The sequence below is a fragment of the Melanostigma gelatinosum genome (assembly GCF_949748355.1).
Source record: "Melanostigma gelatinosum genome assembly, chromosome: 1".
Lineage (NCBI taxonomy): Eukaryota > Metazoa > Chordata > Actinopteri > Perciformes > Zoarcidae > Melanostigma > Melanostigma gelatinosum.
In genome coordinates, this window is record NC_136634.1 from 8,850,840 (window position 1) to 8,917,146 (window position 66,307).

The 66,307-nt window shown below is 42.7% G+C and overlaps 2 protein-coding genes across 6 annotated transcripts; both read left to right on the forward strand.

The window, feature by feature from the left end:
* Positions 1–4,222: 4,222 nt before the first annotated feature.
* Positions 4,223–27,223, forward strand: tp53i11b (tumor protein p53 inducible protein 11b). Of its 4 annotated transcripts, none has more exons than XR_013772092.1 (9): positions 4,223–4,325; positions 7,422–7,512; positions 19,146–19,287; positions 21,572–21,630; positions 21,754–21,802; positions 22,433–22,529; positions 23,921–24,022; positions 24,729–26,673; positions 26,768–27,223. XR_013772092.1 is itself a non-coding variant. In XM_079270926.1 (9 exons), exons 4-9 carry the CDS (start codon positions 19,159–19,161, stop codon positions 24,860–24,862), a joined length of 570 nt encoding a protein of 189 aa, XP_079127052.1. In that variant the 5' UTR covers positions 4,223–4,325; positions 7,422–7,512; positions 11,948–12,040; positions 19,146–19,158; the 3' UTR covers positions 24,863–27,223. The 4 variants fall into 4 exon arrangements, 3 of the variants coding, with proteins under 3 accessions (XP_079127052.1, XP_079127051.1, XP_079127053.1); XM_079270926.1 differs by adding an exon at positions 11,948–12,040 and having other exon boundaries at positions 24,729–27,223; XM_079270925.1 differs by having other exon boundaries at positions 24,729–27,223.
* Positions 27,224–29,893: 2,670 nt separating this feature from the next.
* cd82b (CD82 molecule b) lies at positions 29,894–47,155 on the forward strand. 2 transcript variants are annotated; one of them, XM_079297214.1, is made up of 9 exons: positions 29,894–29,985; positions 35,309–35,381; positions 36,572–36,644; positions 41,183–41,307; positions 42,342–42,416; positions 43,752–43,850; positions 45,056–45,229; positions 45,976–46,059; positions 46,704–47,155. In XM_079297214.1, exons 2-9 carry the CDS (start codon positions 35,319–35,321, stop codon positions 46,779–46,781), a joined length of 771 nt encoding a protein of 256 aa, XP_079153340.1. In that variant the 5' UTR covers positions 29,894–29,985; positions 35,309–35,318; the 3' UTR covers positions 46,782–47,155. The 2 variants fall into 2 exon arrangements, with proteins under 2 accessions (XP_079153340.1, XP_079153341.1); XM_079297215.1 differs by lacking the exon at positions 29,894–29,985 and adding an exon at positions 34,438–34,461.
* Positions 47,156–66,307: the final 19,152 nt, after the last annotated feature.

The window sequence follows — 66,307 nt, forward strand, 5'->3', positions numbered from 1 at the left end:
CTTGGCATTTGTCCGGTCTGGTGGGGGCCAGGTCAATAAAACCTGCATGCATACACAGTTGAGGGCAGAGAGAGACTGCATTTCGCTAATACTTGACCTTTGCCTCATTTTGAGCAACTGTTGGGAGATTCCTCTGATAAATAAACAACCAAACCACAGCTGGCTACTGCTCAACGTGCACCCTCCGCCCCGCTTCACCTCGCCAACCCCTATCTTTGTGTTTTCATGTGACAGAAGGGGCGGCCACCGGGACAGTGGTACTCTAAACTAACCGCCATTTTGGACAATGTTTCCTGTAGAGGACGGAAAGCTTTATCTCCCGGGGTAACACCCAACCTCCCCTCTCCATTTGCTCAACAAAAATAACTTCACCCCTCTCCAGAAAACACCCCTCTTCTTCCTGTTGTGTAGTGTCTGCTTCAACACACCTGTCATTATTGGCTGTGGTCAGTATCGGCTGATTCTTGCTCTCTTCCAGGAAGCCGCTGACCTCTTTGATTTCCCACAGCCTTCCTGTTGTGATGACTGGTACCAGTTTTCTCAGCCCCCTGGCAACAAGCCGAAATAATCTTTTCCTTCATATGAAACAAATATCCCAGTCTTACTCATAAACAGCATATCCTGCTTTCTTTAGACTAGGGAGGATTATAAGGGATATGCTTTCTTAATACATTTTTAAGGCCATATGATTACCATATGCCAGAGATATCTCACACTCTGGAAACAACCTGGAATCTGAGGATGTGAAGTGAGATGATGCACAGCAGAAGAATTTAAGACTAATTGTGTCGAACACGATTAGCTGAAGTGGTGGGATGTCTGTAAGACAGCTGATAACAAGAGTATGAGGGTTGATCTGAGGCTTCTCTAAATGAAGTGATATTAAAGAAAGCTTTGTATTCTTTTGGAAAAGGGCAACCAGAGCAGATCTCAGTCAGCCTGTTGAAATAAATGGCCAAGAAACCTTGATTTTTCCGTGTTACGGCGGGGAAATGTTTTTTTTAGCTTCACACGGAGTAAACGTATTTGTTGCACTTTCATATTGCCTCGTTTACTTGACACCTTACATAACAATCCTGTGAGAGTACAAAAGGTGTTCTAATGCTTCCCTCTCTTCATCCACAACAATCAAACACCCGGTTGGTTGCTGCAGGATGTGGGTGTAAGAAGAGTATTGTTCGTTTGACAGGTTTGAGTGTGGGTGAAGACAATATGCCTCCCACAAACCAGACCCTTTCTTCGAGCCCACACTTTCTTGCTCTTTACTCAATTTGTTTTCTGCAGCACAGTCACTGTTTCTTTTGAATGTCCGACAGCCTGATAAACCACTGACGGGTGGATGTCATAATCATGCAGGTGGGTGAACATTGAACCAAAACAAGACCCCAGACCTGATTTCAAATGTCCAATATTCCAGTGAATGAGATTATTAACAAAATATTTGTTGAAATAGGGCCGGGCAATAGAATACAATATCGATATCTTGATACTAGATCTCATTTTAGATTTTGGATATTGTTATATGGCATAAAGGATGTATTCTTCTGGTTTTAAATGCTGCATTACAGAAAAGTGATTTAATTTTCTGACCTCCCAAGATTGTTTTACTTGTTCGATCATTTACCTTTACCCACTTAGTCATTTTATGCACATTACTGATGAATGAATTTATCAAAGATCTCTCAAGATTTTGTAAAAGCATCACTGGTCAACCTTACAATATGTCACATAGGGGCAAAATGGCAACAGAAGATGGACCCAACTGCATATAGACATGGGGAGCAGAAGGATGATAAAGTGTGATATTAATGACGCGAAACAGGACCAGGCAAACAGACATACCGTAGACAGATAGACAGATAGACAGATAGATAGATAGATAGATAGATAGATAGATAGATAGATAGACAGACAGACAGACAGACAGACAGACAGACAGACAGACAGATAGATAGATAGACAGACAGACAGACAGACAGACAGACAGACAGACAGACAGACAGACAGACAGATAGATAGATAGACAGACAGACAGACAGACAGACAGACAGACAGACAGACAGACAGACAGACAGACAGACAGACAGACAGACAGATAGATAGACAGATAGACAGATAGATAGATAGACAGATAGATAGATAGATAGATAGATAGATAGATACTTTATTCATCCCCCGGGGGGAATTTGTTTGTTGCACAAGGGCTAATCAACAGCAACATAGCAGACAAATCAACAACCTGCTGACAAGAGACAGGACTACACAAGAAACTACAGTAATCAGACAACAAGACACAGGTGGGCAGTCTGAAAGCTGATTGGTGGAAGAAACACAAGGGAACAGAGCGAGGCTGAGGAGACTGACATCCTTGATGCTGTTACAAAAGCAATTAAAGACAAGTAACCTTGCCTTATCCACTCGCACCACTCTGAAGACAAAGTGTGGAAATAGAAGGCTGCTAATTATAACTGTTCTGCAATATTAAGAAAGGCTTGATGTTGAAACACCGAGCACATAATAAGGAAGCAGGAGCCACTTATTCCACCAACTAACAAGGACCATACTCTTACTCTATATATACAACAAAAGTACAGCAGCATGTATGCATTATTAACAGCCAAAGGTGCTTCATTGGAATAGCCTGAGGAACATTAATAAGAACATATGCAATGAATCCAAATATGCACAACTTGCTAAGGCATACACTCTGGTATATACATGATGGTTTGCACCTCAGGGCTATCGTATGTTTGTGAAAGGGAGTGAGTAACACATTCAAGCCATTACCCAGAAGGAAATTGCTTCCTGATTGATGCCCGCAGTGAATCCGAGAGTTTTTCTCAGTTGCTTTGGCACAATCGAACAAAGATCATGATTCTGAAACCACTGTGTTGAATTCTACACAGCTCATTTTCTGACAAGAGTAAACTTTTTCATCATGTCTGCAATCTGGTGTCGGTTTTAGTTCAGTCAATCAAGTGTGAGTTCTCTGCAGAAATATGGACACTTTGACTGAGATATTACTGTATATTATGATAGTCGTTTGTTATTGCATCAGTGAGTAAGCATTTTTTTTTTGCAGCCATGTTATTTAGTTTATTTCAGTGGTTCCCAACCCAGGGAGGGGTCAAGTCCCCGCCACAGGGTCACAAGATAAATCTAGGGGATTTGTGAGATGATTATGGTACAAAGGAGGAATACAAAAAAATGTATTATGTTACACACATTTACATTTGTTTTACAACTTTTCTATACTTATGTGAAATATTGCATTTTTTCCCCCTTTTGTGAGCCTCCAACAGTTACGTAAAATGGGACCATCTGGAAGGTTCAGAGGGGATATCACTCATTCAACTTCCCAGAACTCATTCACCTGTTCGCCTGTGCGTCATGGGTGTGTTTGATTTAGGTCATTTAACATGCTGGACAGGTCGTGCTTTCAATCATGGATTAATTAAGGTAGATGTAACATTTTTTACCTTCACCATTACCCATAATAATCCTTAATTGTATTTCATTGGAGTGTATTTAGTGAGTCATGTATTTTACATACAGCAAGGTTTTTTGAATACAGGTATACGACAGTGACAGTGAGAAACCTTGTCAGTGGCGGAATGTAGCAAAGTACATTTATTTACGTAGCTTACTGTACTTAAGTACAAATTTGAGGTACCTGTGTTTCCATTTTATGCTACTTTATACATCCAGTATACTATCAGAACGTTTTACTCTACTACATTTATTGACATCATTAGTTACTAGTAACTTTGCAGATTCAGATTATTAATATAACATATGAATCCAATTATGATTTATGATGCATTTTTATGGATTATTAAGATACCTAGCTGAATATAAAGCAGTTGAAATCAGCCCACCCTTACCATTAGAGTGACGTAGCCTACATTAATGCATCAACAATCACAATCCAGTGCTTTTACATACATTATCTACAATTGGGCCGTCCTGCATAATGAGTAGGTTTACTTTTGGTACTTTGAATATGTTGATATTAATAACTATCATATCTGCTTTTACTTAAGTAGGATTTCGAATGCAGGACTTTTACTTGTAACAGTTTATTTCTGCAGTGTGGAAAATAATGCTAGTTCATGTATTACGGTATATATAATCCAATGTGCGCTTTCGTGAGAGCGCCGGTTATTACGGTAATGCCCAGCTCTGAAATTGTTTGCTGCTCCGGGGTTTGTGAAAAGCACGGAGCGCTGCGGTGAGACGCCACACTATCCACGCTGCTCAACCACTGTAATATCGGCTAACGTTACACTCTGAAGCGAACTCTGGAGACCACTCCACGTCCGTCCGTAAGTTACGCGCGCTTTAAAAATATATCTACCATTGTCTGTAACAACAACGTTACTTTAACACGCTTCAAGCGGTGTTTTGTATCTGTCTTGGGAGGGTGCACATAACTCATGTCAAAGCTGCGTTCTTGAATATTTATTTTGTTTATTATAAAATCCGGCTGTTAAGTTTCTTTGTTCTCGTACTAGTTTATGTGAGTTGTCGGTCACATGCATGTACAAAAAGCTGGAGAAGCGAAGTTGAGCGCGTGGTGGACAGCTCTGTTAAATAATTTCCCTTCGCGTCAACAGTATGTAACGTAACAAACGCGTGTTTTAAATAGAAGCCCCTTCATATTTAAGAACTGGTTTAGCTCTATAACCGTATTAACGGCTGAGCTGCTCGGCCCTGGAGCGGTGAAGTTATTTAGCAGTGACGGGTTAACATGAGTGAGTACTACCAACATTACCATGGTATTCTAAACGACAGAGCTGAGCTGATATGTCTTTATTTCATTAATACATTTGTAGTTTCTATGTTTTAAAAGCAAATGGGTGAACACGTTGAATGAATGTTTTTAAAAGGAGGTGTCAGAGTTGACTGGTGAAAGTGGATTAACCAGCGTGGGAGCCAGACTGTCCCAATTAGGGCAGCACCTGATGATGTTTCCATTTAAAAAAGAGAGAGAACATGCACAGTATGCTGTGATGTTTATGTAAATATGAGAGTAGGTTGCGCCACTGTACACAGTTCAACTTTGTAATTGGGATGAAGTAATCAAATGAGATTTACTGCAAATGCAGTGATCTGCTGGTCTCTCCTGGGCGAGATGGGTCACGAGGTGTGGCAGTTGTCTTAACGCCTCACAGTTCAGGTGAGTGTTTGGTGTGTTGAGACTTGTCCCAAGTGACGTTCAGCAATGCTGCAGCACTGCCGTCAGTGTCGTGAACGACCTACATCTTGCTGTTGAGCAGTCTGCAGGATGGATGACTGAAATGTCGGCGTAACTTTACTTTTTAACCTCCTACCACTGAATTTGTTTAGTATTATAGAAGGAAGGACAGACGTGAAGAGTTTTAGTTTTCCTTTTTAAAATGACGCCGCTGCAGATCTCATGCTTGTGGCCAATGTTTTGTAAAGCTTAAAACTATTTACACATAAAATAAAAGCCAATCCAAGATGCTGGCTTGGGTCAAACAGAAGCCCACAACATGAGGGATGAGACACTGTGGCTCTAACACTCCTTATATCGCGACATGAAAGTTTAAAAACTGAAGTTGCAGGAGATGGATGAGCACTATTATTTCCCCCCAGCATGAAGCCTTTTAAATGGCTTGTTGTTTTTCATGAATCGAGCCATATTCCCATGCCAGCAGTCACACTTCTTTTTTTTTTTTTTTTTCTTTTTTTTTTCTTCTAATTGCCTTGCGATCAAGAATCAACATGTCATCCTGGCTGGTGGGCGGGCGGGGGATTCTAATTGGCTGATAAAAAAAGGACGGATGAAACAAGACTTCCTTCTGTTCTTTGTGCCCATGGTGACAAAGTTTTCTTCTTTTTTTAACCAAAGCAAGGAATTGGATATTTTCATTGTTAATGTGGTTGAACTGTACTTTGTGAGCGCAGCGGTGTCTCTGGTAAATAGGTCAGATCTGGCCTGATTATGATGATGACCTTTTCAGACTGCTTGTGACTGCAGGATATCGTCACCTCAGCCGACTCGCAAAGCTGCAGGTTTCTCTCGCTGTGCAGAACAAAAGCGCCGGTCTCGCTGTTGCCTAGAGGTGGTACACATTGTCTTACGACTGTCTGGACAATGGAAATGTTACCTTCCTATTCAAGGGCACAGATGCACTGTTGGTGGAAATAGTATACTGTACTATATTTACCTCGAAATGAACAATGGTTTCTCTTTGCAAGTTTTGAACGTGTCCCTGTGCACACCACCAGACTGGATAGAGAGCCTGGTCTCAATGGAGCCGGGCTGTGGAGCTGAAATTATCCGCCGAGTCTAGCAGCAGCAGCAGCAGCAGCATATGTGTCTGGTTGTGCGTCTCAATGGAGGTGACGAGGCAGTGAGGCGGGCAGCAGCACAGTACACAACAGTCCCACGGGTCCCTCACACTCTCTGGGCATGCTGTGTATCCAAACAGATGGTGACCCCCCCCCCCTTTTTATTTTTATTTGTTTAACCCCTCAGTGATTTATTAATGCTTACATTCACATTACAGTCTACAACAAACTGTAAATGTTTTAATGGTTATTTTTAGTATTTGAAAATGTACATTTGTATGCCACAGACTGTGTACCGCCTGAGGCTCAGATGACACTGTAGCACAAAGGGATTTCTCTTAACAGTGGCCATAAAGGATATTTACCTCAAGACTTAATCCTTTGTTTTTTACAATGCGCAGCTCACAATGCGCAGCTCTTCTTCCAGTGTTGTCTTGGTAGTTGTCACTTAGACGTATTCTTAAAATAGCCACAGCTATGAATATGATTTCCCTCCGCAAAATGGTGGGCGCTATATTTAGTTTCGTATTTCTTCGCCGACTACTGATCCGTCTCTAAGGGGACTGCAGTGAACCAGCAATATTCCTCTGACAATGAGGATTGCTTTCTTGCCTGGCGTCATTGCTTTTAATTTCCTTCTACCTGGTGCCACAGTGGGTTTGCCAAACGCTTCAGTAATGAGACCACAGCAGATGTGCCTCCTGTTACTTCCAGTGGACGAGATTAGAGAAGCTAAGGAGACCATATGTGGCTTTTCAGACTTCATTGGTGGGTTGCTCAAGTCATTGATTACATCTGTGGAGACACAAAAGCAATTCAGCTGTTGAGTGGTGTCAAAACACTGGACAATTTCTGTGTATATTTAGCAAGTAATTTCCCTCATGCGCTTCCAGCTGTCTGCATAAACTGAGCAGAATCTCATTTTGGATTCATTAGCTTTGTTAATCTCTATTTCATATTTAAATGTACGTGTGGTGCTATGTTTTGTTTGCATCTTTTTTTTTTTTTCTGCTGTTATGAGACTGCTTTGGTCTTTGTAATTTGTTATAGTCATTTTAAAAAAAGAAATTATTTTTAAAACATGTGCTATTTTCAATCAACAGGTAAATTTGAGGGGACCCCACAGGACATTTGAAAAAGCCAGCGGCAGCATCGTCCAGGTGTGAACTCTCCGTCGAATAGTGTCTGTTTTCAGTAAGTAATCATGTTGTTTCACTGATTTTTAATTGGTCTGTCTGTGGTAGCTGTCCAGAGAGCGATGCTGTGTGTAGACTGGTTGTTTTGGAGTTGCAAGTATTCACGCTCACAGTAGAGTATTGTCGTGCACGAGTGCACGTTGAGTTCTTTTATATAGTTTCACATTTCCCCCGTGACATTTGGACAAAGTCACCTTTCAGTTCTCGTCAGCAGCGCTCGTACATCACATCTAACGTTTCCAACCCTTGCATAGGCTGTCTGCTTAGCTGACCTCCCGGCAACCTTCTACTGTAAGGACTCGTGCAGTGTGATGGCTGAAATGGAAATATTCCAGCTACTATGCGTTGACCCTGCACATCTCAGAATCGAAGCCTTCTTTGGGGTTATGTTCCTCGACTGATCGTACAGGTGTTTCCATCAAACATTTAATCACTGAAATCGTAGTTCCCACTTCACTGACGACTGTTAGTGTAGTGCTAGTGTGCCGCAATATGAACCATTTAACGTGCCGGGTTCATCGAGAGGTTGCTTCACTGAAGTCTTTTCTCTGACTGTAATGGAAAACTACTGACTTTGGGAATATTCTTATCCTATCTTGAAAAGTGACTATTTGAGTAATATTGAGCTCCAACAAATTTACAATTATGTTGACTATTTGCTTGGTTAATCTTTTTTATTTTTCTTTTCTTTTTTAAGCCAAAGTAAACTTATTCAAATGAGTTAGTTTTTTTTCCCCTGCCAACAGTCCAACAATGAAATCAATTTGCTATCATAGAAAGCTAGCAGACAAGTGGAACCCAGAGCTGTTGTGTCAGCTGCTACTAGTCCAACTTCAACATTCTGCATTTTTTTTGTGTTAATGTGTTGTTACCTGTAGAGGGTGCTTGCTGCTCTGTTGATTGTTACTCTGCATGACTACTTTTTCGGCAATTTAATGTTAGGCCAAGGCATACAGTTCGTACATTTGACTTCTTTAGGTCTTGGCAATAAGTCAATATTATAGTGTATCTTGATCATATGATGTTCTTTTACAAAACTCTATTGTCCAAATTACTTATTCTTAGCTAATTGCAATTAGAAGCTGATTTATCTCTCAGCTTTAGATTATTAAATTCTATCGCTCTCGATAGCTATCTATCTATCCAAAATTTTCTATTAGTGAACATTTTTGCTTTATTTAATGCACTGGGGAGAATTGACTATTGAACATGCATTTGTCATTTTGCTAACATTTGCCATAAATGAGGACATATTTTATCAATACAATTCTTTTCACGACTATGAAAAGCCTCAATAGTAGTTTGTCTCCGTAGATGTTTTATTTGGATGGTTTGTTGTGACAGAATCGCTGACATTAGTGAGGGAGAGAAGTCAAATTAAAAAAGTTACATTTTCTTGTAAATGTCTAAAAGTGATGCGGTCACAACTAGGCTCTTGCCGAGGGAATAAGCTGAAGCTAATGGGTCCGTAGAGACAAATGCAATCTTTTACCCCCGATTGGATATTTACCTAATCAGCCATCCTCTGCAGGCATTGACTTGCCGCTGGCTACGGGTGATTCCCTAATTTGTTTCTGTGTAAACGCAGCTGAGCCCTCATGGCATTTGTGGTGCTTGGTTTAAAAACCTGATTAACAAGCTGCGTGGGTGTTTTCACATTTACCAAGAGCCGGCTTTGGCATATGTGACGATATTAAGGTTGACAGAAATGTGCAGTGATGGCCTATGGTAGAAAACCCTTTTTCTGTATGCAAGTTTGAAATGTCAGAGTTTTAGCTGAAGTATCAGAGTAAACATCAAGTACATGAACACAATCACATTCATGAGCAACACTTTTGTTTACTTGCCATGGCCTTCCTTATCTTTTTTTTTTCTTTTACCCTGAATGAAATGAGATCCAATTAGCTTCAGGACTTGTCAGATTGCAGCTGTCTGACCTTTTTGTTCTGGTGTTCTAATATGGCTCGAATGCTCGTGGGGCAAAAAATGTGCTCTCCCTACATAAAACCTGCCAAACAGACTTTACTTGGACCGGCCTGGCTACTTAATAAGTGGGCTGTGTTTCCTACTCCTGGTGCGCTGCATGCCACATTTCACCTCCTGAACAAAGGACATGACATTTCTAGAAAGAGATACGACTTCTACTGCACAATAGGCTTCTGTCCAACAACAATCTATAGACCGCTGCTGCTGTGGAACCAGCACAAGCGGACATTGAATGGCATGCTGTTTAGATGGACGTTGGAATTGTATTTTCTGCAGACGAGAAGGTTAAACGTTTGGTGAGACTCTACCATGCAATGTTCCGAGTATTGATTTTCTGTCTCAGAGAACCTTGTTATTATTTGCGCTCTGTCTGCGGTGTGGGAGAATCGTAGACGAACCAATCACAGACTGAATGGTACGTGTTTTGGGTGCAGCTGTGTGAATTGCACTGGTTGAGGAAGATGCCCTGTTTACTGATGGGAGGAATTGCTTAAAGTGTTTCTGTCATTGCGTCAGAGCTGAGCGAACACAGAAACAATGACAGTGTGAGGAAATGCTGGAATTTGAGTCACTGTTTCAGACTGAGTGTTATAATCTAATCTAGACGACGAGGGTAGTCTCTTATAGAAAAGGACTCATGGGAAAAATCGGCGAGTGTATGCTTTGTTTTTTAAATTTTTTTATTTTATTATATATATAAATAATTCAACAGAAGAGCCCGGCCCAGTGCTGCCAACTCTTTTCCAATGAAAGTAGCTAGCTAGCAGCACTGACTCCAAAAGTCACTAAATCGAACGAATAAGTCCTCAAATCTGCAACACGGACGTGTGTCCCTTCAGGTCTCCCTCCAAATTATCATTATGAGCATAAAGGTAACGACCGTAAACAACAAATGGCTGTTATTAGTACTCGCAGCTGTCAACCTAGCAGATTGTAGTGATGTGCAATGGATGGGCAAAAAAAGTTGTATAAAGTACATAACTTACACTAGCATTAATTTGTGTTTATGTTTTTGTACAATGTGAAAGTATTCAATCAAGTAGTGATCCTCTCTGTTCTGTTTGAACAAGATCTAAGGCTGGTTTGTCAAATATTTCCTGATTAATTAATTTAATCTAAAGACTATAATCTTATTTAGGTAAGGTTCTTTATTTAACTATGATGCATTGAGCAGTTTGGCATATTTTGATAATCAAAGAGAAATTGCATGAATACATGTTTATATTTCCAAAACTAAAGCATGGAAAGGTATTGGCACCAAAAGTCTTGTATAGTAATGGTGCTGATATATCAACACCTTTCAGACGCTACCTAACTACAGGTCATGATGAGGTGCCTGCTAGTCTGGAGTCAGGAGAAGGAAGCAGAAATGACTCATAAAAATGATATAGGAGTGGTTCAGATTTCAAGCATTGAGCAAAACCACGGTGTTGAGTAGAAGATCACAAGAAAGTAGTGTCACAACACACCTGCTCTCCAGCTGAGACATGACACGTCAGTAGAAGGGAAGCAGGGTGAGGCGATGCTGCAACACTTGGTCCCGTCACAAAATGATGGCCAAAAAGCTTCCGTTTCCTCCAGACTATTGCTCTGTATTTGACACCCTTTGTCTCTTAAGCTATTGAAGTTTAGATTATAGTGTATAATATCACAGATGATTCAGTTGACCCAGCCACAGTCATTACTAACTTTGCTGCTTGGAAAGTCTTGACGGAGGTACGGTACCTTATCCATGATGACTATTGTCCCCTTGTTTGTTTTTGTTTATCTTTTCTTGTAGTGGGCTGTCGAACAAGGTGATTTGTCACACTGGCCAACCAGCAAATGAAATGTCAACATCATCAATCTGTGTTGCTCTTGGAACAAACAACTTTAAATTAATTCAGTAAAAAAGTTTAAATTGCTTAACTATTAAACAAGGTGGAAAACGGTGATTGGATCAATAACTCTGTCTAACCTGTGAAAACATCTTTCTGTGATTGTAGAAGTCATTGCTACAAGATTACAACATCAACTACAAGTTGTTTTTCTTCTAAGTGAAGATCCCTTTCACTACTCCATGTAGAGAGTGAGTCCACGGTGTTGCCCAATCTTCAAGTGTGTGTGTGACCAAGGAAGTTGTTCTTAATGTAGTTTGCCTCTGGCCTAATACGTTAAACCTGACACACACACACACTAATGTTGATGTTTCTGGCCGTTGCTGTAGAACCCTCTTATTTGCCCTTTATAGCTAGTAGAAGTGTGCTCATTGCTGTGAACCATTGCCGCCCTCGTGCCTGGAATAATGAGCAGATGATTAGCGGTACATGACGAGCTCTCTTACACGTTTAGAGGACATGAGATAACGGATGATTGAAAATACTTCATGACATGAACTGCGTCTTACTAGATAGCTTTATTAATAAAGTCATGATTTTAAGGATCTCTCTTTCACCTTTTTTATCTAGCCATTACGTCCAGCTGAAGAAATCCTGAGGTGACGCAGATTGAGTCCTCGACTGAGTGCTCTTCGTCATCCAGCGGGGCTGCTTAGCAACCAGGTAGCACTTCAACAAGGAAGACGGGGGACTCTTTTCCTTGGTACCACATAATGAAGTATTCGCCATATTAAGTATTGCAGTACTTTAACATTTTAATTAGGAGAAGGTATTTGTCCTCCGATGCTGTGCAGTCGGGGGGTCTCCAGGAGGTGGGCAGCCAGAAAGCCGTTTCGTTTGATTTAACACTCATTGACCGGGAGAGAAGGTAATTGTCCCCGGCCCTGTGAGTTTCCCCAAAGAACACAAAAAACATGTCTGCTCCACTTTTACAAATGCTGATTATCACATTTCCTTGTTGGTTCTTCAGCACAATGATCGACAAGATCAGAGAGGCAGAAGAATATAAACAGGAAGGTTAGCAAGATTGCGTACTGTTAAAAAAAGATAATGAGCTTTATTGAGAACCAACATGGTTTTGCTTAAATTTACTGCTCTAAACAAATGTGTGGTGGTTTGAGTCGTATAGTACTGGAGGATCAACATGCTTCAATCCCCGAGGCCCAGATTTTAAATGTCAGAAACCCGGCCCAAGTGTGCACTTTTTTAAATTTTATTATAGTGTTTCTTTCAATCGGTCCTGAATATCCTATCTACAGGCCGCAGTGGGTAAATGATTGTTTTTATAATTAACGTGCTGTTTCCCAGGGATCTACACTAATTATTTATGTTGTCTGAAACTGCAATGTGCCTTTTTTTTATTTTATTTTTTTTTTTTTATCCCACCATTTATAGATTCTAATGTTCCACCTGCTTTACAGCGGTTCCCTTTAGGATTTTTTTTTTCCAGCAGTTGTAGTTTTTAATAAAACAAAATGGGGGGGTGCTGCTGTGATATTTAGCACGTTCGCTGACATGAGAGCTTTAGTCACATTTGTACAGTTGTAGATGTGAATTCATGTTTAGTTAAATGAGACTTATTGCCTCTCGTCCTACTCTGCATCTCTTTCCATCCTGTCGAATGATGGAATACATAAAGTAAAATACTTGATTAAGCGACCGACAGAATGAAATCCAATATTTCCTTCTTGGCATTTTTACATTTCACATACAGCTGACCGAACACCAGCCTCCCCTTATCCAACTAATCTCAGATTCATCAGGACCATCTGCCTTTCCTCACCAACCAGTTCACCGAACTCATCTGAAAATTCCAGAATATATAATTTGACTGACACGTGTACAGTGATTGCATTGTGGGGGAAACGTGTGCTATGTAGGTCTGTCAAAAAAACATTCTAAAATAAACGAACCAGTTGAAATCTACTGGCATGTTGAGAAAATGATTAAACATTTATCTGTCTTTTATTATAAGAAATTGAAGATTAATTGATGTCCCGAATGTTAATTGTTGAACTAGCAATCAATATTTAGGGATGCGCCCACACAGGTATCGGGTTAATAAGCCATGACTTTGATCCGATCCGCCAGCTGTGATTTTGAACGACCAATAACTCATAACTCGCTGCTAAAGGGTGTTCTCTCTATCCTGCCTCGCCCCCGACTCTGGCCGCTTAAAGTAGAGATGGCGAGCTCATGTTTGGGGATATTTTCATTTAGCAGCTGTGCTATTTATTGTGCGTAGGGGAAAACACTGCGGTGATTTCAAAATGTCCACTTACTGAAAATTACCCTTTGCAATCTACTCCTTAATCAGCTACTCTGCTTGTAGAGCCAGAACAACCCCATAGCAATAATACAAATTCTGTTCTCCAAAGCACTTTAAAAGACTCTACTGTCTTTTTACTGCGTCCATTTTAAGCACGTAATAATGCTGATTGTTCCCCACAAGTGAAAAAGTACAGCGTCTCCTGTAATATGCCAGCAGCCTTGATGGGAAAATAATTGGGTGCGTGTGTGCACGCACCCAACCTCCCAGCTGCGTGTGTGCACTGTCAGCTCTGGGTTACCTCACCACCTCTTTGCTCCTCCTGCGTTGGCGTCGCAGCGAGCCTGCAAGTGTCCAAGATGGCTCCATAGATGGAAAAACCAAACAATCACTGGCATGCCTCAGTGATTTCATACTGCTGGAGCCCCCCCCCCCTGCACCCTCAATAGCATACCCCGATGTAACCGCAAGCCACCCTCAAGCTACTAGGTTATACGCTGTCTACATCTCTACTCCGGTAGCATTTACATGTACCAAACATTCCTATCTATATTCTGAAGGGTTTCATGGAGAAGTTTGTTCATATATATAATTCAGTCTTTCCTCACAACATGGCCAAAATGGATTTATGGCTGTCAACAGTATTCTGTGATTTATGGAGTAATATAAAAACCTTTGACTCTAATACGTTAACAAAATGAAACAAGAATTCTGAATCTGGCGTCATCCATTGTTACGATTTCTGTTCAGGAATTGTATGTGTGATACGATAATGCCGCCTCCGCTGAGACTCAGCTGGACTGTAATTTGAACTCTGTCATTATCCACAATCCCTAGAGCTGAGTTCATAAGACAATGCTTGAAATTGTTCATAAATGCACATTCTTGAGCAGTATCTCACTTCATAAGAACTGTAGCTCTAATTCGTATATTTTGAAACTGGGTTTTTCCTTGTCCTAATAGATGTAGTATTAACATCTTTGTACAATGCCTACTGGGATACTCGGATTTGTATGTAATTGTGACTCCCAGAAGATCTTCAGTAAACACTCGAGGGTAACTCTGGCATAATCACGTTGGAGTAAGTCCGTCAACAAGAGGGTTGTTTCCCCCGCTGCAGTGTGACGTAATAACCGAATATTAGGCCGGGAAACTCCAAATTCCAGGACTCATCCCATGGTGACCGTCCCCAGATGAGTAAGGAGCATTAATCTGTTGGATTTAGCACGATAATCCATTGATGGTAGCTGACGGAACAGCAGTTGGGAGTGCGTGTACAGAGCTTCTCTGAGTTTGCACATTGGTGGCCTGTTCTGACTCGAGATAGGAATTCACTGCCTTGGCAATTGTCTTTTGTTTACCAGCAGCTGTCATGAGCAGCGCTTTCTGTGTTCATCCGTTTTCTCTGCCCTTTCACCACAACTGAACCTCATTTGTCATTTCCACCACATCAGAGTGGGCATCTGTTGGCCAGGGAAACCATTACTTTAGGTGATTTGAATAAAATGGTTTCAACACCCCTGGATGGCGGGATATTTACACAGGATCAATCTCTCCACTTACACGATATAATGTGCAGATCGCGGGAAGATGTGCCTACCGTCGCCTGAGCTCCACAGATTGCCAGTCGACCGAATGTGTGATTGCACAGCAGGCCACATGAAGAGAAAAGGCCCAATCTAAGACTCGTCATGCGGCGGCCGTTTTGTTGTCCCTGCATAACAACATCTCCAGTTTCTATTTCTGATCTTGCAATTCATATAGCTGCCACAATATTTTGAACACCTACACAATCTAATGTTCATTCCAGTATAATTGGTCACAGTATATAATAATACTTGCAGTGTTTGTCAGTGGGGGGTGGATTGATGATCACATTTGCAGTTGTATTGCAAATACTGTTATCCAGTCTTGCAGGGAGACATGTTAATAAGAACCTTTTTTATTTATTAAATGCAAACTAATAAAGTAGACGCCAGCACGAGGGTTGTCGGGTTAGAACAGATGTCAACACCTTGTATGTGTTTTAATCTACTTAGCGGTGTTTGGTTTGAGCTGTAATAACTTTACGGCTCCAAACCATTACCACTAACCGTGAGAGGTAATTCATTAACTACGGTCGGTTTTGTTGAGTGGGCTCAAGGGACAGGCTTTTCATTGAGCGTGAACTGCGCACACTTCTTTCTAGAGTCTGAGGTGTTATGATGCTGCTAGATATCACAAAAATGGCGTTGAGGGAATTTGGAGACTACTGGGCAATTGTGTCTCGAGTTAATTATAGAAAAGAGGAGTTGAGCAAGCTGTAGAGTCTGCTTTCTTATGTTGAGTAACACATTTGTTCGCAGTTGCTCCTCATCACCCACACTGCTTTGTTGACAATTATTTATTTTACAAAATGTCTTGTCATTTACCAGAGATCTCTCGGCGAGTTTGCACCTTTCCCACGATCTTCCTGCTATGTTTAGCAGCCTTTCATTTCCACAGCACGTATTGTGTTACAAAGCATATAAGAGAATATTGTTACTCATTTTATTGATTGTGTTCTCGGGTTATAAATCATTCTTCAGTCCAGGTGGACTAACTGTTCTCTTCCCCACACACACTAATTAATTTGATATTTTCTTCTGTGATGAGACTATTTTCCCTCTTCCAGTTGGACACAGTCGGAAGGTAAATGCATTGATATTCTGCGGCGACGATTACAAAGTGGAGACAAAAAGCCCCCGTCTCTCCAGACTGCATCAATGGCAGGCTTTCCAGCATACATCTGATGTGCCTCCCTCTTCGGGCTTCCTTCAGGGCATGATGTGCATCTTCATTATCACACATGCATGGCTTTTGAAGAATCTGCAGATACAGCTTTTTAATATTATTGATTGTCTTCTTCATCATCCTCATATTTTGTTGTTGCATTGTGTGTAGTCGGGGTGTTTTTAGTTTATGCCTTTCTTTTTAAATAGTTTCAACTAATGTAGCCTAAAAATGGGGAATTAGATTTTCCTGTGTAGAAATAGCCGATCTTCATTGAACAATTACTGCAGACCTATGTTTACTAGAACATTATAATTATTAGAACATGCCACTGATGCTGCGATTAGAGGTCTTCTGACATCACTTGACTAAGGCGTGACGGCGGAATCACTGGCGGCTCTCAGCAGAGACTTCATCGAAGGTGCTTTCAATTGTAAAGGTGCTTTCAATAATTCACAAGTGATTGCTCCATCAGTTGCTAGGCAACTGCATCAGCATTACTCTGGCAAGTCGAGGCGCTCTCGTAAGGAGATTGAAGTGGAGACATGCTATGGGATTGTATGCGTGGAGAAATGTCTTGTCCGTGCTGTCTTATTTACTGCTTTATCACAGATGATGATGGTGAACGCAGATCAACATTCAGGGGGCCAAAATGCCTTTGCTGTTTTTTTTACATCTACAGCAATATAATTATTTTAGCGTCAACTTAGTCCTATTACGTGGCGACGGAAGCAGGGAGGATGATTAACCAGTTTACTACCCTGGGAGTGGAGAGGTTGTAGAAGTGGTGGCTTTTTATATGCATGAAATGAAGGTAGACGGTAGGGCTGGAGAAAATCTCGTCTATCTTGATATAGATGCAATGAATGAACGAATCAAACATGATTCAGTGAATCTGGTTAAGTTTGTGTTTAGTGTCGTCTTATAGAGCATCTTACGTCATTTGATTTAGTGAAGAAGAGGAAAGAGTACTGTACATCTGGTCAAATTGGGTAACTTCTTTAGAAAATGTAAACTTTTTTTTTTTAATTTATTTTTTTAATGTATTTTACAGCAAAGTTTTAGCAATTTAATGCTGTTCAAGTATCACTGCAGCATGTGTTTATTTGCATTCTAAATTAAGCCAATTTTCACTTCATGATTTCGCCATTGTGTTGCTTCATATTGCACAAAGACGAGCGGCAAATAATCACATTTGAGACCCTTGAACCAGCAAGTGCTTAATCCTTTTTATTTAAGTGGTAAGTTACTGAATTTATTACCCGGTTGGGAAAGTTATGATGAGAAACTATGACTTAACTAATTGGTTTAGCGGAAGTTCCAATGGAGCATCCATTAAGACTGTACAGCCTCAGAAATGATATTGTATTTTTAATCAATAGCTCTCTGACTGATCATCACTAAAATGGAATATAGCGTGCATCATTTGTATTGGAGAGCTTTAGTATGTTAGGTGTTTTTATTTTATTTTTTACTTTTCTGCTCTAGCTGTGCAGTTTTGACCAACACTTTCAGTTTGTTTACTTGATGCCTACTATGTGCTTCTAACTGTGATGACACACTATTTAATTAGTGGAAAACGGAGAGCTTTGTGTTTTCCTGTTCGTATTGACGATTCTTTTTTTTTTTTAGTCTCCCTTTCCTGAGGACAATGTCTGTTCACGGTAGTGTCTCCTTCCTGGAAATACTCGTTCAATAATTTGTTTTACTTCTTTAGAGATTTGCCCCATGGAGCCGTCCCATTGTGTGCCGGTTTGCCTCCAGTTGAACCATGGAGGAGGTTACACGACTACACACTTGCACGACTGAGTCGACGCTTATCTCTTGATTTGACTGTTGCTTGTCCCCAGTGAATCCACAGGCGCTATTCATTAACGCAGATCAATAGAACCACAGCAGCAGACCCTGCTGACAGTTAGCATCCAACAAATGGCATGTGAATGTTTGCGTTTACTGTTCTCTTCATTAAAGAAGAAGTTGTCTGAATGTATGGATTGGAAATTTTGAATTGATGATGATGATGATAATAATAATGGGCTGTATTAACAAAACAAAAAGCCCAGATATCTGATACCATTTCTACTAAAACAGATGCAAGAGTCACATCTTTATTGTTACGTTCTGTGAAATACATTTTATATTACTTGAAAAACTAACAAAGCTGGCTGCAGCAGTGTATCTTTAGTCTGTTTTTAATCAAATCAGCATGTGGGGATAAAAATAAGTCACGCTGAGAGCTTAAAGCAGGAAACTGCCAAATTATAGAAAATGAAATAAATTAGATTGTTGGACTACAGCCCATTGAGTAATGATTTCAAATGAGACATAAATGTATCTGTAGCGATGGTTAGGGCATATTGCTGTGTAGACGATACAGGCCAATATGGAAGCTGTGGTACTCGGGCCTAAAAGTCCAGCTCCATTTACGAGAGTGTGTGTGCGCAGTAGTAGCCTGTGTCCCTGTCGGATCCATTGGCTCTTTGAGTGGGGCAGATCTGGGATGTCTGACTTAAGAGGAAGGTTTTATGGGTTGCCTGTATTTGCGTGACTCTTGTTATGTAATTGTGTTGCATAAATCAAGTCCTCACGGGGATTATTTGTATATTGGTACCTCTTCCTGCCTGTGCCCTAGAGAGAGGTCTTCTTCAGAGCGAGGGGTAATACCAGAGGGAGAAGCTCTACCGATGTTTCTATATATACTTTCATATTCTCTCCATCTGTTTATTTAATTTTCCACTTCTTTGTCAGGTGTGTGTGCACCATGGCGTCTAAGCCTCACCCTCCTCTGATGAAGAAGCACAGTCAGACAGACCTGATAAGCCGCCTGAAGAGCCGGAAGATCCTCGGAGTCGGCGGCGAGGATGATGATGGCGAAGTGCACCGCTCAAAGGTCAGATTAAGCTGCGTGATGTTACATTCATGTCCTTTTTATTCAATGTGGTGCAGTGACCGTAGACAAAGGCAAATAGCCAGTGCATTAGCGTGACAAGCTGCATTTATAACCATCAGTCGACTGGATATTGCAGCAGTGCGCAAACAACATTGACTCAACCACAGATGAACACACGTTACCCTGAGCAGAGCTACGGATTCCTGTTAAAAGCTACAATCTGCTGCTAATTGCCTCATCACTCCCCTGTGCGTTTGCTGCGTACGAGTCAATGAATCTAGATGAATGAATCGTTTAAATGAGCATAGGCAGAGCTGACTGTTCCTCACTGAAATATTAATCAGGCATGTGGGAGAAGGGAACAGAAGTGTAGGGATCGGGCATACGGTGGTGGCTGATGGCTTGTGATGAGATGTCGCCCTTCGGAGTGTTTTCTCGCTCAATGTTTTAGCAAGGAGCCTGACCCAGACATCTGCCTCTCAGATCCTTTTCACAAAGCGTACTGATGGGAGAACATCATCCACGCCAATAAAACGTATTTCATTTGAGAAGGATCATCTAGGTTTGCTACAGGATGTAATGATTGCGAGGGGAATAGCAGGTGTCCCTATTTAGCTGTGGCATTGACCTTAATTTAGAAATGTAATTGTTGCTTTTACAATGTGCTGCATTGAGTTGTCTGTATCCTCGCCACAAGTGTTTGTGGTAAGAGACCCATGGGATCCAACATTTAACTGCATAGCAAGAGTTGGTTTGGAAGGGAAACTTTATCGCTGTGGTCCCTCCACACAAAGGAGGGGAAGTGTCTCTTCCTGTCTTTTACTGCTCGGAGATAAGAATAATGTTACTTATACTCCCGTGAGAGAGGTGAGTGCAATTGTGCTGTTTTAACCCACTGGTACACTACTTGAGCACTAAAGCCATGAATCAACAGGGCTTGAGCCCAGGCCTTCATAGATGAGACATCCCATGATATTTTATGTACATTTGTTTTGTATCCGAGGATTACTGCCGAGACGTCTGAATTTGGTGATCACTATCTAACGTGACTGCACAAACAGACATGATTAGTTTGGTGAGGAGATTCTGCTTCCTCTGCTGCTCCTGAATGTTTTTCCCACTCTGTAGCTGATGAGCTGCACTTTCTTTCCTGAATGTAGCTGCCTGATTGAGTGACGACGAGGTCGGACCATTGCAGCTGTGATTAAGCGTCTCTCGCTCTCCCCAAACGGCATTGTGCATTTCTTCCTTTTCCTGTTTCTCCCCAACTCCGTAGTCTAACTCTTTAGCTACATTTGTTCGAAGTTTAACTTTCAGTGCTCGGTCATGAAAATATTTTTATTCCAGCAACAAATTGCTTGTTTAGTCTGTCTGATATTTAAGTTGACAAAAGAAAAGCTACAATTCTAGAGGCTTGTGACAAAATTACTTTAATTATTATAAAGTGTGTCAGTGATGCATTTTTTATTTTTTTATTTTTTGTGCATCGACTAATTATGAAATGAACAAATTTCACACTACATCAGACACGCCCTCGGATAGTTGTAGATGACTATTGTGATGCTAGTAATATCAGACTAAACAAATGGAGTCACAGATTATGACTGCATGCTTCATATTAGTTTTTTTTCTGAGGTTCACATGAATATATTGGTGCCTGATGGAGCAGAGTTGGAAAAACAAGTAGCATCTGATGAGAGATTTAGAATAGAGTATTGCGTGGTCCTTGTGTCGCTCGGCTTATGTTAGTTTCTTCTGGCATAGACTTGGTAGTTGGTTATTCATCCAGAATTCACAGCGAGATGTTGTGATGAGAATATGAGATAGGAGTCTCCGCGTGACTAAAATTCCTACTCGGCATCCTGTTGATGGCGTTTTGCTAGTAACTGTTGTTGTTGTTCGTGCTTCCTCGCAGTAATTGTGCTCCCTCTGATGTTTCAGAGAACACTACAACGTAGCACACATTGAGCTTAAGTGCCATCTGTGGAGGTCACCAAAGTATAAACAAAGTTATACCCTCTTAATCTTAATGGGGTAATTAAGGAAGTGAAGAAATTTACAGTCTAGTTGGCAACTTGATAGGTTCTTCTTGACACTCGGCCTCTTTTCTCTCCACTTTGTTTAATGTGCTTCTTTCTAATTGCGGTCTCCAGATGTGTTGGCAACATGAAATGCACCTGAATGGCGAGCAGTAATATGTATCTGATGAGATGACATGATTGCTTTTATATTTCCCTTCTCATAACTCATTTCCTCTTTTTGTTTTGCCTCGTTCGCTTTACAGATCAGTCAGATGCTCGGAAATGAGATTAAGTTTGCAGTGCGAGAGCCCATCGGGCTGAGGTGAGAGTGTGTGAAGTCATCTGTGTGTCACTTCCAGTGAAGTTCAACATCTTGTAAAAACAAATGCTGAATCAGAATTGCTTCCATAAAGGATACAGTTGGTCATGTAATGTCTCTTCTTAGGATGTGGATACTCATCTCTGCAGTGGGTTTCACAGTTATGGCCGTGATGGTAAGTGTTGCTTAAATCTTTTGATAGCCTCGATCTAGAGTTGGCTGATATGACGTATGTATGGACAGTAATGTTGTAAATGCAGAGCAGCAGCAGGAGGAGGCATCCCAACCAGCCCAAGAATGGGAAGCACTCTGGTTACATAATTACCAGACATCTGCGTTTACTTTGTGATATGACATTTTAAAATGAATGATGACCAAATCCTGCAGGAAAATTCAAGTCTGTTTTGCAAATGTGATGAAGTACTGTTCGGTTATTTTGAAACATTTCTTAATTTACTTTACAGAACAATTACTGTGTTGTGATACTGTTAACGTGGCGTACAGTTACATATACCATGATATCAATAAAGAGACTTCTGTATAATTACTGAAGGAGAAAAAGCACTCCTGTCAAAGTAGGAGATATGTCTCACGAACCCGGCAGAAGTTCTTTCTCAACTCGTCAGTGAGGGACATCTGGAGATACAGTGCCGTCTTTGTCAGCTATAGGTCCTAAATGCTCAATGTCCTACACAGTGAGTCTAACAGGGAGACTTTGTCAATGCTGCTGTATTTGGGGGGCTTGAGGGGACAGAATGCTGTGGATATGACAGAGTTGTATTGTGCTTGTATTTTTCCTACACAGGCCTTAGTGTTTCCCAACCAGCTATATGAGGTTGTTTTCGAGGAGGAGCTCTCCACGACCAGCATCTCTGTTCGCCTTTATGGAGGAGCACTGCTTAGTAAGTCTTCATTCCCATTCATGCTTCTTCATGCGGAAACTGCAGTACAGTGAATATACTGCAACTATGCATGTGGGAGTTCATTCACTGTGCTGCAATGATGCTGACGCACGGCCTTTTTTAAGATTTATTTATACCCGCTCACAAAAATGTATACTGCAGATTGTCTTTTGTGATAATTCATACATTACAGTTCACACGCACATTCAGATGTATAAAAAGCGCTCTTTGCTGCAAAGTTATCCCTGTAGGCTACAAACTGAGGCTCTGCATTTTGATTCAGTTAGTTAATAAGAGTACAGAGGCAATTTCTCCAGAATGCTCACAGCAAAGCCTCCATTCGCCTCTGTGGCCTCGTATATCAGATGTAAGTACAGTGGGAACAAAGTGAGGGATGGCAGGACGGTGTATGCACGTATGAATGTTTTTGTGCGTGGGTTGGTCTGGAACTCCAAAGGAGTTGGTGAATTGCTCGATATTAAAATTTTGCAGCTCACTCAATCGAATGTTAAAAAGTTCAGTGTGGCTGTGCTACAGCACAATAACTATAATCCTGCGGGTGTAATCATCAGTTTGGCGTGCTTCTCCTCCCACAGCGTTGCAAAAAAAAGATTCATCAAAACATGCAGCCTGATTGCGAATGGTGTGCTTTGACTTTTGCCAGAGATTCGCCCAGTTGCATATGTCACAACGTCAGCTCCGGGACCTTATATAGACATAGGACCAGAACATGTATCATCTAATGTGTTCCGTCCTCCTCCACAAGATAATGTGAATACTAAAGAGAAACCTCATACTGCACTCTTCAAGCGTTGTACGCATTTCTCGAGAAATCTGAACAAATCAAAAATGACCCTCTGGAGGATTACCACGTTGCCTGAGGAGAGATAAAACCTTAAACAAATGCCACAGTGGCGGAAGATATGAATGAACCAGCGCGCAATCTCATAAAGCCAATAAAAGGAGGACTTATGTATTTTAGATATCAGCAGGGCTGTGGGGGATTAGCAAAGAAAGAGGGTGATGTCTTCCAAGACGAGGAGCGGTGAAGAGGGCGAAGGATGGGGTCGCGTCTGCCACGCTGATGGAAGCTGGCAGGGAGGACACAGCCCACCCGTATCTGCCATTGCCTAATGTTTGTGTGTGTGTGAAATGATTAAACACAGAATCAATGAGTCGAATCATTCAATGACTCACCAATAGGCCAATTATCAGAGTGTGCATGTTGCATCAAAGACCTGCAATACAGCTACAACTGTAAACAGTAAACTGTTCTCGTTCGTTGTAGTTTGTTAGTTGAATCGCTCTTAGACATTTAGCAGTACTTTCTTCCTGTTTTCATTCCCATCCACCTCAACCTATAAATTCCCTTTTATCGCATCCTTTTCCAGGCCTGGCTCTCATCTTGTGGAATGGCCTGTACACGGTAGAGAAGACCGTCATCCAGTGGACTCTGCTCAGTGAAGCCTGCTACTTTGCTGTCCAGTTTCTGGGTGATTTGATTCCTCCAATACATTATCTTACAGTTTGGTTTATGTCTTTTTGTCCCGAGTTGTTTATGTTCATGATCTCACTCAGTTGAGACAAACATAATTGTGTTGATACTGCCCTCTTGTGGTTGGAGTGTAGAGTCGCAGCCTTGCATTATATTGAATGATCGGTCACACATTTAAGTCTTAACGCTTGCATGTCTACATGGACGTTGTACATTTTGGTCTCTATGACCATTGCTCCTGTCTATGCTGGACCCAAAGAGACCTTTACTGAAGCAATGTCAATGCAAGTGATGGGGGACAAATTCCTTTGTGTAGTTAAAAATACTTCTAAAGGTCAGCCGACACTAATGTGAGGCTTCAGCAGTCGGTTACACAAATCAAGTTGGTTACTTTCAAAGTTGCAGCACAAAAGCCCCTCTTTGTTACTATCTTGCCAGCTCTGCATGGAAGCGCTGCCCAGGGAAACGCATAAAGGCATATTTTTACTATAAGGATTAATTTAAAATGATATCCACTTGTCTTGTGTAACACAGACTGACAATTGCCGCAACAGAACTCTTTCAATATATGTATGGGCATGTGATTATTGTTTTTAAAACAAAATTGAAAACACGTTCCAGAGGCTAATGTCAGAAAAAACATGTGCAGTGAGCCTTTTGCTTAAAAAATAAGTAGAGTACTAAATGTGGCTGTGTGGTTTCAGTGACATCCATCACCTTAATGGAGGTTGGCATCCTGCCCAACGCTGCCATCCTCCTGCTCGTCAGTCGGGTGCTCTTCGTGGTGGTCACCATGGCGTACTACTACCACCTGGGCCGTAAGACGAAGAAGATCTGAGCTGACTGGTTGATACTTCCAGGGAGGCGGGGACAGCTGAGCACAAACAAGGGGTCAGAAGGTTTGGAATAATATTTGATTGGGGCTCGGAGCATTACTTTGCCAGTGGATGCCCCCCTGCTATGGGACCTAGCCTATTGTAACCCCCAGTGTTCAACAGATGAGCACAGTCTCACATTCCAGACTCTACGACAAGAACAAATCTCTTTCTCTGGGCTGTGAGGTCAAGCCCCTCTTGACACACATCCCGCCCTCCAATTCTGAGAGCTGTTTATAAAGAAGGAGCTAGCAGTTTGTAGTGCATTGCTTTCGTGTGTCACTTAGTAGTTCTATGATTATTACAGTGCATCAAAGTTGTTTGTGTACTGCCACGTGATTTCCTGATTCAGTATTTTGTGTTCTATGAAGTTGCATCTTTACGCCACTTCTTAACGACACTCGAGGACCAAAGTGTGTCACCTGATCAGTTTCCTGGTTCACTCTTACTGTAGGTTTGCTGAAGTGACTCTTGAATATCTGTGCTCTTGCATGCTTCTCTGGCGACTCTTCATTGACACATTAAATGGGGAAAAGCATCAACTTAGTGTAAATGTAGGGGCAATCGGATAAGCTGGATGAGTGACGATGAACCTTTTCTTATACTGCTGAAAGCTTTCTTGGTCAGCACAGTAAAAATGGACCTTTAGGAGTTTCCTCAATCAACCATATTCAGATATAACTCTCCAAAACAAAATGCTGAATCTAAACATTTTTCAGGGACAAAGTGATTTTTTTTTTAAAGAAAATTTGGATTCCTTGAAGTGTCAGTCAAGAAGTTCTACCAAAATAAATAGTAATTGTTATGGATAGAATATTTACACTTCTGAGATTAACGGTAAATGGTATGTAATGTTGACAAATGGTCATGTGATCTGACTGTTAGAAGAGAAGTGACGTAGTTATCTCCTGTGTGCTGGTAGGCAGGACTTCAGCCTGAGTGATCTCACAGAAAGTACTCTTTTAACGTTCTGACCTGTAATGTCACAAGCCAAGCATGTCTGTGTGCAGAGCGAACACACCTGAGCTGGTTCCTCTTCGGTGATGTAGCAGTGTTTTTTTACATACTCCTTAAAGAACAGTCATCAACACTGCACCCTACTTCTTGTGTATATATGTAAATTAAAGTATTAGCTATTATGTGCTGTTCTTGTGAACCGAACAGGGAACTTAAGTGTTAAACGACTTTCAACGAGTGCTCTTTTCTTGGTGAGTCTTATTTTCAGCTTATTTAAGTGACATTTCCATTTTTTTGCCTCATGCATGCAATATGATCCACCAAAATAAATGGCTCAAACTGTGTAGCAAGCTGCCACCAACTACAGCGCAAAGCTGGTAAATGAAGCTGTTGATGGCGGTGAATGGATGAATTGGCTAAATAGCCTAAGAAGAAACATTTCTGCATTAAAACGGATACAACCCACTTGACAGTTTCCACCCAATCAATATGTTCAATACATTTCTACCTCCCACTAGTCGGCACGCCGTCAGGTAAGCAACATCCCAGCTTTGGAGCCGTGCCAGCGATGCTAATTTGTCAACTCTAAACAGGCCAGTCAAAAAGAAACTCTTACATGAAAATGGTGGACTCACTTAGTGAATGTATTTTGAGTCGATGAGAAACCTTGTGTCGTGTCGTCTCCTCCAAAGGTGGTCCATATTGTTGCAAATGACCACGTTCAGTCCTGCTCTGGAAGGGAGTGTCCTGAGGTCGGGGTGATTGTGGGTTTGCAGTTGCGAGTCCAGCGCTGATGGCAGATGTGCTTGTTACTTGGGTGAGCTTTCAGTTCAGATAGAGGAAACATGAAACATGGGTGAGGTCTCCCGAACTCCTGAAAAGTTGTAATTATACTTTTTTTCTTTCGCCAGTGTTTAATTAGATGCAGCTCTCCCGAGTGACAGTGTGCCCCAACCTACTGCTCTGCCCTGACTAGCGTGGTAATTATGTTCCAGAGAAATGTCATTCCATTTCAGTCGATACTGCCGGCCTCAAATCATCAGCCCTGTGAAATGTTCAAAGGTCTGTGAAGAGTTATTTTAGGAGAGCTGGGCAGTGACGGGGGGAGGCAAAGAAATGTCTCCTTCATCCTCCTGGTTCTCTGACGTAAATTAGACCAAATATTACAATGATTAGTTGTCCTTGACGTTTCCCTCTACCATGTACATACCATGTACTGTTGTGAATAGCATACCAGGTCAAACTGTTTCAAGTTGTAGCATTGTGTTTCTATGTGTATATATGTGCTATATTGAATATAAATGAATTGTCATGGATTTCCACGATTTAGTTTCAAATAAAGGACACTGCTGTATATTTTGAAGACTTCAAAAGCGATTAAATCCTCTGTTCTTTCTGGTGTGTGTGTGTGTGTGTGTGTGTGTGTGTGTGTGTGTGTGTGTGTGTGTGTGTGTGTGTGTGTGTGTGTGTGTGTGTGTGTGTGTGTGTGTGTGTGTGTGTGTGTGTGTGTGTGTGTGTGTGTGTGTGTGTGTGTGTGTGTGTGTGTGTGTGTGTGTGTGTGTGTGTGTGTGTGTGTGTGTGTGTGTGTGTGTGTGTGTGTGTGTGTGTGTGTGTGTGTGTGTGTGTGTGTAATTTATTGTTGAATGATGTGCAGATTTTATTAATTTGTTTGGTTTATAAAAAGTTTCTTCTTAAAACAGTCTAAAACCCAAAGCTATTCAGTTTACTGTCACATATGGTAACGGTTAGACTTGTCTGAGCCAGAAATTGTGCCATTTTTGTTAGATTAATCTGAAACTATTTTGATAATTGACATTAAGTCTATTTTCAGTTAACTAATCGACTACCTGTAATCATTTTAGCTTTCCTGCTACACAATAGTCCACAACTTCAAATCCTCAAAATACAATGGCAATGGAAGCACGTGGGGATTTCTGAAGTAAATTGTATAATTTATTTAGTGGCTAGCAACCTCAATTGTCTGCTGGAATGATGAGAGATATATATATATATCTATCTGTCTGTCTGTCAAGTTTTACACTTACAAAATGTCAAAATACCTAACTTACACATTGGAGATCTTGAGGTTCAGGAAAGCCTTCCACTTAATGTCACTCATGTTCTCGTGTGAGATCAGTTTGAGTATGCCTTCAACTTCCTGATGCCCGGCAGCGAGGATGAGACATTAATTTAAAGGGACACGGATGTACATGCTGTACAAACAGGATGCCTTCCATCTACCTGCAGTAACCCTGAAAGTGGAGAGCCTTCAACAAAACACATCAAAACACAGCCAACAACTGTTTTTTCCCAAACCCGTCTCAACAAAGCAAACTCCAGAGCCGTTGTGTAATCTCCTTGTTTAGTGTTTTACTTGGAAGGTCAACATGTCACAACATGATCAACATCAAGTCTGCATAAAGATCTTCTGTGACAGTAATTTATCTGACTCCAGCCTTCCACATATTCCTGCTTAACCGCCTCCCCGGTGCTCTCTCTTGACGTTTGGCAAAAGGTGAAAAGAGGTATTGTGTCGCACAGGAAGTGTGTGTGTGTGTGTGGCTTGTTTATAGGCAAAACGCTCCCATGTGTCCCTGTTTTTTTTACTATAGTAAATGGGATCCCCCAAGGTAGTGTTATTAGCCCTATATTATTTAATATTATGATAAATTACGTCTTTATGGACATTGACAGAGATATTGGCTCCTTGCTATATGCCGATGATGGAGCAATTTGGAAAAGGGGAAGAAATATTAGACATGTGATCAGTAAAATTCAAAAGGCTATAATCAATGTTGAAAAGTGGTCGTGTGACGGGGTTTAAGATGTCTGTTGATAAGTCTTGCTACATGCTATTTACCAGAAAGAGAAATATAAGCAATACTCATCTGAAATTATATGGACAAAGTATGGAGAGGGTGATGGAGAGTTTAAATATTTAGGCTTATGGTTTGATGAAAAATGTTTGTGGAGAACTCATATTAAGCATATTGAAACTAAATGTAAAAAGGTGCTCAATGTTATGAGAGCAGTTTCTGGACATCAATGGGGAGCAGATAAACAGTCACTAATGGACATCTATAGGGCTATTATACGAGCATGTATAGATTATGGATGTATGGTTTATGGAACAGCTGCCAAGAGTACATTACTAGCATTAGATAGAATTCAGTTCAGAGCTCTAAGACTTAGTATAGGTGCAATTAAATCTACCCCAAACAACTCACTTCTGGTAGAAGCCGACGACCTGCCATTAAGCCTAAGACGAGCAAAACTAGCTCTGGCATATTGGGTGAAGTTAAAGGGATCTGCAGAGGAACTTCCCGTAACAAATGTGCTGTATCAATGCTGGGAATACACCCAAAGTAAAGGCAAAGGGTTTGGTTGGACAAGCAATAGCCAAAGAATACGGGTTAACTGGGTTAGAGTATGGGCCCAATGTAATATGGGGAAATGTTCCTCCGTGGATACTACCAGTGCACAATGTGGATTTAATAAGAGAGTCAGGACGGGAGTTATGGCAGAAGAAGTGGGACAACGATAACAAAGGAAGACATTATTATAACATTCAGAAATCCATAAATGTGAAGACATACAAAGGGAAGTATAGAAGAGAGGAGGTCATAATATCAAGGTTAAGGTTCGGACATACAGGACTTAACTCAACGCTGTATTTAATGGCAAAAATGGACTCAGATAAGTGCACTATTTGTAATGCTACGGAAGACGTGGAGCATGTTATCCTGAAATGTCAAAGATACAATTCAGACAGGAACATCTTGAAGCAAAACATATGTCAGTTGGGACGGAAGTGGAGTTTGGAGGGAGTTCTGGCAGCGGACGGAGAATGGCGGGAGTGCTGCAGAGCACTGTTGCGATTTCTTAAAGAAACGGGATTAGACCGCAGGATTTAGTTGGAAACAGTGAAGAAAAGGTTACCCTGAAACTGCACACTCCGGTACAGTAGGTGGCGGTATCCACCTATACAAGTTGGTTGCGACCCGCCAATCAAATCTAAAGAAGAAGAAGAAGTCTGGTCTCTCAGAGACAGTTTAGTCATCCAGTGAGCAAGACAGAAGACTGTCGACCACTCGGCCAACTGGTGTCCACGTTTGGAGAAGAAGTCAAAGTAAGTTTTAGCCTTCAACGTGTTTTACGTTGCGCGTAACTTGTGTTGTCATAATATAAGTAACTTGCACGAGAATCCGTGTCAGCCATCTACTTTTGCCTTAAGAAAACTTTGTCTCGGTCTTAAAACAGCCGTCCGTGACAAACTGTCAACTAAACTAACACGAAATGTATTCGCTGTGTCGACTGAAGGCACGTTAAATGAATATAACAGCAGCCTGACGTTATATGTTGACGTGTTGAAGTCCACCTTAACCGAACTGATTACGTTTGACGTTAGATCAGCGTGGACGAAGTCCCCTGACACGAATGGAACAAATGGGTTTCAATGTAACGAGTAAAAGTGTGACATTGTATCACTTGGTGTTACCGCGTCCTCGTGGGTCAGTGAAAGAAGGACGAAGCTGGTACAGTAGCAACCTGTCTGCCGCGGTCACGTCCATCACGTCGCAACTCTTTGTCAATTTGTACGCAGTTATTTGCCAACTATATGTTTCGTGGCTTTAATATCACGAGTTATATTGAGATATGTATCGGCTGTCGGTCTTTAAAGAGTCTCATAGCTGCTGACGTTGAAGCAGGTGTCGAGTGGTCCTCCAGTACACGCTTTACGTTCACGGGAAAGTATCACTTAATATAAGTGTTACAACCCTCGTAGAGACTGCAGCACACAGTCCTCATCACGGGGACATTCGTATGAACTTCAAAGAGTGTTTAAGCCTCCCTGGAAAGTTTTTTTTTAACTGTTTCACGGCGGCATTAGTGTATTATCAAAATAGTGTACGCTTAAACAAATGAGCATCAGACCACTTATGTTGGACGAGGTTCAGCAAATGTCCTGGTTATGTGCAATGTCTGGACAGCTATATTCTGTAAAATGATCGTCTTATTTCACATCAAAGCTGTTGGAAAGGATTAAGAGATTTAAAGTTGTTTGTATTAGGGTGTGTGTGTGTGTAAGATGCCTACCCGCCACATAGGAGGCAACATCAGGTTGCGACAGTGCTCTTGCATTGTGTGTGTGAAGCGTTCTGCAATATTGAGGTTTTACAAGCAGTTTCCTATCTGAGGGGGCACACCTACTGGAGTGGAGCAAGCAACTCTCTTACTGCTCTTATGTCATTTTCTCTATCCAACTTTTAGTTTCCTTTTGGTTTTAATGAGGCTGTTGGTCAATGGATCCTCATTTAGCTGGTTCCATTTGATTGGGCTTTAAGAGGTTGATAAAGTGGTGTTTCCATCACATTTGAAGCTGGCTGTGAGGGAAACACTGTTTATATGAGCGACTTAAATCAGACCCTGTTGTTGATAGCTGATGCCTTCATTAAGCCACATCCTTATTACTCTTCTCTTTTATAAAAATTAATATTCATCTGCTTGGTTTAAGCTAATCACACCAAGAAAGCAACTTTAAATGGTGTTTGCCGGTGGTCCTTCTTTTTAAGGTGATCAGTCAGTAGTTATTTTTCGTCTTGTTGCCACAGATGCGTCATGGTTTCCACTGGGTAGTGGGACGCTACCCGGTGCTGAACCCCCCGCTGTGAGGGATTTCACCCCTTTAATGTATGAAATCCCCTTCATCCCACATAATGTGTTTAGCCTCGTCAACTGTTGAAGCAACCCAAGTAATGAAACATAATCTAGATTACAGATTTTGAATGACCCAGAGGAATAAAAGCCTTCACAAAAAAAACCAATATGTTGATCGTGCAAAAATATCATTACTAATAGTCTCCTCCCCCTCACAAGCTGCAGTATTACGCACAGAACAGAACGTACACCACTAGCTGCGTCTAGAGATGTATACCTGCTGAAGCCGTTTCCTCCTACTCGAAACAAGAAATGCAAATGTTTCAGTTTAGTCACCAAAATGCCGCTGAGATAATGAGCGTCTGTACACGGGGACAAACTACTTTGTTACAGATGTTAAAGCGGGACTCTGGCCTGGTATTAAGGGCTTAAGACCAGGCATGTTGGTGCCAGCGGGACGGCCTCAGAGATGTGTTAATGGGTCATTTAGGAGTACAGGAAGAGGAGGTTGGCACATTGGCTTGTTTTGGGGCTGTAGTTGATCCATGCTGGGTCCATTACTGACGCAGTCGGTGCCATCTGCCACGAATGATGCCTTCATAATCTTCTCTGGATCCCATGCTTGTGTATTTTTTTTTAAATAAACTCTAATTTCAATTTAGTGCACACTACTGTTTGATGATGATCACACATTATGCCGGTTGCAGGTAAATGGGGGCTACGATGGGGAAAGAGATGTCTGTATGAGGTCACAGAGTTTGGACAGTTCAGGTGACTCATTTGCAGCTTTCTTTGAAAGAGTCATTTCTTTTTCTGCACATGGTTTTTGCACCATGAGCCTGAGCTTTAGAGGTTTCGCAGAATAGTCGACTATCGAAACCGCCAGTCGACACTTTGCCTTTATCTGTGGTTTTAGCACGGTAATAAAGCAGTGACGGCACATCTACAGTACAGCAGGTGTATGCGGCTGTGTCGTCGTGCTCAGGGACTCTAACACCGTGCGGTGTGTGAGGCTGCAGCAGCAGACGCGAAGAGGCAGACGGAAACGTAGCTGTGCGTCCCGATGCTCGACTACGATCAACGGTGTGGAACTGAGCAAAGGTGGACGGAACTTTGGTTGTCGTTCAACGATTCGTTTGAAGAGTCATTTTCTACGTTATGCTGTTTTTAAATAAATAATTAAGCCTGCTGAGGGTTTAGTCCAATCACATCACAGCTTCTTAACAGCCTCTCTGAGCCAATCTGGGACTCTGCTATTTCACCCACGCATAGGTGGGTCCGGCCTCCATTAGTTGACCCTTTGCTGGGTGTATTTTCGACCTTTTTGACGAGAATTTATCATTGTTATGGGGTTAAAAAAATGTGAGATCCAATCTGCTGTGATTAATTGACTGACTGACTACTTTTTGGGAGTAGTTGATTACTGTTAAAATTCACCAGCCCTTCCCAGTCTTTTTCTTCTGTCCTATTTCAGACGAACGACATCGTCTTGTGATTTCTGCAGCATATTGAATACCAGCCGTTATATAACGTTCCTGTTTCTTGGAATTGCCGCTTGGCTCCGCTTTGTATTTCCATTGCACTTTCCAGTCCTTGTTTTTTGCCTCGGAACAGATTTGTCATTGACTTTCAGGGAGTCCAGTGTGATCGGGTTGGTCGAGGTAGGCTCGGCAAAAATAAACCTTTTTAAATTTGCCCCAAAGTTTACAGTATCTGCTGCTAATGTGTGAGCTTGCGTGGAAGTTCTGCAAAATAGTGTATTTATGGTTTTGGGTTTTGGCTTCGCTGCTAACCTCAACATGCTCAGTCAGCTGCTTCTGCATCAATAGGGCCTGTTAGCCTATTTAATTTGTTGTTTGAAAAAACAATATAATAAGCAGCATTTAGGCATTGTTGGGAATTGTTTTCAGATGGACGGGGCTCAGTCAACAAACAACGGTCGTCGTAACTAAGCCGTCTTTTAATCTGCTGTGCTGCTCACCATCGAGACATAAAGACAGCAATCGCCTTTCAGGATTATCTGCTTTGTGCTGTGTACAGTATTGTAAACATGAATTGTGCTGGTATTTAGGTTATCAAGTACACTCATAGTATCTGTGGTTACTAATAGTAATGTCGACCCCAGCCATCTTTCGAGAGGCCTTCTCTGCAGATTCTCTTCCAGCCAAGCATGTTGGATCAGAGAGATATAATTATTTCACAACGAGTGCTTTCTGTGATGGTTCCCAGACGCTCAAACTGTATTGCTGAGTGAAACTCAACCCTCAGTGTTTTATTTATCCTACTGACTCCTGAATCTTGAAGATCAGTCAAAGAATTCTGTAAGAAGATAATTGTAACAATGTAACAAAGATAAAAAGAAGACACTAGTTCTAAACATAAATGAGGAAGTCACCAGTATGGTGTTATTTCTAGATGGGTGTTGAATCCTGTTTCATGTTTAAATGAGGCTCTAATTCATTTCCTGTTGTGATGCATGTGTTAGAAAGAGATGGCAGCTTGGATGTGATTGCTTTTCTTTTCACTTGCATGTAAATGAAGACGCACCAATAACCAACTGAAGGGGAAGATAAAGGTCCCGTAGTCGTATGTGACTGATAGATGTCAGCAAAGTTAATATGTTCCAATGTAATTAAAGTAATTCCAGAGGTAATGCAGCACATTAGTCTGTGTAGAAAGGGATTCTTTGCCATGATTTTCAGTCAATATACATCAAGTAATGGGTTTCTGCCTCCAGAAGTGGTACGCTGTTTAAAATAAAACTCCGTACACACGATTATAGTCCCAGGCATTGGGAAGAACCTACAGTTTTGATGTGAAAGAGAACAGCTTGTCATCTGATACACGGGGAGTTGTCTCCGTCGGGTATTTTCAGACTCCTCAAATAACCACAATGGCTGGTTATATTTGCAGTGCTGCCAGTGAAGGAGGAGGAGGTCTGGTTGCGGTAAATATATTTTCTTTCGACTCGCGGCTGAATGCTGCTGCTAGAGACTTCCATAAAGTGTCCCTATGCTGAGCCGCATGTGTTGTGCTTGCCTGGCCCACAGGTGTTCCCTCGTAGGAAAATGTTACTCGCTGAGAATATGTGTAGGCTGTGTACATGGGGAAACACACACATATCGTTGAGTGAGAGGTCAACTGATTGTAAAACAATGCAGACATCGTTGTAACACGCCCGAAGCTAAAATATCGCACCATAACATGACATCAGCCGGAGTCGGCCTGTTACTGCCCGTAAACACCGGCGCAGATTGATTTAGTTCCTCTTTGCTCGAGATGACAATAGCATGTCTGACCACATGCTGTCATGGTCTCCCCACACTCATCGTGACTTCACCACTTTGTGGTGGTCTTTCCTCCCATCTGTCTCACCAGGGTGGTTCCTCTTGTTTGTCAAGAATTAAACTATGTCCTTCAACAAAGTTTGCTTTCAAAGATTTACTCTACTGTCGTAAAAACCCAATATTGAAAGAAAATGGGCCAATTGTTATTATCTTATAAAAAATAGCTGAGCTTTTTAAGACTGGAGAGACATGGCCGTTGAAAATGAATTCGACCCAATGGTGTTGCTTTGAACATTAGAGCTGTGTTTAACCAGGAACTCATGAGTCCTTGTTTTGTGGCATGCTAGGCTAGCTCAAGGCTATCTGGCTTTGTTTTTTAATTGTATCTTGTCTCCATCTCTGTGTCTGTGTTCTCTTTTGATCTCACACACGCCCCCACAGTGGAACGCAACGTTTCCTTCTGATGTTTAACTTGACCAATAAATTCTGTTTATTTCTGTCTTCTAGAAGTGCAGCCATGGGGAAAGGATGCATCACAGTCACCAAGTACTTTCTCTTTCTCTTCAACCTCCTGTTCTTTGTAAGTAATCTCATTTCTTTCATCACTGCCACATCAACAGTCAGGCATGTCACATGACTTCCACTTCGTCGGCAGCTTTTATTTATCTAAAGATGGAAAGATAGGTATGCTACGCTCCTTTCAGCGCAATCAGACACTCGTGATGCATTTGGAGCTGCCTGATGCCTTTTAAGCAGGACTTTTTATTTGACTAAGCCTCCTCATTCAAATAGCAGCGGAGATTAGTGGAGATACAGGGGGATATGTCGCTGGAAACTCTGCCTGGAGCGAGAGACTTTACCTTAGCACAGCAGATGGTTTCTGTTTGTTTCCTCCTCTCTCTCTCTCACACCGGCCACAACATGAAGTCCAGAGGTTGATAAAACTCCAGACTCCTAAAAGCAGCTCTGCGAGGATGTCCAGGCCTTTCCAATGAAACTGTGGCTGTAAACCTGACTTTGATGTGAGTCTAATAGGAAGCGTGTGTGTGTGTTTGTCCGTGTAGACGGACTACTGCAGGCTAGAGGAAGTAAGGAAGTGGTGGGCTAATGATGGCTGCCGGGAGCTCAACAGTACCTTTTTAAATGCACAGCTCTTAAGCAGGGCTCTAATGACTGTTGGGGGGTTGGGGGAGGGGGGGGGGGGGGTGTTTCCCCCACTACAGTGTCCCGCAACTTCTAAACAAGTGCCCTCTTAATTACATAGAAGTTAATTTACTCTCTACAAGGGTGTACAGAGTGAAACCGATCCTTTTCTGAGGCTTTCAGTCGCCAGTGACACAAATGATCTGGTCGACAGATCATTATCGTCTCATTTCTTCTTGTCTTGACCCCTTTCGCCGTACTTAACACTATTCAGTTTGCAGTTCTGATACGGGTGAGTACGATTTGAGGAAAAATCAGCAGAGTGGGTCTCTTGTGGGTCTATGTACTGTTGTTGTTTGTGTCTGTCTTTTTATGTATCTATCTGTATGGACCCAGAGTCTGAAATAAAGTCTATCTATCTATCTTGATCCTCTCCACATCCCCCCACATTGCTGTGAGAGAAAGAGACAAGCAGAGTGAAGCGTTAGGTCCTGATGAGTTCCAGATGTGACAGACTGAGGAAGCATGAATACGGCACTCACTTTATGACACACCAGCACAGATTTTGTGTTTTTTTTTTCCCAGATAAGATCTGGTGCCTGATTCTTCTCTCTTTCCTCTCCACAGATCTTCGGAGCGTTGATCATGGGCTTTGGCCTTTGGGTCCTCTTTGATAACCAGAGCTTCATTGCTGTTCTACGTAAGTGTTGAAACGCTCACACACGCGTTTGGTGATAACCCTCACGTCAGCAAACACTCAGTTTGACCCTTGTCAGTTCAGCTGGTCTGAACGCAGCATATTTGGAAATGGAGATTGGAGCGTGTTCTCGTCAGATCCTGAAGCCTCTGGCCTCCTCTGCAGAGCTTATGGTGCATCTATCCCCAAAGGACGCCTTCCCAAGCAACTGTGGAGGCATTCTCGCAAACAAACCAAAAACGTGACGTCACAGATGAAACTTTATGACTTCCTGAGCGACTCAAACGCTTCCCTGTACACTCGCACTGATGGACACATCTGTGGAGATCCAGGGGAGTAGGCGAGTCAGGGAAGGTGACAGGCTCACAATAACCGAGGCATGTCGAGTTGATTAATCATACGTCGTAAATAGCAGGTTTATTTTCACCACACTTTCCACAGTTCTTTGAACTTGCCGGCTCTCTCAGCTCCCCAGATATCAGAAGTACACAGACAGAATGTCCCACCTTCACAGATGTTGTCACAGATCTATTTGTAGACACTGCATAGTGAAAAAGAAACCAAGTACTCTCCTAAGAGGCAAAGTTATCTGCTTTGCCATAGACTACAATATGTCTAACTTGTGTTCTCTGCTGTGAAGACTGTAGGGATCATGAAATCCAATTCCAGCTGAAAAGAACAAGGAACCGTGGATGGAAACTCTTCGTTCTAAATGCTTTCAGTGTGTTCATCCCACATGGAGCTTCACCGAGAGCAGCGGTTTTGGTTTTGGTATAATGGTACAATTTTCTAACATTTTATGAACATGCTGATCAAGACAAGACGTTGCAGATTAATCAATGGTGAAAATAATCATAAGTTGCTGCCATAACTTCTTTTTTATTTTAGCTTCTGTTGGCAGTCCGTGACTATGTGAAGTTTTCTGAGAACGGCCAATCCCAGAGGACCGAGCAGAGCTGCAGGATGCTATATTTAGGCAGGAGGTCTGTGCTGCTTTGACGAGTGAGTTGTGAAGAAGCTGAAGTTATGACGAAGACCAGCCGGAACTGACCTCGTGTCCCGAACTCGTCAGACGGCCTCTTGTCTTCCTCTGGCTCATTTTTCAGCTCTTGCGGTCACTTCTGGAGGTATCACTCTCAAGGATATTACTGAGCCGAGTTCGCTTATCTCCAGTAAAGGCAGTACAGTATCCATCATCCCTGCCAACCCCAGTCCTGTTGGTATGATAATCCAGCTGTTCCTCCCGAGATAGCTTCACTGGTTCACCCTGAGGATATCCCTTCCTATGTGGGGCTTGATGACCTTCTCTCCTCCATATATTTCCGTTCCATGTACCCTGGAGGGGTCAAGTTCAACTCCGAACTAAAGGATTTCTAACCTCACTGGAAATCTCTTGCCACTCTGTAGAGGAAACAAAACAAAGCCGCAGGCAACGCTGTTTATTGACTCTGTGTCTTCCCCTCAGAAGTTGTACCATTGCCTGACCATAGACAGGATCTCTGTGTTTTCAGTGTCCATTCTTTATGGGTTATATTAATAGAGGCCTCTGCAGCTGAATGGCTTCAGGGAGGGGAACTTTTGGGAATGTTTTGGTTTCAGGACTCCTATTCCTCAGTTAAACGGGCATCTTCCCTCTCAGTGTACAGCCCTCTATGTCTATACAGTGCTGTTAATGCTTTACCTCAGGTACACGAGGCCTTCAGTTCATCTCGCTGGCACTTAGCTTGTCTTATGTTTAAACAAAAGTCCGCTTTGGAAAGGAGGTCTGTGAGCCAGAGAGTGCGCCAAAGCACAGTTTGGAAATACGCTGCAGATTAATTCAGAAACTTTCCAAAGTCATGAACATAAAACAAAAAGAGAACTTGTTTGGAAAATGATTTTTATTTGTGCCGCTTAAACTCTAGAAAATTCAGCACAAAGATGATCTACTTCTGTTTACATTTTGAATCTGTATATAGAGTCAACCAAGCTGAATGTGTGGCCCTGGTCATGTTTACAGAGAGAAGCTTTCTCGACGGGCATCCCAGCGCTGCCTCTTTAAGTGGAAAGTTCCATGGAAACCGCCCGAGTGACTCTTTTAGAATATCTAGCAGAGATGGAAACGTGCCATAGCACACGACAGAGCAGCCAGGCGAACACATGCTGACTGCAGAAAGGTAACATGTGAAATGACCACAGAGCACAGATGCTACAGCTTCACAGCAGGAAGGTAAACAAAGGACAGTTTCTGTTGCTCTGCGACTTTGATACACCGGACAGAGGGTCTGACTGGAAACACTGCTTTTAGTTTTAAAAGACTTAGAAATAATAACTGAAATATAATGGCCGGCCGGAAGATGTTTCATTGCTAGCTTCTGATTCTACATGATGTAGGAGGAGAAAGTCAATCCACAGATTAGATGTAGTGCCATAACACGGCAGAAAATATTACAAAACGGCTTCAGGTCACACTTCAGATGCGGTCACGGGGAGACTGGTTTTGAGGTTGCATTGGTGTTGCATGACTCCAGGGTGTATGTTGTTACTGGAACAAGTGTTCATTTAACCACTGGGCTGAAGGGAAACGACAGCTTTCTTTTCATCTTTCAATTATAATTCCTACTTTTAATAACCATAGAGAACTGGCTTATGGAAAAGTATTTTGAACGTCCATTGACTAATTTAACAGTGAACTACTTTTGCTCCACATTGAGGCGAATACCTGTCAAGGAAATCATAGCACCGAGCATGAAGAACCCATGACCATGTATCATGCAGCTCACACTAAAAGTTGCGTTACCGCTTCCTCTGCTCTAGATATCGATCCGTAACGAGACACTCAGCGGTCTCTTGCATGCGTTGGTTTGGCAACACTGTGTTCAGTGTATCTCGATGGTCTCACTCAATCTCTCGACAGTCATTTAGGCCTATGCTTAAATGCATCTTCCCTTTTTAAGGAACCTGCTGACAGCTGTTGCTTTAGCAGCCTGTGTGTGTGTGTGTGTGTGTTAGTGAGAGAGTTTGAAATAACATGGTTCAACAGAGTGCTGGATATAGAACATACAGCAGGCTTGTCTGCCTTCCTTTAAATGCTACCCTGTAGCCATATAAACAGTCCGCATATGTTTACTTGACTGATGTACTTTTAGCTTTCAGTTATTCTTAAACCACCACACGTGTTGCTCTGGTAACCCATATAGATTACATTGTAATGACTTCTTTGTGTCAGGGTGTCTGTATTGTAAACTGGTAAAAAAAGAAAAAGTAAATAACCTAGTGTCTCAGTACACGGCACCATCTATGTACAAACTGTATGAGACCTTAATAGGTTATACATCTCATTTGTGTTGACGTCTGTAGTTTAATCACGTGGTTTATTCCCAAGATTTGGAGCATGGTAGAAAAAATGCACCGCCTGCCTACAGATTGCTTATTTATCTTTGGAAGAAACGCACAGCTTGCATCCTGTGATAATGAGTCGACGTGATGGAGTATAAAGACTGAGCACGTCTGCGTAGTAAGGTGGTGCTATTATCATGAAGCAACGCAAGTCTCACTTGGATGTCTGTGTGGACAAATGTTGGCTCAGTGTGTGTACATTAGGTTTTACATAGTGGAGTTGACAACTTGTTTTTACAGCCTGTGGGCTGATTCATATTCACTGTGCATGAGTATATATACTGCATATGAGTATTGCTCCGTGCAGCATCAGCAACTGCTGTGATAAGGGAAGCCAAGAGGCAACATTGCATTGTATTCGTTGAACAGTGGTGGATGAGCTGCTGTGTCTGTCAGCTTCTTCACCAAACAGATGGGAGGGAGTTATCTGATGGCCCTTTCTCGTTCGCTTGGCCCAGGAATCTGTCGCAGTTGGAGCCATTTCACAGAGCGCAGATTCTGGCTTCATCTGCAGACCGAGCTCCGGCTCTCTGGAGCGCCTCCAGCCCAGATAACACACAGACACATGGCTGCAGTTTATCTCCTCTCCAACCTTCCAATCTTCCATTTTAGTACCCCCCCCCCCCCCCCCTCCCACCTTCCTCCTGGAGCGCTCCTGCGCTACATACCAAAGAGGGAAATCAATTCATCTTGCTGCACATTGCTCAGACTCTCTCTGGTGGCCTATTAAAATAATCTGTGGGAGAAAAGCACCAGAATGCCTTGAATTCACAGAAGTAGAGGGGTTTGCATTGTGAATCATTTTTGGTCATCTGTACCAAAATGATTTTGCATGTGAACGAGGCCTTCCTCTGAGCTCCATTTGTTTGCAGACACACTGTGGTTAAAGTAGAAAGATAAGAGCAGAGATCCAGGGCCTGTTGCTGTTATTCAATCGATTTAAAACAAACAAACGCGTGCGAGTGCATTTTGTGTGCTAGCTGCTTCTGTTTTTTGTTTAAAACAAGCAGCTGCGTTAACTAAAAAATGAATTTAACTGCGAACTGTTGCTATAAAAGCCATTGCAGCAGGTGTCTAGTTTGCAGCACCCATGTAGGTTCCAGTGGTTGTGTGTAAGTTTAACTCTTCCTGTGGTTTCTGTCTGTCTGCTTCCGTTTCTCCAGAGGAATCGTCAGACACAGTGAAAGTGGCGTCTTACATTCTCATCGGAGTGGGTTCCTTGTCAATGGCCATGGGCTTCTTCGGCTGCATAGGAGCGATCTACGAAGTTCGCTGTCTGCTGGGTCTGGTGAGGAAAGAGATTCACTTTGAGCGCCAATGCTAACGTGCTGCAGCTCGGCCTCATCTTCTAAGAGGCAGTCACCCTAACCATGGCTCTCCCTCGCTCTCTTCCCACTCATTGCCTGTCATCTCACTAATGTTGAGTTTCTAAATAACGCCATGAAATACCCCAAAATAACACTGAAAAAACATCAGCAGTGTTTAGCGCTCTATTTTCAACCACATCTGTCTCTACAGGGTCTGTCAACTATAAATGATTGTACATATTGTGTTGCACCTACTCATGAAATATTCACCTAAATGCACCTGCTTGAGATCTCAAGCTTGGCTAAGAACTCGAGATAGATTCCTGCTGACAGTAAAGCCCTTATGTGTGGGCCGGGGCCTCGCAGCATGTGTGGATTTACAGAGGGGAGAGGGTGACGGGGATAAAGCCCATGAGATGTAGGGGGTGCAGCTGAGGTGGGGAGGGGTGCATAACCTCTCCAGCGTTAAACCTGCTAGGGGTTAACTGAAGAACTGCTGTGACCTACTTCTCCCAGAGACCAGCTGGCAAAGGACCCCCCCCCCCCCCCCATCACACACACACGCCACTTTTTCACTCAGGATCTTTAATGGCTTACATTATTCTTGCAGAAGGTTTTGGAGATTAGAGACTCGAAACACAGTTTAAATGAAAGGTACAAATAGTTTTTTTTCCTGCTTGTTTTGTTATATAATGTGGGTTTTAACTGTTTTTTTGGGGCCAGAAACAATTTGACAATTTGACATAGCATTTTTTAAGATGTGCAACATTCAGCAGTTACGCTGAATTATTATCATTTAGTTGGAATTTCAGGCCACCTGATGAATGAAAGTCCAATATTCAGTCTCCTTTTACCTTTTACGTCTTTCTTCTCTACCAACTCCTGAGGAAAAGCCTCTTTACCTTATTATAGCCACTTGAAATGTTTTTTTTAATGAGGAGATGCAGTATTGCCATTGCATTTTATTTTTGTTCATAAATGTTGTTATAGTGACATTTCCCTTCATCCCCCACAGTACTTCACCTGCCTCCTCCTCATCCTCATCGCCCAGATCACAGCTGGAGTTCTCATCTACTTCCAGAGAGATCGGGTAAGACACGAGCTCCCTAATGTTGTACTTTATTAATCTACTTTCCCCTTACTGTCATTTCTCAGTTTCACCTCCTCAGAATGTTCCCTCCTGTCTTTACAGGATTTGTTGTCGTTGTCTTTTTTTTTATTTCTTCATCTTCTTTTGCCCTTTAACAACCCCGACTCTTCTTGCCACTGGTGAAACTAGGGCCTGCTGGTATTTGTGGTTTCCCCCCCGCACAGCTGTGACTGGCATTTAGGTCTTAGCTAAAGCTGTTAGGGAGCCCCCTGCACCCTGTGAGGAAACACAGTTTTGTACCTCAACGGATGGAAAGTGACGTGGTGTCGGTTTGTGACTTATGTGACGTAGAACGTGAGATGCAGCAGGTGGAGTGAGGGAGATGTGTGACAACTGTAGAGGAAGTAGCCAGCAGGCTCTCAAACTGAATGTTTCCATCGTCGCCGTTCTTCGTTTTTTCTTCTTCTTGTGTTTTGTGTTCGTGGTGTGTATTGTTGCTAAAGCTGCTGTCGTATGATGATGCGTTTAATTGGTATATCTAAAACTACCTCATCTGGTCACAACAAACCGGTCACAACAAACCAGATGTTATTCTGAACGCATGTAAAGGTGACATTTTGGAAAATTTTACAATTTCGCAAGTATGTGTTCCTAAACCCAGACCGATGCAAAACATGCGCTACATATGAAGCCAACAAAAACAACATCACAGCCGGAAGTACAAGCCTTAATAATGGAGCCTAAACCAGTGTGTTTGCACTGTGCACGTGAAGGGAGTGTTTTGTTTGAACACAGACCTCTCTGACCGGTTTCATGCTCTGAACTCGGCCGTTATTTCCCAAAACAAGTCTTTCCTTTCATAAGTCTCACACCTGTATGACTCGGTGTGTGTGTGTGTGTGTGTGTGTGTCAGAGAGCGCATGTGTGTGTCTGCAGCCTTTAGGCGCGCTCCCTGTGTTTAAGGCTCACCACAGGGCAGGGTGGTGCCGTTTCCCAGAATAGGGAGAGGCCGTCCCTCGCCTCCTGCAGAGCTCTGAAGATGCATCGCTGGCCGCGCTCTGTGGTCGAACGCACATAAACAGAGTTGTGCTCCTACTATTTGCGCGACGTTTCAGCCCGGCATGGGACTTCACGGGGCAATACCACCCGAGGTGTTGCCCTAAGAAACATGAAGTTCAGATGCTGCCAGTACATTTCAGAGCGATTTAGCGTGGGCGTGTTTGTTTTTCTTTTCTTCAACGCTGTCTCTCTACTCTGCACTAAAGATTGTGTTTTATGTGGTGTTCATGTGAAGCATAACTCTGGTTGATAATGCATTTCTTATCTCATCTGCAGTTAAAATATGAAATTTCCAGCATCATAAAGGACATGATAATCAACTACACTGGGCAGAATAGCACCACAGAGCAGACCTGGGACTACATTCAGAAGTCGGTGAGTTAACTCTTCAACCTGGTTCGAACAAGACTCGCCCCAAAAGTCTCATTTAAGAATGATGAACTAAATGCACCAAACAAGTCTGTTGTGATAAAGCCTCAGTTTGAGTTGCTGCTACCATTGATACTCCTTTAGTTTGACACCGTGATAATATTGTCATAAGAATATAATATGCTGCAGAGAGCCATGAACAGCAGCAGGTCGGAGTAACGGATGTGAACATACCGTAAGTGTCTCTTACCGTATGAGTGCATGTTTTGAGAGAAACGGTGTTTCCTGTGTGAATTGAACTCTTAACCCTTCAGTACGAGTCTCATGTTCTTCTCATCGTAATGCTGCGTCCACACTTTACTGTTTACCACACGTTATGTTGGCACTTTTGCGGTTCTTCTCAAGTGGGGGATGTTGTAGCTGGAAATGACTGAGATCTCTGACTCTCTTTAGGAATTACACTCAGAGGCTGATGAACGTTTTTACTGACTTGGTTTCTCGTAATGACATTACATTACAGTCATTTAGCAGACGCTTTTATCCAAAGCGACTTACAATAAGTCTATTCAGCATCGGTTTTCAAGAGAACTAGTCACCAGAAGTCGTAAGTGCATCTCATAATGACAATCTACACTTTAGACTTCAGAGGTCTGATTTGTGGGTTTTAAATGCTTCGAGGAGAACGAACAGAATTCCATTCACTTGTGTTGTTTCAAGCTGGCAGCAGAAGTTTCAAAGGATATCTCAGAACCAGGGCGCATAGAACTGAAACTATTTGCACAATCAAACACTTCACGGGTAAATGAGTAATGTTTTGTTTATTTCTTTTGTACTTTGGAGAGAATGAGTCATTAAACTAATCTGCCCATTGCAAATAAAGAAACGGTTTTGAATCAGGCTGAAGTCAGTGTTCCATGCTCTGATGAAGTTTGTGGGTTTTCTTCACTATCTCCTTCCTCCCTCTCTCTCTTTCCTGCCAAGCCTCTGTTCCCCTGATCTTTCTGAAAACAGCAGCCAAGAACTGATCGGTCTCAAACACCGCCATAGAAATGCTCATTCACTGAACCAATGCATTTGCTGGTTTTTCCTTCATCTTATTTATTCTATTAACATTAATTTCCTTCTCTCCTCTCATTCCTCTGCCTTTTCATACGATTTCAATCCTTCTGCTTTATCTCCTAATCATTTATTCATATCCTCCATGCCACCAGATGATGTGCTGCGGATGGACCGGTCCAGGCAACTGGTCTGAGAACGTCTTGATCAAGAACAGCTCCCAGAACCTCTACTCCTGTTCCTGCCGCAATGCATCCATGCCGGGCACGGACATCCAAGACGTGGGCCTGTGTGAGCAGCTGTCCACAGAAACACCCGTCTATGAAACGGTACCCTAAACACTAACACCTGCAACGGTTGAACATTACTGAGAAATTGTGAATTTACTGAAGAAGCCAACAATTGTGTGTCAATTTGGACTAGTTGGATATCACTTAGTTCAGCTGTTTTTGCTTTGATTCACAATATCTTTAAGTGATACCTCAATGGCGAATATAACATTCATTTGAGTGTATTTTAATCTTTTCCCATTTAATCGGCATAATCACACCTTCATGATGGGGTTTGAAACTTTGGTTTTCTACCCGGTGTGACTGAGACTTACATGACGGGTAACATTTGTGAACGGTAACGGAAGTCTAAACTCTGCTCAGTGTTATTTCAGCTGGGTGACGAGTGCTACAGCGCTCCGGCCTGCATTGTTCTGACGTACACCTTTACTCATTACTGAAGTCGGTCTGACTGGTGTTGTGTCACTCCGGCTGCCGACAATCAGCGCAGTGAATACCAACAGCTGAGGCGTGTTTGTGCTGTGTGATCTGATCAAACACCGGGAAACCTCTAATGTTCTGTTGTTTGGACTGCCTGTTCTCACAAACTCTGTCTCTCGCTCTTGCTCTCTCAGCTAAGCCGTGTTATTCTTCCCCTCACTGACTCAGTCCAAACACAACAGTTGTGCTTTGTAAAGGCTCTGTTCAGATCACGTAGCCATTCATCTCTCCGCCACACTTTGGCCTCCAACCCCCCCTCTTTCCATGTCTTTTTTAACCTCCCTCCCTCTTGTTCTCTCCTCCAGGGCTGTGTAATCAGTGTGGAGAAATGGCTCCAGGACAACTGTGGAGTTATTCTGGGAATCTGTGTCGGTGTGGCAGTCATCGAGGTATCTATCTCTCCCCCAGTCTAACGTTAAAGAATGAGTTCTGTTTTTTTCTAGACTATTCTTAATACCATACTCGCATGCCATATGCACCATGCGATGAAACAGTTTAGTCATTGTTGTCTTCTCTCCTGCCCTAAATCTGGATCTAAAACTTTTACTGTAATGCCTAATTTATATATATATATAAGTAGCGTAAATCAACATAGTTGCTAGTTTCATCGTATTTTTGCGAATTGGAGGCTGCCATCTTTACATTAGTGCTAATACCGTGTATATGTCACACACACTCAAACATCAGATCTGCATGGAGCGATGAGGAGACTGTAACCTTCCTCAAATGTATACGCAAGATGTTCAACTGGTGCTACATAATCCTGTTGCGCCCTCTCCTCCTGCTCTGGTGTAATAGCGCTTGTCTGAAGATGTAGCTCCACCTACTATTTATCTCAAGGAACCGTCTCCTAATACTCGTATAACGACGGTGGATGGAAACCCACATTAGTTCAAATTTTCGTTGCTGATTTTCTTAAAGTTTGGTTAAAATTTGCCCTAGATCTGGCTGCTCTGTGTTTTAATTCTTTGGCTTTATGTTTGAGCTGGTCAATTTCAACTGATAACCAAGTTGACGTCTCCATTTCCTGCAGCTCCTTGGGATGATCCTCTCCATGTGTCTTTGCAAGAGTGTCGTCCAGGAGGATTATACCAAAGTACCGAAGTACTGAGCTGAAGACAGAGCCAGCTTCACACAGATGGATGGACTCTTTCTCTCTCTCCTAGTCTCACATTCTCATGAACACACACACAAATTCACTCAGCTGTCTCCAACATTTCAGCTTCTCCTGCCTTGACAGCTGTGCTAAATTCTCACACCTCATATGTCTGACACACACACACACACACACACACACACACACACACACCTCTCAATCAAGTTTTGACATGCGTCCACAAGTTACCATTCTTGTCTTGTCGTTTTGTGTTTTTTAAGGAGACATTTATAATGTTTTGGTAATATTTTTGGTGGAAGCCTGAGAATTTTGCGGTTTTGATACTATGCAAATGTTCATTTATGAATTGTTTTGTTTTCCATGGCTGACCTCAATGAATCGCTTAACATAGTTGGTAGAGAGAGCACTTTAGTGACATTTGGTGAGCCGAGAGCCAGAGCATCTTCTGACTCTGGGGCATGGCGAATGAGAGGGAGACGGGAGGTTGTGGACGTCCTCGAGGATTAATACCACTTTGTGATCGTGCAGCTGGTATTTTTGGTGCGGAGGGTGGAGGAGAGGCCCAGGGCTGAGCCGGGGCAGGGCTGCTGTGGTGGAGGTTTTGGCTTCTGTCATCAGCTCCTTCTACCCAGAAGCCCTGATATTAACCTCCATTTACACCCACCACCATCGCCTCCTCCTTCCTCCATCCATCCGTCATCTGTTGGCGTCGCTGTCCTCCTCTCGGGTGTGTCTGACTGGTAACCAGTAGCTTTCCAAAATGACTAGTTTTGCATGAAGTAAGTGTATGTGTTGACTGAGGGTTTTTTCTTTCTAATTTTATGGTCTCGTCATCATGTTTTGTTTTTATACAACTGTATATATGACTGGTAAGGGATTATGGCACTTCAGTGCTTGGTCAGCGTTTTACATGAGAATGCTGTCACCCACATGCTCTTGTTTTAAGAGTCCTATTGTTCTTTGTTTCCTCTATTGTTTATGATGTACAGAATGTTGCTGCCACAGCGGCTCATCAGCACTATTTTTGGTCTGAATCAGAGAAATTGGATCCCTTAGAGTGAGTCTGCCTTCACTCTTGAAGCTGTATTTTCATTTCTTTAACATTGCATGAGTTTGTGAACAGACAACGTAGCTTGCAGTGTTTCTATATATAACAGGCAGCTCTGAACAGACATTTTTCTATCAACTCCTTTGCTGAAAATTTGTTTTACATCAATGTTGCTTTGAGTTTCCCTGGTTTCCATGGTTTATATCTGACGAGTCATTTCAAATCATGTTCATTATGTTGCAATGACGCGAGGGCAGAAATTGTGTGTCGGAATTAGTCAGCCTCTATTTTATGACCTGCCAAATTGAAACGTTAATTTATCTTAATGAGAGATGAAGGCTTTTTATTGTGTTTAAGATATTTTTACAAAAAAAATGAATATTGTTTAGAATAAATATAGTAAGACATGTTTAAAAACAAATGTTTCTTTTTGTTCCTGAGGATTATTAATAAACCTGAACCCAATAGAATCCAGTGCGCATTTCTTTCATTTTGTGTTTTTTGAAATAGAGTTAATAATCAGAACTTGACTGATCTTCTGTCAGACAGGTTTCCTCTTGGATCTTCCTCTTTCAGTCAGATGTTTTGCCTAAATCAACCAGAAGATGGCAGTACATATTAATCAGAGCCACAAGCTCGGACAGCAATGCATTTGTACAAGCTGTGCAAAATGAGTATGTTATCGTGTTTTTGGTCAGTGAATTAATTATGTTTTAAAAAGCTTGATTTGTAGAAGGTGCAGGTTTAATTATAAGCGTAATTCTAAAGAAATGACATGTTTCATTACCTTCCTAGTTTTACACCAATCACCTGATTCCATTTCTTTGTGGTTTGTTTCCCAGTGTAGTCTTGATTGTATGTTCTTGTTCATTTAGTTTGACTTCCCTGTGGCTGAACAGAACAAAGAGCTCCACATCCGTTAACTTCACTACGCTAACACAAAAGAGCTCCTCCCATAAGGTTTAAGTTCAATGACTCTTATCAAGGAAAGGGAGCCTCATGCCAGAAGCTATACCTCACCGCTGACCCATCAGCACAAAATAACAATCACGGCGCCGACCTTGCTGCTCTAACCCGCTATTGTCTCAGACACTTAACCTCGTAATAAGTACAGCTTAGTGTTCTCTCACGAGACTGTTTTCAAATAACTACAGAGCCGCTCATCAGGATGCTGAGGGCTTCAAGCGACAAATATCAACTTCTCATTTAAACACAATATTGGACTTTAGAACAACAACTGTGGGCTCCAGGAAGAGATTATCCACAGTCTGGATTAAAGCTCCCAACATGTTAAGGATCTTCTCAAATGGACAACTTGACAAAGAACAAGGTTTATTTAGGCACAACAATGATTACATCCTGTTGATATTACAGTCATGTCATGGTTAAGTGTAGTCATAGTCAACAACAATTACAATATGACCCTCAAGACATGTCAAAATATCTAAAGAGCTGCAAAATCACAAAATAATTTAGTAATTGAGGGAGAAAACATGGTGAGGAATAAAATGGATACTTTTTGATATACCGTCTTGTTCTTTTGTTTCTGGATGAGTCAACTAGACTGCATCATTGTTTCATTTTTTCAGATTTTCAATTCATCTTTTACCAAGCAAATATGTCAATCATGCGCTGGCTCCAGCCCCGAGAAATTGAGGATTTATTGCTTTTCTCTGTTTCATATCAGTGTAAAATGAGCACTTTTGGAGTTTGGATTGTCGGTAGAACAAAACAACCTGAGAAATTAGGAAACTGTGATGGTCAGTTATCATTTTAGTCTTTTTTTTAATGCAAAATTTGGTCTTTCTCAAATGTGATATTTTATACTTAATTTGTCAGTAAACTGAATACGTTTTGTCATTTGGACAAAACAATTTCACTCTGACTCAAAGATATTTGTTTTTAGTATTTTTTGACATCTTACAGACGAAAGTATTAATCAAGACAATAATGCAGCTGAATCAGTGAGGAAACAAGTTGCTGCCTCAGTGCACGGGATATAGGCTGTGGAAAACTAAGTAGGACTAAAGGCAGGATGCAGTGCTGCTGGGCTTCCTCCCCCCTCCACCCACCCTCCCACACACACATACACATATCATCCAGTCCAAACGCAATGAGGAAGGAAAGCTTCCTGTGTTTTTTTCCACACAACTGTCAGTCAGTGAGTCCAGGGCAGAGGAAGTGGGACAGATGACGATCCCTCTGAGGCCGAATGAAATAAAAGGATGAATAATAAAGATGTCAGGTTCAGTAAAAGTATCCCGGAGTGAAACGGACTCTTTTGTAAAACTTTATTTTCTCAATGTGCATACATGCATTTTATACCACTGCACATAGCTCATGCATACAAATGAGATGTATGTTTACCAGCATGTCCTCTCTGTAAGTATTTGTCTCCCTACCATTGTGTGGGTTTGTTTCCGTTAGCTCTGCTCCACTGGTGCTCATCCAACACAGATGATGGTGGGGGGTCTCTCTACGGCTGCTGGCTGTGCTCTTCCTCTCAGCATCCTGTTCACATTGTCATGACTCATGAACATGTTCAGAAATGAGCAGTGTGAGTCACAGTGCCCCTGTATGAGATGGAAAGACAATCAGCCACGAGTTCCATTAGCTGTTTAAATTGTTCCTGTGATAGGCTGAGAGGCTGCAGGTCAGTGGGTGTCCTCCGCCTCATTTCCTGCCCAGCGGCTTGTCGGGCTCCAGCACTAGAGAAGAATTATACCCTGGATCACACTCACACCTACCTTCCCTTCTCTCTCTTCCTCTTTATGCCTCTCTCTCCCTCTCTTTCCCCTTCTGGGCTAATCCAGTGTGATAAGCACAAGCTCTCCTCTCCATGTGGCCTCTTTGGCCCCGCAGCGAGTGAAGACCTCTGACATCACTCTGCTGCAGCTGCACTGCCCTGTCAAACGCCGGTGAGCATCGGCAATATGAGTTTGTGAAAACACACCGTTTCCACTCCAGCCCGGAGAGATGAGAAAGAGACTCTCGGTGCCAAGTGTGGACCGAGCCAGAAAACGACTGGGTGCCAGCTTTCGCTGAGGTGTAATGTTGTGTTGCTTGCTGAGGTGTGGTAGCCAATGACGTGTGTTTGGTTTGTTTCCAGTGATGGCAACATATTCGTTAACGTGAATACTTTTTACTTGTAATGAGCTGTTTTCACTATTTGTAGTGTTGCATTACTACATCTGTTACAGTCCCTGAAACCCTGGATTTGAAATTGTAAATATTCCTCTAAAAGAATACTCATGATTAAATAAGCATCAAAGATGGCTGAAGAGCTGAAATGATTGGTCAATCAACAGAAAATGAATCAGCAACTTATCTTGACAATTGATTCACGCCCAATACTCCCTACTTCCAGCCTGTCAAACGTAATAACTGTGGATTTTCTTGGTCTTCAATGAAAGTAAAATGTATTTAGGACAGTTGGTCTGACAAAACCAGACATTTGAATTTGTCGCTATTAGTTCTGGGAAACTGTGAAGGACAATTTTCACTATTTTCAGACATCTTACTGAAACATGAATCAGATTAATGGATAATGAAAGTCATTATTAGTTGCAGCCCTAGAATTTAGAAAAAGCCTACTAAGTTAATTAAACCTCAGCTATCATCCTCATCAGGACTGTGTGGATGTGGCTTGATCACATTTGATTGACAGTTGTGCGTCTCCTTGGCAACATAGTGCATGACATCTTTTTTTTTTTTCTCCCATCAGAGTCCTGCTGACTTCAAAGCTGACCAAAGAGCACAGAAAAAACTCAAATCTCTCCTGCGAGAACCAATCGTTTGGCTGAAGAAAGACACGCCTGTTACCCGTAAGAAGAGTCTGATTTTCATGAAAGTAAAGTCTGAATCCTGCTCCACCGTCTATTTCTCAGAGAGAACACAGACTCTACCAGCTGTAGTTAACATCTTCTGCGTATCACACCTGAAGGCTGCTTGAGGTGCTAATTATCTGTCATTGTGTCCATAAATACCTCATAATCACACTGTAATCTTTTGTACCAAATTGAGACCATACTAATGTTGTATCAGTGTACCCCATAAGCTGTGATGAGGTATCTCTGCGCTGAATACTCCGGGGTGTTTGTGTGTGTGCCTGTTGGTGTAGATCCACTGTAACTTTGTGTGCTCGGTGCTTGAGTGGGAGTTTATGTCTGATCTGATTGATGGGGGTGGTAGTGGAGGCAGGGCTGCCCTGATTGGAGCTGCAGGCTTCTCATTAACCTATGATAATGCACCTGTCACCTTGATACCAAAGCCTCACAGCACATTTGTTGCGGATGGCTGTTCTCGCCTCTTCTTCGCTGTTTTTTTTCTTCCTTCGCCCCCCTGCTCCATCCATCTCCTGTTTCTATCTTCTCTCTCAGTGTCTTCTGCACCCTTGTGCACTAACACACACATAAAGTAAGCTCTGTCGTTTGGAGAGTCTTGCTGACACCGTGCCAAAGCTGCCTGTAGCAGATGGAGGTTTGTGCATGTTTGTTTCTCTCCCCTTACCTCTACCGAACGCAGCAGCTACAGTATTTAATAGGATCTGTGCTCACGAATGCACCGGCACCTCAACTGTTCCAGATTCCATGGGTGTGTGTTTGTGTGCTGACAACTCATGCGACTGCCTCTCCAACAAGGCTGGCAGTCTGTGCGCTCCAATACCCATTCTACCGTACTAATTATTATTATCCCATGAAAATATTTAGTATGTCCGAATTCATAACATGTCAAATGCAGCACGGCAAAAATACCAGGACCTCCACACTCATGGACTCTCAGACTTTTGATGCGCGCTCCCGCAAAGTCTGTGAGGGTTTAGGATTGCCCCACTGTCGCGTGTTTGAGGGCTCTCTCGCAGACATTTTGAGCCCTTTATGAACCTTTTTCGTCAGTCCGCATTTCTGCAGACCAAGAGAATTACCCACAATTCATAGCAATGTGACGTCAAACACAGGATGACCCGTGGAAGCATGGAGACGTTAAAAAAAGGTAAAGAAAGCGTTCATGGGTGTTCAACCATGCAAATTAAATGTACTTATAGAAACATTATGGAGTAAAGATGGAACGTAAAAACACATGAAATCAGAGGAATGGAAGCTTTTCTGGCTATTCTGACCAACAAACCTTTGCACAGCAAATATATCAGCAAGAGGGTCAAAGTTCAAGGTGTCACCGTGTCCCCTTTGAATTTTTACTGCATGCAACAGTACTACTAGAAAGTATACGATTCTCTCCGGTCAGTGCTTCATTTTATCTTACAACGAGTTGGTTGCAGCAGCTACATCGTTAGCGTGTAAAGTCCTTGCTGAATTATTGATTGTTTGTCTCAGCGAATAGAGACTGTAGTAATGTGTAAATGAATTGCCAGCATACATTCGTAGCTCGGTGTCGTCTCATCAAAAGCTATCTGTGTAAACATGAAGTCAGTGTAGCATCACAAGTTTGAGCATGATATAGAATCTTCACCACTAATCCTTTGTTTTATGTATATACTGTATGCAAACATGGAGAAATGTTGACTATCAAGTCCACTTCTGGCCATTACCATCATTTACTCAAATGAAAGTAGTACTACAATGCAAAAGTAAGAGTTTTGTATTAAACATAGGACTGAAGTTGAAGTTGTTAAGTATTGTTAGGAAAAGGTAATTATGTATACGAACTAGTACTCATAATGCAGACAAAATACTTGTGTTGTTGTACTATACAATACACATTGTACTACTGCAATGACTTTGCATTTTTTGATTGTTGTTCTGCTGATGCATGACAGTGTAAGTAGTATTTTACTGCTGTAGCTGGTCCAGGTTGTGCTAAATATAGCTATTTTATATACTGTTAGGTTCAACTTCCCCTTAAGTACTGTACTTAAGTGAATGCGTTTTCACCCCTGGCAGTTACTTGGTGTAAATATTTAGTAACAGCTAATCTTGGCAAACACATTTGAAAAGTTGAACTTTTGAAGAGCTGGTGTTACTGGCTCCAGTAGTCTGTGTCCTTTCATAATATCTTTCTATAAGTCATTTTCTCCTCACAAGAAAGGCTCCGGCTCGTCCAGCAGATGTCTACTTTATTCCCTGTAGCTCGTTCCAGTCCGTTTCTCTGCTTTCCAGAGGGCCTGTGTGTGATTTATTTGTCCTATCTGCACATTCAGTGCCAGGAACACACCCTGAGAGCACACAGGACTATGGGAACGCTGCCGTGAGCCGCTGGAGAGTGTTCGAGAAAGAGAGAGGACGTGGAGGCCGGATAGTAAATCAGTCTGCACCGAAAGATGTGTGCCCGAACTGTAGCATGTAAAGTCGGGATGGCTTCAGAGGACGTAAAGGGAAGAGAGCCTATGAGGGTGTTTACTTTTGGGGTTTTTGGGGGAGTGAAGCTTCAGTAGCTCCCATTAGTCACTCTGTCAGATGTTAGGCTGTGCTCGTCCCATTTGATGCCGAACAGCCTTTGGAATTCAGGTTTCCCAATATTGGCAGGACTTGATCATGATTAAAGAATGAGCCTATGTGGTGCTACGAATGTCTCTGGCATGAGTCTTCGCCTCCAACCTCTGATTTCCTCAGTTTCATCTTATGCCATGCAGAATTCTCCAAGGAGAATCAAATGTTACTGTTTTGATATCTCTCGACAATGGCCGGAGTTTGTTTACATTGTATACCAGCTGCTCTCATTAAGGACAAGCACAGGACAGATAAAAGAGAGGAACACCCCTTCATGGGGTCAGACCTTCCTGTTTAACAACCAGCCAGCTTCCTGTTGGGGCCCCATCATGTGAAAACGTGTGACCGACACACTATTGACACCTCTTTGTCTGTGGGAGCTCATCCTCGACCTTCACGGGGAAAAACCTGCACGACATCCTGCCGCCCTTTTCCATCTCATCCACACATATATACAGATCACATGACGTGAACGAATTCACATGTTAAATGAAGTGACGTCAACAAATCTCAAAAGAGAAAAGCAAGAGGACTCTTGTCATTTGAAATTACTGTTACCATCTTCAAGCTACCTTCAAGTTTTTACTGTCACCGCGACCAACGATTGGAAGTCATTTGGCTGCATTTAATGAGCTGTCAGTCGGAAAGGACTGGCTTTCAGCACGAGTGCCCATTGATTTCCACTGCTTATTGAGCGCGACTGAAATGGTGGAAAACAAGCCTCTCCTGATGTGACGAGCACAGAGTGGATATCCCTAACATGGCAGCCCGCTGCGTTTCACATGTACGGACAGACCAATGGACGTAATGGAAGCCGAGGACAGCAGATGCCTCTTTGTCGGGGGAGTTTGAATTGGCCTCCTTTTAATGGAAAGGAAAAAAGTTGTGATAAATGAGAGGATGGATGTGGGGAGCAGATAGGATGGCCTTCAGTGGAATATTCTCGGATGCTGATTAGAGAAGCCATGTTAATGAGATTCATTTGACAGTCTAATACGGAGAACAGCATGGCCCCTGCTGTGTCTGTCTGTGCCGTCACTTTCCTCGTCTCACCTTCTGCTCTTTTTCACACTTCCTCATCCAGTCGGTCCGTCCCTTCTCCACAGAGGGAACCATGTTTACACAGACGGGGATCTCGCCCTTTCCACCAAACTTTGTAATGACCACCGTTGAGGAGTCGCACCCTTAACATCACACGCTTTGCACCGCCGTGCTGTCGCTTCTTCTTGAGGTGATTGAAGCAGGAGGAGCAGCCAGCCAACACACTCACACACAAAGCACCTTCCTTGGGATTCAGGGACGGGTGGCGCCACGTGACAGGCAGGCAGCTGGGCCACATTAACAGGAGTCACGACAAGCGGGCCACTGCTGTTGAAGCAGTGCATCATATCCTGTCAACTGCTGTCACTCAACAGAGCGCTTCGGTATGTGTGTGTGTGTGGACACTATATATGTGTGTTGCCCACCAGCCGAGTCCTGAAGGACCCATCTCTGGGCTCAGTGGAGAGCTGTGTATGGAAAGTAGGGGGCCCAGATGTTTTAGCTCAATAAGCTTAAGGATGAGTTCATGGGGAGAACATCTGAGGCTTTGTTGACCCGAGAAAGAAACTCTTAATCCAGCCAGTTTGAGGACATGTGTACATGTCCTTTTCTCAAGAGAGAAAGCTGGCGATGTAACTTTTGTGTAAGTGCTTTCATTCAGATAAACTGTGACCTAATTACTTTTTTTGGAATAAGAACACGTTGGAACAAATATGGAAAGAGTAAAACATTGGCCAGATGCAGAAACAGAAACAAATGTGTTGCAATGCCTGTTGGTGTGTATGCAAGAGACTGTGAGAGAGAGGAGGAGATAAAGAGGCAGAATCAGTGCGAGGAAATAGTTGAGACCGTGATTGTGGACAGCAGGAAGGGGGGCTAAGGGTGTTTGCACCCAGACTAAAGTGGCCCCTGTTAAGTGGAAGTGTGTCTGTATGTGTAGGTGATCCTGTTTCAGAACAGAAAAAAAAGGCAGGCCGGTTCTAATGGCTTCCCCCAGGCCACACACTTCTTCTGCCCTGTTAGATGAGCGGCTGCAGCCTCAGCGGCGTGACAAAAAGGAAGAGGTCGGCAGGGGTCAGATGGAGGGATGGATCCCGGGGTGCTGCGTCTGCACTCTGGTCACACAACTATTAGCAGCATAGTGGAGAGAATTAAAGCGACTGTACAACTCTTTAAACATCTCATTGTGGAGTACTTCTGCAGATGTGGAGAAACAATTATAAAACGTTTTGTGCCTCAAGTGAGCTGCACGGAATCTGATAAATTGCCTCAAGTGGTGTCACTTGAGTAAATAAAATTGAAAATGTAAAGGAAATCTGGAGGTGTGAAGTCAGAAAGAAGTGTTCTTACAGACCCTCGTGGCCTGCTATAGTCATCTACATTAGCTACTAAATCAGCGGTTGCGTTGCATTATGGGTAATGTAGGCACCAAGTTTTGACAACGAAGACGAATGTGTGGTGTGAAAAAGATATCTCTGATTCTGCTGCATCAGTTTTTATTTTTTTAACAGTTAATTGTCAATTGACATTATTATAGGAGTAGAATGCTACATTTGTGCAGTAATACTTTTTGAGACTGTATTTAAAAATGTCTTATTTCTTCATATGTCAACCTTTGTCTCCTGTGGCTCAGGCCCAGTTAATGTCAGGAGGAAGGTTCCCTCTTCAGACTGACCAGACAGCAGCAGGATAGGATGAGCTCAGCAGTGGTCCACCTTGTCCTTTCCAGTCCAAATCCGTCCAATCACAAACCCTTGCTTCCGAGGATCCAGCCAATCACTGCACCAGTGGACAGAGGGGTCATGTGAGACCAGTTCAGTCTTTTATGAGGCCATGCCAGACAGACGGGGGGAAATGCGGCAGAGGAACGCTGTCTTTTATGGGCTACTGGGGATAGTGTGCTTCCATCACAAGGCTATTAAAGGTCTCCCCAGCATGCAGACTCTCACACCCGGGGGGCGGGACATGGTGCACCTGGGCTCTGGATATAGACCGGAGGTTAACCCCTTCTCTCCTCAACCCTGCTTTTCACATACATGTGTCCACCTCACCTCTTATCCCAGTAAGCTTTCACAGTGCCCAGAGACCCCAGTATTCTTTGGACCGAAGGCTTTCAAACTATGAGGCGTGAAGGGAGGGACTTTGCCTTGTCAGAGTCATAACTGATAGACGTAACACACTTAGTTTTAGATTCGGAGTTCAGACAAATACAGGCTAAAAAACAGGGCTCGGTTGTAGCCCACGGCTAACTAACCGACTCCATGGCATCATTATTCTTTCTGTTTACATCCCCCGAAGCCTCCAAGTTGTCTTCATTCTGTCTGCCTTACTGCTTGTGATAGTTCATCTAGCGGCAGCCGAACTCAACAGTGAAGGCGAGCAGTATATAAAGAGTATTTGTACCCTCTTGAGGTTAGCTTGTGGCTCTGGTTAGTTTTATACTCAACAGGCAGCTGCAGGGATAAGTGAACTCACTCGACTTTTACTGACCTTCCCTTCTCCGCTGACAGGCCTTTATGATACACATGTGCGCCCACAAAAAGTAAAAGCCTGTATCACTGGGGAGAACACCAGGCCAATAATCCAGGATGTGATTAACTCCACCGCCAGCAGAGAGAGGTGGGGTTGTCGAAGCTGCACAACTCAATGAATTTTATTTTTTAAATTGAACTCACAATTCTCCCCGCTTGCACTCCTGTATCCACCCATCCAGAGAGTCAAGCAGTTTACTGCCAGCGAGAGAGAATTTCTCGCTAGATTGGCTTTGTCATTTTGATTCATGTGGGGCTCGGTCGTGAGTGTGTTATTGTGCGATCCTGAGCCTGTCCTCTCCCCTCGGTGTTATTAACTTAGCATCTTTTGTGCCCTGTGAGAGATGAGTAGTCACAGGGGGTAACTTGGAACATGATCAATGGTTAGAGAGGAAAGTTTCTTTTTGCTGATTGAAATCTCGCCATCTTCTCTGAGAGTACCCTCTGCTGTCAACTGTTGGGTGGGTGAAGGGGGTAACACAAGGGAGGGGGAAGAAGAAAGAGTGAGGGAGAAGAAGGGAGGATATCGAAAAGGCTTGATTTGGAATGCAAGACAGCCGTGAGCAGCCCATGATTGTGGATGTAACAGCTTCTTTTTCACCTCACGCCTTCTCTAAAGTTCGATCTTCGGCTGCCACTTGGGTTCTTCTCACCCGACAAAGAGTTCACACAAAATGAAAAATATGATGTCTGATTCGTGAGAAACATTATTTTCTCACATGCCAGATGTGCAACTATTTAAATTGCTGAAACATGTTGTACAATAACATTAAAAGCGACTGGTTAGTTTAGCTTAGCATCAAGGCTTGAGGCAAGGGGAAACAGCGAGCCTGGCTCTGATAAATAACCACCTAAAAATTGTTTTTTATACACTTTTTGGGGTTTGAACAAACATATAACGTGTTAATAGTGAGCTTGTAGAACCCCGACAATTAATTCTATTCATTTAACTCGAGTGCTGTAACAATTGGTCAATTAAAATGACTTGTCAACCAACAAAAGATGTATAAATATTTGAGAGTGAACTGGTTTGGTCATTTATCCAGCAAAAATACCAAACTTTCACTAATTTCCGCCTCTCAAATGTGAGGTTTTATATAATTCTAAATTGAATATCTGTATATAATATATGTGAAGGTTTAAGAACCGTTTTATTGTTTGACCAGATAATAACAATAATAATCGGCTTATAGATACAATCAGTTGAAACAGACTTCATATGTTTTCATATTTTTGTTATGGTTATCTTTGCCAAAGCATTTTCAAATAGCAATCCAGCATATTTAATGAAAGGAACAGTACACTAAATATCAGTACACTAAATATCACCCGCTCTGCTGAGAGGGTGACATCGTTTCCCTTTTAATGTACACGTGACACTTTATAATATACTTGTTTGAACATGCTCTTATTTGTTTGTTTGTTTACCATATTTTGTTGTAAATTTTCACATTCTCTATTTAAAATGATGTCAAACGATTGCACTGTGTTTTACTGTAGCACCAATCACCAAGCCAAATTCCTTGTAACGGCCTTAACTCTTGCAAGACAGCAAATAAGTCAGATAAATGTGGAGTCAACAAAATCCCAGCTATCTCCAGCCTTCTGCCAAGAGTCCAGCTTATATTTTTCTCTTTCTTTCCCCCTCTGCCTCACTGCAGTCTGCACTTGTATGCCATGAGCTTTTGTGGCCTGTGGACCAGAGAGTGAAAGTGACAGGGCGGGACGGCAACTGTCCCCAGAGAGACATGATGTCCTTCTGCCTCAGCGGTGAGCGAGAGCCAGCCGGTCCCAAATGAAAGCCTCAGCCCAAACTCACCGTGACAGAGGGGATGGAGCCTCAGCCCAACCCTGATGGCGACTGGACGCTCAGTCCGGTCTGATCGGGAGCCACGTTTGTATGCAACACTGCACCATATGTTCAGAACAAAGTACTGTTAGGATCCTGAATATACTGGGAATCCAAACCTATCCATAAAAAGAGAGCATTATGTAAAACTGCTGTGATACTGCCGTATTCTCAACAGGTGCCACGAGTCTGGCCTTAAGCCACTGCCCAATAGTCTGTGGTGAGGAGATAGAAGATGGCAGCATCCATGGAGTGTCGTTGTAAATCACTCCTAGAGGAGTTTTACTGGCTCGTCTGCTGTAGTGCATATGCAGACGTGCTGGTAAACCTCAGAAGTCTACCCTGTGATTGGAGAGAGAAATGATGGGCCTCTTGGTTAATGTGGAAAGCAACCGGCGGAGGAAGCCAGTGTTTTTCTAGCTCATCTGGCTTAGATTAGAGCACGACTGCACTCCACTGTCACAGTGAGAATGGAGAGGAGATAGAGGCATTAGGAGACGAAGTGAGCAAAGCGTGAGGGAGGGAGGGAGAGAGAGAGAGAGAGAGAGGGAGAGAGAGAGAGAGAGAGAGAGAGAGAGAGAGAGAGAGAGAGAGAGAGAGAGAGAGAGAGAGAGAGAGGTGGGGGAAGTAAATAAACAATAATAAAGACAGAAAGCAGCCTGGGAGGAGAAAACGCATTTGCGGAGGGTTTTAGGATTTGTGATGAACTCTGACTCTGTCACCTCGAGTGCTTAGCACAAGTCAGAGGCATAAACCCTTTAGATAGGCTTTGTGGAACAATGCAGGAGGAGAAAGCTCTTAAGAACATGAATGAAAGCATGAGGGTCTGGGCTCAGGGGACAGAGCCAGCACGCGACTGCTTGCCCCTGGCACGTCCATGCCCGCTAACTGAGAGCCTGGCACAGGAGGACAACTTTCACCCTTCTCCACGCTCAGAACATCCCTCTGCCTCAACAACCGCCCCCTCCTCCTCCTCTGCTAATGCACACAGACGTGACCCCGAAGACGCAGTTCCTCCCTGCACTCTAAATGAAGTCAGGAAAAACACAGAGACTCAAAGGTGAGGGTATCCATATCACTTACGGCAGCTCAGTGTTGTTTACAGGGTTTGCCAGCTTCCTCACAGCATGCACTACCTGCAGAGTCACAGAAAACAAGTTGCAGACATGCTGGAACTAATTGTCTCTCCTGCTGACAGCTGCACAGAAGTCAATTTCAAAGGCTTTATATTAGTCGGCTAATTGTGTTGGAACTCCTCCTTGTCTGTTATTTTTTGTCTCAACATGTCGTCTATTATGTGCCTCTCTGCGAGTTACTGCATCTGTAAATCAGTCTTGGGTTTGAAGAGGGTGGTTTTTTTAAAAAGTGGCATTTTGGATGTGTGTGAATATGTTTGTGTGAGTTAATCCAGGCTTTTAGACAGTGAGCTGAGTGGAGGGATTTGGAGTGTTTTGAGTCTGTTTCTGCTTGTTGTGTAGCCTTCGTGCAGACAGGCTTTCTAGGTCAGGCCGAATTGACGACCTGTATTTTAACAGTAAGTGACGTGTGTGTGTGTGTGTGTTCCTGTCCTGGATTTTGCTGTCTCACTGTCCTTAGGCACAGCTGAGAATCCCCACCACACAGCCCCCACCCCTCCCAAAACCCCCCCCCCTCCCCTTCTCTCACGCTCTCTGGGGTTCCTGCTGCTTTTGAGGATATCAGTGGGACGCATAGGGTGTGTGTGTGGTTGTGTGTGTGCATATGTGAACGTCCTGCTGTCACTGCAGGCAGGCCAGTCTCCCGTCCACACCCTCGTCTATTTTACCTCTGCATGGGGTCTCTCTCTCGCTCTCTCCCACTCAGATAGGAGTGGGGCATGTTGGGGGTCGCAGTCTAAACAAATAGCATCACCTCGAATGGGCAGACAGTACAAAGCAGTGTCGAATAGCAGGCATGTTCTGCAGTGGACACTGAACATAATAATCATAACTTTATTCATGTAGCACCTTTCAAAACAAAGTTACAAAGTGCTTCACAATAAAACATAAAAGCAAATAACAAACACAATCAAACAGGTAAAACAATTCATTTGCAATTAAATAAATAAATAAAATCTGAACAGATAGATGGAGCCTCTAATAATAACAAGAATGAACTTGTGCCTTCATCTCCAGGACAACTGCAAGTGCAATGGAGTTTGCAGTTGAACTAAAAACATGAGACAATTTAATCACATTAAGAACAGTGCCACTGCAGATTTAACAAGAAGCAGCAGAATTGAGCACAACAGTAGTAATAATGTTTTTCTCACCAGAGATCTGAAAAACAAGTCAAATTAGCTTATTTAGAAGACAAAACAAAGGCGACCTGCAACATTATCAACCCAAGCCGCCTGTAACGTTCCTGCTTCATCTATGACCGACTGTAATTGTGCGTGCACACTCTGTTAAGGACATAACAGCTGCCCTTTGAGTTCACTTTTCAAATAAAGTGGTTTGGATAATCCGTCCAACCTGTTAGTTTGTTTACAGCCTGATTGTCTGACTGCTTGTGTTTCTCAGGTCAACTGTGTATTGTCGTGATGTGGTTGCGATTCCTGATCTCTGCAATTACTTTGGTGAGTACAATCTTCATATAACGTCACAATAAATGGCCCAAACTGTGAAAACACAACCTAATGAGTGTTCTTGTTCGAGCTTTGGCTGCTGCAGCTGTCTGATGGTCATTTTAGTGGACACCGTTTTGGGAAAGATGTAAGAAACCAGAAACAGCCTTTAACTCTTTACACCGGCTTCAATGTAGTTTATAGAACAAATCATAACAAACTGCTCATTTATAAACCACTTTGTTGGTCTTGGGAGCGGGAGCAATTTAGGATGAAGTGTCTTGCTCAAGGACACATCGACATCCGGAGCCGGGAATCGAGCCGGCGATCCTCTGATTGAAGGACGGCCCTGTTCACCGCTTAGCCACAGTCGCCCACAGTATCGCCCAAGTACAGTCACTTTCAATGTTTAGGAAGCAGTCAAGAGCTCCAAGTTTAAACCAAAAACACAACAAAGCTGCATTTACAGCACACACAAATGGAACACGCTTCCTAGTGATATTAAATACACCCAGACTTTAAACACTTTAAAATGTAAATACAAATGTCTTTTGTTTCCTTTTTCAATTTCATTTTTATTGTGTTTTTCATTTAGTTTCTTTGCCGCATGCAAAGCAAATTCAGTTGCCTCTGTGTGGGAAAGGTGCTATACCAATACACCTGCTTTGACTCACTCACAGGGTCATGTCTATGCTGGTAAGAGACAGACTTTGAGGACAGCATGAGGGACAGATGACAAACCGTGTGACGCAAACCACCACCTCACAAACGTCTTTCATCAAACTCAACTTTTCCAGCTCCGTCTTCTGGTGGAAGATATTATGTCTCTTCTCCACACAATGACCAAAACTTCCTTGTTATCAGGGACTTTGAGCCTGCGTGTGCATGCATGCTGATTCTAGAAGTGAAAGCTGTTTTACCTTGAAAGCCGAGAGTCGGTAACTTGTTCTCTCTGGAGCAGGTCGCTCCTGTTTGCTCGTCCTCCTATAATCCCTCGTGGAGCTGCTGTGTTCACCACACACTCTGGTAACCCTCTGCTTCTGTTTTCTGACACACGCCTCAGCTTTATGTGCTTCCTGTCTTTCATTTATCTCCCATCTACCAGCTGTAGCTGAAAAAGACCCCCCCCCCCCCTTCATTCTACATGTCGTTGCTCCCAGAGGGGACGTCAGTGTAAAGAGAAATCACGTCCATGTTCACAAAACCTCAATTCTCTGACAGGCTGAAGCCCAGAGCGACAAGGACAGCATATGTGTGGGATGGAAATCAGTGAAGTACGGGTGAACTTATTTGTTTGTTTATATGAGTGATGGTGTTCATATGTATGATTCTTTCTAAATGCCCCCTTCGACTCGAGCATCTGACAGCAGCAGGACAATAAATCTTCTGCTCCTTGTTAAGACAATGTTTTGGACTTGGACTCCGGCGCACATTGCCTTGTGGAATGTGAATGTGATAGCTTGTAATTCCTCACATCTGCTTCCCTCATAAGCGTCCACATCTTTATATGGTCAAAGTATTCTGTGGCTCCTGCTATTCGGTAACAATGTCTTCAAACGGCCTGAGATCATCTCATCATGTCTGTATCCACATTTTGACATCTGGTGGTGTAAGCCTATTCACAGAGGCAGCGTTGAGGCGTGTTGTGCACGCTCGCTCTCGCTAGAAACTCGTGTCCTTGTGATGTTTAAGTAACTACAAGTTAACATTAACATGCATATTGCTGCCGGAGCGCACTTAACACGCACATTCCTCTCTCTATGAGAATCATGCTGCTTTTGTCTCAGCAGACTGATGGGGGTGGGGGGTGGGGGGGGGGGGGGCAAGTCCTGCATGGCTCGCTCGCTGAACTCTGTTGTCATGGCGACAGAGACATCGTGGCATTTGGAGCGCATCTCCTTCGAAAAATAAGACCAGCAGAGCATTATGCATCTACTCGTCGTGCTGCCTCTTTACTATTAATGGACATAGATGTTGATATGGTCTGGAAGATGTTTTCACGGTGGAGGAGAGCCGGTGGCCTGTGGTGAGCGGAGACATGAGCTGATGAAGTGCTCCGTGTCACACGTGTGTGTGACTTTGTGCTCACGCTCAGCACCCTTTAATCTCAAATTGTTATGAGAATAATAGCGGAGGGTTTTAATGTAACACAGAAACTGGGTTTTTTTATTGTGTCGTACGTTTAAATCTCACTCCGGCGATCCTCTAAATTAGAATCATTAATCTCCTTCACAGAGCCCTGATACTGCAGGATATGAACAGCATTGTGTGATTCTTTTATTTGTTACAATTATTTTTTGAAGAAGTCAGTTTCACGGTTGATACACAGGCGAACAGGGACTGCACCCAAATGCAGACAGTTGTAGGCAGCAGGATAGAGGCAGAGTCCAAATGGCAGGCAGGTAACTCTTACAGGCAGACAGAGCATAGCTTTGCAACTATGATGAGGATACCAACGGAACAAAGGAGGTACACTTAGATAAGGGAATGAGATGCAGGTGAGGAGGTGGGCGGGGAAGGCCAGGCAGAGCTGATATGGGAAGTGGTAACAGGTGTATGGATGGGTGTGCAGTCAGGTGATGGGCAAATGAGGGGAAAGTCCGCAGGCATCTGCAAGACGGATGGAAAATGTGTCAATGGTTTGATTTGATTCGGGGAACTAAAAATATGTCTGGAGAGGAAGGACAGAAAGACGAAGTGTGACAGTTAGGCAATGTGTCCGGGAAGAATACGAAATAGTCAAAGACTCAAGCCTCTCAAATGTAAGCATTTGCTGTTTCACATTACTGTAAACTGAATATTTGGGGTAAAAGTCAGACAAATCAAGCATGTGAAAATGCCACTTTAAGGTTGAACAACTTGTGACGTCGGAGTAGGCGGCTGTAGCTCAGGGGGTGGTGGGTCGTCTTTTAATTCAGCTGTATTCAACATTGTGACCATTAATGTAACATTAAACACTTATTAGCTCTGTAAAGATATAGTGTAATGTGTACCTGAGCAGAGAAGGAAGTCACTCTCTCTCTCTCTCTGTGTTGTAAATACTGGAAAAAAAACTATCCTGATGAGGAAACCTGAGGAAGTCACAGAAAGAGTCCGGCACGTAATCCCTCAAATCCCTTATAAAATCCCAGCACATTGTTTTTAAACAATAAGCATGTTAATAAGTGAGTTCTAGAGCTGCTGGCTATTTTAATTTAATATTTAATATTTCATATTTTAATTGTTTGTTACCTTTGGACAGAGCCAGCTAGCTGTTTCCCCCTGCTTCCAGTCTTTATGCTAAGCTAAGCTAATTGCCTGCTGGCTCTAGCTGCATATTTATCGCACATGAGTATCAATCTTTACATCAAAGTCTTGGCACGGAAGTAAAGCATATTTCCAAAATGTTAGCCTATTCCTTTCACAAAAAACCTGGATGATACAATTCTGATGTTTCTTCCACTGCCACCAAAACCCACACACATTCAAAACCAGGCAGGAAAGTCATTTTGCTCTTGTTGTGACAGAAATTTCACAGTCTGGAAACTTGCAAAATGCTAAAACCAAACAATGTAGAGCCAGTGAGAGGCAGAGAGGGAGAGCAGGAAGAGTAATGTAGGCTGACATTAAATAAATAGTCCAAACGGCTACAAGGACAACCTGTCACTTCAATGTGATGTCTGCGATCTATATTTTATTGGCCTCAGTGCCGTTTTCCATGCTCTTCGCTCTGCTCCTCCATTTTTCTCTCTCAAGCTTTGTTCTCTAACGCACACATCTTCTTTTGTCTCTGCTCTTTCTCTGAAGGTTCTCTTGAATCTGTAACATTATTTCTGGTGAAAGTATAGGATAGGCGCTCCTCCTCGAGGGCTTGCCACAGTGGGCTCAGCTTTATAGCAGATTAAATCTTAAGTAGAGCCCGTGGAATCTGCAGGGAACGAAGGAAAATCATCCTTTTTTTTGTAATTCATTTGCATGCTCTCCTCATCTTTCCTTCAGGCCTTTTGGTTAACATGACCCGCCACCTCCCATGGCTGTCTCA

What these genes read in the sequence shown, in the direction of transcription:
- tp53i11b (XM_079270926.1), top strand. Translation starts at nt 19,159, where the DNA reads ATGGCGTCTAAGCCTCACCCTCCTCTGATGAAGAAGCACAGTCAGACA. An exon ending in CGAGAGCCCATCGGGCTGAG is followed by an intron (nt 21,631 to 21,753) that starts GTGAGAGTGTGT and finishes GTCTCTTCTTAG; the next exon opens with GATGTGGATACTCATCTCTG. An exon ending in TCACAGTTATGGCCGTGATG is followed by an intron (nt 21,803 to 22,432) that starts GTAAGTGTTGCT and finishes TTTCCTACACAG; the next exon opens with GCCTTAGTGTTTCCCAACCA.
- cd82b (XM_079297214.1), top strand. Translation starts at nt 35,319, where the DNA reads ATGGGGAAAGGATGCATCACAGTCACCAAGTACTTTCTCTTTCTCTTC. An exon ending in GGGACTACATTCAGAAGTCG is followed by an intron (nt 43,851 to 45,055) that starts GTGAGTTAACTC and finishes CCATGCCACCAG; the next exon opens with ATGATGTGCTGCGGATGGAC. An exon ending in TCGGTGTGGCAGTCATCGAG is followed by an intron (nt 46,060 to 46,703) that starts GTATCTATCTCT and finishes CATTTCCTGCAG; the next exon opens with CTCCTTGGGATGATCCTCTC.